Below are 72089 nucleotides of genomic sequence, written 5' to 3'. Positions count from 1 at the left end.
CTGTCTTGAAAGGAACAGAGCCAGAATTCTCCTTAGAAGCAAGAATGGCAAGACTTCGATCCATGTCCTTTGGATATGTTATCAGGAGGGAGCAGACCCTGGAGAAGGACATCATGCTTGGTAAAGTAGAGGGTCAGCAAAGAAGAAGACCCTCAAAAAGATGGATTGACACTGCAGCTACAAAATAGGATCAAGCATGACAATGATTGTGAGGATGTCACAGCACCAGGCAGAGTTTCATTGTGTTGTACACAGAGGCTCTATGAATCAGAACCAACTCCAAGGCACCTAACAACAGCAGAGAAAAAGATTTCAGATCAAAGAGTTAACCCAGCTGGGGGAAATGTCCTTGAGTAACTTTAGACTGAACACAGGCGTGATCTCTCTTTCTCATTATCAGGAAGGTTTCTCAGACAATGGGACCAGGTGTGTGTCTCAGAGTGGGAGGGGGTGTGGTGTAGGGTTTGAACTAGGGCTTGGAACTGGTTCATTTCGGTTTGAATCCCTGCTAAGAATTTGCATTTCCACCCCAGCTATACTGAATCGGAATCTACATTTTACCAAGGTTCCCATGTGATTCTTATGTAGATTCTGATTCAGTATATCTGGCACAGAAAGGCAAATTTCAGGAGCAGTTGGGACCAGGATGAACTGATGGGAAGCCCTAGTTTGAACCTTCTGCTGGAGGGTTTGATGGAGCTCCAACGGCCCCTAGCCCATCCATGAAGAATCACTGGCTTAGGACAAGGGTTCTTAATCTGGGCTTAGCAGAAGGATTTGAGAACCCTGAAATTCGATGCAAAAATTAGGAATGTATACTTATTTTCCTAGGAATTAATTTCACAAAGGAACCTGTCATAATAGGTTCGAAACCACTAATTCAAAATAATGTGTTACGTAAGTCCTTTCTTCCACTTTTGGAGGAGTGGTCGGGGGGTGGGAGAAAAATCTAAGTATTCCTTAGATGTTGTATCACATATACTCTAAAGAGAGATCTGAAGGCCCCAAGAAAAATCACACCATAGTCCTTTTCATCTGGCTGTATTCAAAATTCTGGCAATAAACCTCAAGTTATCCTAATGAGGAAAAAATGGGGAGAAAACATCTAAAGATCCCATATTTCTATACTTGCTTAGATACAAACAGAACCTGTACTGGGGTGGGAAGCTTTATGCATGAACACAGAAGAGTAGCACAAACAAGTATGACTGCTATGAGAAAAGCTAAAAGAACGAGGAAAACACGAGGCAAAGCAAAAATGCCACATATAACTACCAGGACCCTTTTTCTTTCTAGAGGAAGAAAAACACATAGGAGAAAAGGACACAAGTCCATGACGACAAGCAGGCAGAATAACCAAGTCACATCTCAGCCTATGAAGGTAAGAAAAGGCATCATTAGAAGGACAGAATAATGGCTCTTAATCGCGTTCAAAGGAGCCCTGGTGGTGTAATTGTTAAGCACGGTGCTGCTAGCTGACAGGTTGATGAGTTGAACCCACCCAGCAAACCTGACGATCTGCTCTGTAAACGTTACAGCCTAGGAAAACCCGTGCGGAATTCACAGTGACCTATAGGGTTTCTATGGGTAAGATAGAACAACGACAAACTCTCCTACAGGGTTGCTATGAGTCAAACACAACAACAACAAACTGGTCCAATGGACAAAATTCCTAGACAATTTTATTAGCAGGAAAGGCCATAATCTAGGTCACAATTTCTGATTCAAAACCCTTGGGGCCTGCATGAAACAAATCATGCAAAACAAAAAAAAAAAAAATCAAACCTGTTGCCATCGAGTCGATTCTGATTCATAGTGACTCTATAGGGCAGAGTGGAATTGCCCCATAGGGTTTCCAAGGAACGCTTGGTGGATTCAAACTGCCAACCTTTTGGTTAGCAGCCATAGCTCTTAACCACTACACCACTAAAAAAAAAAAAAAAAAACACCACTAGGGCTCCTAAATCAATTCCATTCCCAATTACTGTTCCGATACCAGCTTCACACGCAGCACTTCTTCTTCCTCTGACCCTAACCACCAGGAGTCAGGTCAGATCTCACAAGTTAAGGGACACAGTCCCAAGTAGCACCACTAGAGGGGTGAGGGGATGACACCAAGATGACCCCAGGGTCAGCAGCAGCGGTGGCAAAGAGATAGGTGGGCTGGCACCTCTGTGGGAGGGGCTGCCAAGGCAGTGTCGTCCCTAGAGTTAGTGTCCTCCCCATCACCCAGTGCAGTAACTTGTCACGCCCCCACCAGTCGTTAGGGTTGGGGTCACCCATCACCCCATGCAGTAACTTGTCAGCCTCCCATCCACCAGTCACTAGGGTTGGTGTCACCCGGTGCGGTAACTTTTAACCCGTCCACCCTCCAGTCACTAGAGTTGGTGTTACCCAGTGTAGTAGCTCATCACCACCCCACCAACCAGTCACTAGGGTTGGTGTCACCCATCACTCCATGCAGTAACTTGTCAGCCCTCTACCTGCCAGTCACTAGGGTTGGTGTCACGCAGTGCAGTAACTTGTAACCTTCCCATCTGTCAGTCACTAGGGTTGGCATCACCCATCACCCAGTACAGTAACTTGTCACCCCCCCATCCACCAGTCACTAGGATTGGTGTCACCCAGTGCAATAACTCGTCACCACCCCCCACCCAGTCACCTACTAGTCAGGTTACAGGTAGCTGACCATGGCACCCACCACTAGGTGTATAGGGGGTCCTTGGTGGAGGGGAAAGAGATGCTGGGAGCTGCAGGGGGTGGGGCTACCCAGTGGCACTTGGCCCTACACCTGGGCAGGGCAAGGTGGGACTGCTCAGCCCACCATGGGGGTGTTGGCCAGCCTGCCCCACTCACTCTGAAGGGCCATGGATGACACAATGAGTTACCACACTGGGTAACACCAACCCTATTGATGCCATTGGACAATCCTCCAGACTGCCAGCTCTGTCCAAGACTTCGGACTCCAGGGGCAAGCTTGGGAGCTCTCGGGATACTCTTACTTCTGACCTGCTGGCAATAAATTCAGGGTTTTGTCCACTAATCCCTCAGAATGCCAGCTGGAAACTTAGGAAGTCCCCAGTACCACTTCACTTCTGACCTTCTGGCTCCCACTATTCCCTCGGGTTCAATAATTTGCTAAAATAACTAACAGGACACTATACTTATGATTACAGTTTTACTACAGCCAAAGACACAAATGAGGAGTTGCAAAGGGCAAGGTCTGAGCGGTTTCCCAGCTCAGAATTTCCAAGCCCAAGAAGTGAGGTGCTAACCTCCAACGTGCATTTCCAGGAAGCTGATGGAGCTTCTGTGTCCAGAGCCTTTATTGAGGTCTCATTACTGGTCATTATTGACAGAATTATGCCCCTATCCCCCAGCTTAGCTGATACCACGTGGTGGTCTTTCTGGCCTGGCCAGTCCCCGCCTGAGAGTCATCATTAGCATAAACCCTCTGGTGAGATCTTAGCTAACAAAACACTTGCATTGCTGGGGAGATTTCCAGGTTTCAGCTGTCATTGCTCAGGAACCAAGGACAAAGACCAGATTCTTTGGGTAAAGTTAAAATTTTTTCCCCACAGGGCCAGATGGGTTTCAGAATTTATAATTGTTTTTTATTTTAGAAAGGTAATATAGTGCACACGTTGCAAGGGATGGAACACAGTCTGGACCAGCTCTTCATGATCAAACTAATATTTGGGCCAATTAATATTTTGACAGCTATAAGAATATTTACTTTAAGTGGGGAAAGAATAAAGGCTCTAAACAGCCTTATTTCAGTTCAGGTCTAATATTGTTAGCAAAGAATTCGGTTTAGGTCTTGCTGCCAAATGGGTTAGGAAAAACTCCCAGTTTTTGGAGGTCTTTGGAAGAGGGATTGCAGAGCCTGTGTTTTATATATAGACAGATCTCTGCCAGTCCTCAGATAAAACACTTGATAGAAACCATGCACAAACTACCTACCAAAAATCACGTGAGAAGGTTTCCAAGTATTGATGTCTAGTTTCCAGAATCAATTCAATTGAACAGATAACTTTTCAACACCATGTTCTAAGTTCAGCTTTTAAAATACTCAGGACATTTATTTCTCTCAGATGTCTAGCACTCCTTCAAGTCTATTTCTTGAGAGTTGCCAATCGTGTCCACATTCGAAGCCGCAAGCTTTGGGTATTCGGGAATGAAACTGGTCTGAGCATGGTGAGACTTGCATCACAGTGATTCTCAAACTACATGGAGCCATGGCGTTTCCTGAGCTGAGGGCCTCTGTTGTGGTAGTTGAATAATGATGGTACTCTGAATTTGCTGAAAAGAAAAGGAAAGTCGCAGTGGTTCTCAAACTATGCTTCATGGAAAGGAAGTTCAGGGATAAACTTAACAGGAGTCAGAAGGGCACACTCATTTGCTAACATCTGATCTGATATCAAGGAACTCTGTTTAGCACTAGTTTGAAACCCAAACAAATCTGGTTGTTGATCTTGACTCTGCTACTTATAAACTGTGTGACCTAGGGCAAATTATTTACCTTTTCTGAACCTCAGTTTCCCTTTCTTCTCTCTCTCTCTGTCATGTATCTGTCTACTCAATTATTTATCATCTCTATCTATCCGTCCACCCACCTATGGTAGACATTAAACTATTCATCATTAAGTATTTCACTTCTGGGCATTTAGAATGTTTACACACGAAGTAGTTACAGGACTTTCTCTGGCCAGTGAAATATGAGAACTGATTTCTGTCACTTCCAGCAGAAGCATTTAAGAACTGGTGCCAATTTCCCACCTTTCCATCTCCCTGCTACAGTGATGGGTGATGTAGGTGGTAGAGGCTCAGCTGGCCAAGGCCCCTGAAGGAGACACTTTGGAGCACAGCACCCCGTCTACCCACTATGGACTTTGAGTGAACAGGAAATAAACTATTGTTGTGTCAAGCAAATGAGAGTCTAAGATTGTTGCTTACCCTACCTTATCCTGACTAATACCTGGTCTTACCTTGTTCCAAAACGTATTTAGAGTAGCTTAAGGATAAACATAGCACAATAGGATTAAAAAAAAAAAAGTGCCAGTAAATTAAGGATAATGTATAGTAATATTTCCCTTACGGAATCCTTGGAAGAAAATAATTACATATGTCCATCAGTGGATGGAACAATACGAGAGTCTAGCTCTTTTTTATGTTTTGGATTCCTCTAAATGTATAGTTTACAGTCCTGCCCCACCCCAGACGCCTATCACGTTTCACCATGCTTGGGGAGACTTCGCCTGACCTACTTTTTTACAATTATAACCCACTTCTCTCCACCCCACACTTTTATTGCCCTACCTCACTTAATTCTTCTCCATATCACTTATCACCATTTGCCATATTATAGATTTTACATATTTATTTGTTTAGTGTCTGTTCCCCACCATAGAACATCAGCTCCATGAAGGCAGAGACTTCTGTGTATTTTGTTCACTGCTATTTTCCCAGCACCTAGAGCAAAGCCTGACACAAATATTTCTGAATCAATGATGAGTGAATGAACTGTGGCTTGATAGCAGCTGCCAGAACCCTTAGAGAACTAAGGATGGAGTAACAAGCCCATTGTCTGGTATTCCAGGCTTTGGGATATATCACATGTAGTCCTCCTTGAGCCACGCTCGCTGCATTGAGAACACTTCTCCACGCACTGCCTCCTTGACCCTGGTCTGTCCGTCAGAATTTCTCTGCCTCTTCTCCCTTTGCAGCATCCTGGATTTGAGAGATGCTAGACAAGGAGCTTGGTGGCACAACGGTTAAGTGTTCCACTGCTAACCAAAAGGGTGGTGGTTTGAACCCACCAGTGGCTCCACGGGAGAAAAGACCTGTGGCGATCTGCTCTGTAAAGAGTACAGCCTAGAAAAGCCTATGGGGCAGTTCTACTCTGTCACATGGGGTCGCTATGAGTCGAAATCAACTCAATGGCACCTAACAACAACAACCCACTAGACAGAAATCTTTAATTAAATCAACAATGAGAACTTAAGTAAAATAATGATTAACATTTATTGAACATGCGTGTATTAGCTTTAAGCTAAGCACATTCCATGCATGATATAATTTGAATTTCAAGAAACTCTGAGATCAGTACCATTATTATTTCTATTTTACAGATGAGGACTCTGAGGCTTAGAGATGCCTTAAAAATATGCCTAAGGCCACACAGCTAATAAGTGGTAATGAAAGTGGCTTGGTTATCTATAATGTAACAAACCAGTACAAAACTCAGTAGCTTAAAACGACAATTAATTATTGTTTATCATGTTTCCGTGGGTTGAATGGCCTCAGCTCGGTGGTATTCTCTTGGGGTTTCTCTACGTTTGCAGTTAGATGGCGGTTGCAGCTGGAATCATTTGAAGGCTCAACTGGGCTGGGTTTCCAAGATGGCTTTCACATGTCTGGCCCCTAAGATGGGATGGCTAGAACACTTGGGGGCTGGCTATGCACCTGCTTCTGTTTTTCTGCCTCTCTCTCTGGTTTCCCTATGTCATTAGCTTGGGCTTCCTCACAGCATGGAGGTCTCAGGGTAGTTGACCTTCTTATGTGGTGACTGGCTGCCTGTGACCTAGCCTTGGAAGTCACACAGTGTCACTTTCATGGCACTGTATTTGTTCCATAGGGTCAGTCCAGATTCAATGTGATGGGGCATGAATACTGGGAGTCATGGTTCATTAGGTGGTCATCCTGGGAGACTCACTATCATGGAGGGATTTTCAAACCCAGGCATTCTGAGCCTAGGCTAGAGGTTGCAAACTCTTTTACCTACATGGAACAGGCAGACCTCATACATGACAGTCAAGACTGGGGAGACCATGGTGAACTGGAGAGCACAGGTGCCTGGGGCTCAGCATCAGCTGGCTTTGCCTTTTAAATGCTGTTGGACTCCTACTACTGCATCTTCTGATTTTTAAAGGAAAGCCAGAAATCTAAGTGTTTATATAAAACATCCTAATTTTATGAACATGGTAGAGGTCAAGAAAAACATTCCCGTGTTTGGCCTGTGGGCTGCCAATTTGGGAACCCTGCCCCAGATCTTCAAGGTAAGGTTCACATTTAGCATAAATGCACAGGCCTCATGATCTGCAGGGCCCCCTTGCTCAACTGTCCAGCTCCATTATCCTCTCCAACAGTAGGCCTTCAGCAAGGATGTAGTGATTCTTTCTATGCGCCAGGTGTGTTCCAGGTGCCGCAGCTAGGGCAGAGAACGAGGCAAAGTTCCTGCCTTCAGTAAGTTTATATTCTAGTTGGGAAGACAGACAATAAACAAATAAACATATAAAATGTGAGATGATTCTAAGTGTCAGAGAGAAAAATAAAGTGGGGTGAGCCCCAGTTTGTAAGGTTGAGGAATGTGCCTTGCCCTCTTGTTCTGTGTGTCTTGAGTGACCCGCCCTTCCTCTCGGCTGGCTACCTATTGCTTCAGACTTAATTTGGGTGTCACGACATTGAAATACCTTCTTTGACTCCTCCCCTCCATCCTACCAGTGTGGAATTGGTGACTCTCCTCCTTGCTCCCAAGGCACTTGTGCCCACTCTTACCATGTGGTTATGACTCTGTTTTGCAAGTTTATATTTACTTCTCATTATTTACCGCTAGACAGTGAGTAAATTGAGAAAATTTGTATTTCTTTAAATTTTCTAAAAATCATCATTGATGAAAGAATATCCTCTTTGGATTGTCCTGAAGATTTTCAATGAGGAAACGGTGGGACAGAAATTCTCCTGCCTTCTATTATCTTCTTTCCTTTTCAACAAAAAAAGTTATTTTCCCTGCTGTCACAATAAAGAACTGTACATGTGGTTATTTGGAAGATGAAGTTAAAGGACATTGTTGATGGCCTTTAGATTGGGGGTCGATTTTTTTTGTAATTGTAAAATATATATAACAAAATTCATCATTGCCTTTTTAACCATTTTGAAGTGTACAATTCAGTGACATTAAGTATATTCACAATGTTGTATAACCACTGTCCATTTCTAAAACTTGATTTCATCACCTCAAACAGAAACTCAAGAACTATTAAGCAATAACTCCCTATTATTCCTTCCCCGCTGCCCCTGCAGCCCTGGTGACCACTAATCTACTTCTTTCTCTATGCATTTGCCTATTCTGGATATTTCACATAAGTGGCATCACACAATATTTATCCTCTGGGGCTGGCTTACTTCACTCAGCATAATGTTTTCAAGGTTCATGTATGTTGTAACGTGTATCAGGACTTTGTTTCTTTTTATGGCTGAGTAATATTCCTCATATGTATGTACCACATTTTGTTTATCCATTCATCTGTTGATGAACATTTAGGTTGTTTCCACCTTTTGACTATTGCAAATAGTGCTGCAATGAATACCGGTGTACAAGGGGGTAGGTTTTTAATGTGTGTGACATATTATCTCATATTTTCAGTGAGTCAGAAGAGCCCAAGCTACCTTTACCTGATTGTGGGATGCAGATATACTCATTATATTTACATATTCATGCACACCTTCATAAACATCCAAAACCTAAACCCTTTACCATCAAGTCAGCTCCAACTCACAGGGACCCTATAGGAGAGAGAACTGTCCCGTAGGGTTTCCAAGGCTGTAATCTTCACGAAAGCGGTTTGCTACATCTTTCTTCTGTAGAGTGGCTGGTGAGTTCCAACGGCCAACCTTTTGGCTAACAGTGCAGCTCTTGACCACTGTGCCCCCAGGGCTCTTTTCATAAACATAAAAATATGAAAAATATCCCATGTTTTCAGGCTGGCACTTAGCTATGTGCACATACACTTTACAATGTAGACAAACAGGATGCATATTTATAATTGACAAGCATCAAACACACTAAAAGCTGCTCCTGACTCAACTCTATCTCTGACCAACATCTCTAACCTGTGCACTGCAGCTCTGCCTGGCTCCTGATGCCTGATCTTCCAGTAGCTGAAACCTCTTTTGTTTAACATTCTGAGAACCTCAGCAAGTTTGCTTGCAGGCTGGCTCACTTTTCTAGAAGGCCCAGGGCTGGGGCTCCCTCAGCCTCACGTGTTGCCTCCCCATGGAACAAGATGACGGCTCAATTTCTGTTGCTTGGTGGAGCACATACATGTTCCACTGCACCCGGAACACTTGAGTGCTCGAGCCCAGACCGCAGAAGGCTGTGGGCAGATCAGCCTCTGATCTGTCTCATTTCTGGAAACCCTGACTTTCAAGCTGTATTAGAGCAGCCCCCAAAGAAAGTGGTCAGAGGTGAGCCCTGCGCAAGGAAAGGAGCAGCCCAGGCAACAGGTGGCTGCCTGGGAAACTCGTGCCCTCGAAGCATGGCTGTGCAGAAGCGACAGCCACAGGCATCACTGCGTGTCTCTCCCTTCACAAGATGAGGGCTGGTGGCCAAGGAGACAGTCGGTGTTGCTGCAGCTGACCTCGCTGCTCTGTGAAAAGGCTAAGGTTGGCAGGAATGCCCTGAGGGTCTGATTAAACTCAGGAATTAGGATTCAGGTCTCATATTGGATTTATAATTTCTCTTTAACTGGTTACTGCCTAATGTGATTTTTCAATCAAATGGATCCAACTTTTTTTTTTTAAGGCACAAAGTCAAAATAAATAAGTGTAGATAATTTTTCAAGACCCATCTCAAATTCAACCTCCTCTGTGAAATATTTCCTCAGCTCTCTACTCTGTCCAGTCCTCCATCTTCCATTCAAATATGATTTCTCCTGTTTTCAAGCCCAGTATTGATTTGGAAGCGTCATAGAGTATTCATTACACTTGGTCTTGTAGTAAGAGCCCCGGTGGCGCAGTGGTTAAGCACTCAGTTTTGGTTGGTGGTTTAAACCCACCAGCTGCTTTGAGGGAGAAAGATGTTGCAGTCTGCTTCCATAAAGATTTAAGAAAATAAAACTTGCTGTTGAGTCAATTCCAACTCATAACGTGGCTGGTGGATTTGAACTGCTGACCTTTTGGTTAGTAGCTGTAGCTCTTAACCACTGTGCCACCAGGGTCCCCATAAAGATAATAGCCTTGGAAACCCAGTGGAAACCCAATGGGGCAGTTCTACCCTGTCCTATAAGGTCACTATGAGTGAGAATCAACTCGATGGCCATAAGTTTGTTTTTTTTTTGGTTTTGGTCTTGTAATGTGTTTAATTTGTACGTGAGGACTGCTCAGCTTCAGTGCTACTTTTCAGACTATAAGCAATCTGAGTGCAGGGACTGGTTTGCTCCTCTTTGCCCTCCTGAAGTGGATGTTGTAGAGCCTATCACACAGGAGCTCAGTGATCGATGGTGGGAGCAATGGACATCTAGATTCTCACCACCCCCTTGCCCAGTCCTGGTGTCTGACAACCTGAATTGGTCACATGCTGGGAAAGGGATTGCCAGGCAGATCTTCTAAACATGTTCCAAATAAATCAAGTCAGGTTGGTACAGCACAGTGTGGCGTGATCTTCAGAAATGTTATAGTGTCATTTGACTGCCCTTAGTTTTTCTAGCCATTTGATATTCTGAAATCTACAAACAAGGTCTCCATGGATGGTTTGCTGTGTAAATTCTTTAAGGACGAGGACTATCTTGAGTTTGACTATATCATCACAATGGTACATGGCCCCTGGTGCTCAGTAAGTGTTGGTAGAGTGATTGGTCAGGTCGACTGGCTTTGCAGTCAGTCTAGAATTTGCCCTACTCCCCCCTCAACTCCACACGGAAAGGAGGAAATCAACCAGAAAAGGCAGCAAGAAATCAAGACATCTACTTAAAAAGTAGGATCTGCAGTAAGTCACGAAGGTCTAACGCTGTGCCTATATTAAAGGACCGAAGTCCACTCCAAGTTAGGTGAACACAGGGGGAAAGCAGCCTATGGAAAGAGGACTTTGAGGTCAGGATGTCTAATAGAATTGGAGGAAACTTGGATTTTAGCAATTGAAAAAATGTGTCTGGTGATGAACCCCAATTTCAGGCATCTTTGGGTGCCTCTAAATTAAAAATTGTGTTCTGGGAACCTGGAAAGCATTGTGGGAGTCAGAGGAGGTGACATCTCATCAAAAGCAGTTTCATATTCTCAGGCTGAATGAACACAGTGGAATGTTTGGTGGGTGGGGGATCAGATGTCAGTCCAAGATCAACTCTTCCCTCCCGATCAGGGTGCCACTACCACACCCTACTTAGGGCCAGGATGCCCTTTTGGGTTGAGATGACCTTTCTTCTTACTAGGATTTGGCAGGACTCGGGCCAGTTGTCTGAAATATTTTCACTGCCCTTTCACAGAAACTCTTATCTCTTTAAACATCTACTCAATGTCATTGCTGTGGGTGTATTAGGTCTCTTTTGGTTACAAGAGACAGAAATCCAATTCAAACAGGCTTAACAAAAAGAAAGAGAAAAAAATTTTTATGACTTCTGTAATTTATAAAATTTAGGAATAGATCTCTCAGATTAAGGCCCAGCTGGAATCAGATGATATTACTAAGAATCTGTCTTTGTCCATCTCTCAACTCTGCTATCTTCAGACACTCCTATGTAGATGACTAGACAAACAACTCAAGGCTTCCCCTGTATATTATTAACAAGCCCAGCAGAACATGGATGCTTCTCTCCTGGCAAAGACGGTCAGTGTTGGCCCAGCTTTGGGCACATGACTATCTCTAATCCAATCACTGTGTCCAGTGAGACTCATGGCTTTAACAGACCAAACCTCGGTCCTATGCCCACCCATTGGTTAGGACGGGTCTCAGGTGAGCTCAGTTGGAACTGAAACACGTAGATGAGTGGGGCAATGGTTGTTGATCCAATTTACATTTCAGTGAACAAATGCAATCATTCTACAAGGGCATCTTAGAGTCAAATGAAAATGAAAGCACAACATACCAAAACTTATAGGACGCAGCAAAGACAGCAATCAGAGGAAAATTTAACCTAACTTGACAACTCCAGGAACTAGAAAGAGAAGAGCAAACTAAGCCTAAACCTACCAAAAGAAAGGAAATAATAATGACCAGAGCATAAAGAAATAAAATAAAAAATAGAAAAACAATAGAATAAATAAATAAAACCAGAAGTTGGTTCTTCAAAAAGATCAATAAAATTGACAAACCTTTAGCTAGACTGGGAAAGAAAAGAAAAGATGCAAATAACCAAAATAAAAAATCAAAGATGGGTCATTACAACTGATGTGATAAAAATAAAGAATTATGAAGGAATATCATAAACAACTCTATGGCAACAAACTGGATAACCTAGATGAAATGGACAAATTCTTAGAAGCACACAACCTAGATAAACTGACTCAAGAAGAAATAGAAAGTCTCAACAGACCTTTAACAAGAAACAAAATCAGTGATAGAAAACCTCCTAATAATAACAACAAAAAAAAGTCTTCGACCAGATGGATTCACTGGTGAATTCTACCAAACATTTAGAGCAGAATTGACACTGATACTGTTTACTCTTCCAAAAGATAGAGAAGGAAGGAATACTCCCTAATTCATTCTATGAAATAAACATAGTCTTGATACACAAACCAGACAAAGACAACACAAGAAAACTATAGGCCAATGCCTCTTATGAATATAGATGCAGAAATTCTCAACAAAATACTAGGGAACAGAATCCAAAAGCCCATTAAAAGAGTCGTACACCATAACCAAGTGGGATTTATTCAAGGAATGCAGGAATGGTTCAACATTAGAAAATCAATCAACATAATACTTCACATAAATATAACAAAAGACACAGCAGAATCAACTGAAATAAGAAGGATCATAACACAGCACTATGAAAAACTATACTCCAACACATTTGAAAACCGAAAGGAAATGGGCGAATTTCTAGAAACACAGTACCTACCTAAACTAAAACAAACTAAGGTAGAAAAATAAACAGGCCCATAACAAATAAAGAGATTGAAGATGTAATAAAAAAAAACCTCTCAACCAAAAAAAAAAGGCCCTAGCCCAGACGGCATCACTGGAGAATTCTACCAAACATTCAGAGGAGATCTTGTACCAATACTACTCAAACTATTCCAAAACATAGAAAAAGAAGGAATATTCCTGAATTCATGCTATGAAAGCAGCATATCCATGATACCAAAACCAGGCAAAGACACTGCAAAAAGAAAATTACAGACCAATATCCTTAAGGAATATAGATGCAAGAATTCTTAACAAACTTCCAGCCAATAGAATTCAAGAGAAAATTAAAAAAAAAAAAAATCATGAACAAGTGGGATTCATAAGAGGTATGCAAAAATTGTTCAACATTAGAAAGTCAATCAACATAATCCATCACATAAATAAGACAAAAGAAACATGTGAACATCTCAATTTACATAGAAAAGGCATTTGACAAAGTTCAACACCCATTCCTGATAAAAAAAAGAAAAAAACTCTCAGCAAAATAGGAAAAGAAGGGAAATCCCTCAAGATAATAAAAGACATTTATACAAAACCAACAGCCAACATTATTCTCAACAGAGAGAGACTGAAAGCATTCCCCTTGAGAAGGGCAACCAGGCAGAGATGCCCTTGTATCACCACTTTTATTCAACATACTTCTGGAAGCCCTAACTAGAGCAAAAACACAAGAAAAAGAAATATAGGACATCCAAATTGGCAAGGAAAAGGTAAAACTATATCTATTTACAGGTAATATGACCCTATACATTGAAAGCCCCAAATAATCCACAAGAAAACTACAGGAACTAATAGAAGATTTTGGCAAAGTAGCACGATACAGGATTAACACACAAAAATCAGTTGGATTCTTCTACACCAAAAAAGAGAACTTCAAAAATGAAATTTGGAAATCAATAATATTTATAATAGCCCCCCAAAAGATAAAAGACTTAGGAATAAATCTAACCAGGGATGTAGAAGACGTATACAAAGAAAATGACAAAACACTGCTGCAAGACACCAAAAGAGACCTACATAAATGAAAAAACTTACCATGCTCATGAATAAGAAGACTCAATATTGTGAAAATGTCAATACAACACAAAGCGATCTACAGGTACAATGCAAGCCTGATCCAAACTCCAACAGCATTCTTTAATGAGGTGGAGAAAATAACCACCAACCTTATATGGAAAGAAAGATGAGAAAAGCATTATTAAAGAAAAACAACAAAGTAGAAGTCCTCACACTATCTGATCTCAGCACCTACTATACAGTCACAGTAATCAAAACAGCCTGGTATTGGTACAAAGACAGGCACATGGAAGAGAATTGAGAACCTAGATGTAAATCCATCCACCTGTGGGCAGCTGATATTTGACAAAGGGCCAAAGTCCATTAATGGATAAAGGCAGTTTCTTTAACAAATGGTACTGGCATAACTGGATGGGCATCTGTAAAAAAATGAAACCATACCTATACCTCACACCATACACAAAAACTAACTAAAAATGGGTCAAAGACCTAAATATAAAACCTAAAATGATAAAGATGGAGGAAGAAAAAATACGGACAATGCTAGAGTTCTAATATACAGGATAAATACATACAATGTAAACCATAACTAACAATGCACAAAAACCAGAAGATAAACTAGATAACTGGGAGCTCCTAAAAATTAAACAATTATGTTCAACCAAAGACTTCACCACAAGAGTAGAAAGAGAACCTACAGACTGGTAAAAAATTTTTGGCTATAACATATCCGACAAGGGTCTAACCTCTAAAATCTATAAAGTACTTCAACACCTCAGCAACTAAAAGACTAATAATCCAATTAAAAAATGGGACAAGGATATCATCAGACACTTCACCTAAGAAGACATTAACACGGCAGAAGAAGGACCTGGCAGTCTACTTCTGAAAAGAATTAGCCAGTGAAAACTTTATGAATAGCAGCAGAACATTGTCTGATATAGTGCAGGAAGATGAGCCCCTCAGGTTGGAAGGCCCTCAAAAGACAACTGAGGAAGAGCTGCCTCCTTAAAATAGAGTTGACCTTAATGACGTGGATGGAGTCAAGCTTTCAAGACCTTCATTTGCTGATGTGGAACGACTCGAAATGAGAAGAAACAGCTGCAAACATCCATTCATAATTGGAAACTGGAATGTACGAAGTATGAATCTAGGAAAATTGGAAATCATCAAAAATGAAATGGAACGCATAAACATCAATATCCTAGGCGTTAGTGAGCTGAAATGGACTGGTACCAGTCATTTTGAATTGGACAATCATATGGTCTACTATGCTGGGAATGACAACTTGAAGAGGAATGGCATTGCATTCATTGTCAAAAAGAACATTTCAAGATAAGTACAGCACTGTCAGTGATAGGATAATATCCATACACCTACAAGGAATACCAGTTAATATGACTATTATTCAAATTTATGCACCAATGACTAAAGCCAAAAATGAGGAAATTGAAGATTTTTACCAACTCCTGCAGTCTGAAATTGATTGAACATGCAATCAGGATGCATGGATAATTACTGGTGCTTGAAATGCAAAAGCTGGAAACGAAGAAGAGGAATCTGTAGTTAGAAAATATGGCCTTGATGATAGAAACGATGCCAGAGACAGCATGATAGAATTTTGCAAGATCAACGAGTTCTTCACTGCAAATACCTTTTTTCCACCAACATAAACAGCAATTATACACATGGACCTCACCAAATGGCATACACAGGAATCAAATTGACTACATTTGTGGAAAGAGACAATGGAAAAGCTCAATATCATCAGTCAGAACAAGGCCAAGGGCCAACCGCGGATCAGACCATCAATTACTCGTATGCGAGTTCAAGTTGAAACTGAAGAAAATTATTACAAGTCCACTAGAGACAAAGTACGGCCTTGAGTATATCCCACCTGAGTTTAGAGACCACCTCAAAAATAGATTTGAAACGCTGAATACTAATGACCAAAAGCCAGACGAGTTGTGGAGTGACATCAAGGACATCAACCATGAAGAAAGCAAGAGGTCATTAACAAGAAAGACAAGACCTAAATTGATGTCAGAAGAGACTCTGAAACTTGCTCCTGAACGTCGAGTAACTAAAAAAAAAAAAAAAAAAGCAAAAGGAAAAAATTATGACATTAAAGAGCTGAACGGAAGATTTCAACGGGCAGCTCAAGAAGACAAACTAAAGTATTATGACGATATGTGTAATGACCTGGAGACAGAAAACCAAAAGAGAAGAACGTGCTCAGCTTTTCTCAGTTGAAAGAATTGAAGAAAAAATTCAAGCCTCAAGTTGCATTGCTGAAGGATTCTACAGGGAAAATACTAAACGACACAGAAAACATCAAAAGAAGATGGAAGGAATATACAGAGTGACTATACCAAAAAGAATTGGTTGACATTCACCCATTTCAGGAGGTAACATATGATCAGGAACCAATGGTACTGAAGGAAGAAGTCCAAGCTGCACTGAAGGCATTGGCAAAAAACAAGGCTCAGGGAATTGATGGAATGCCAATTAAGATGTTTCAACAAACGGATGCAATACAGGAAGTGCTCACTTGTCTATGCCAAGAAATTTGGAAGAGAGTTTTCTGGCCAACTGACTGGAAGAGATCCATATTTATGCCTATTCCCAAGATGCAGAAATTATCAAACAATATCATAAGTATCACATGCAAGCAAAATTTTGCTGAAGATCATTCAAAAGTGGCTACAGCAGTGTATCAACAGAGAACTGCCAGAAATTCAAGCCAAAATTAGAAGAGGATGTGGAACCAGGGATATTATTGCTGATGTCAAGTAGATCCTGGCTGAAAGCAGAGAATATCAGAAAGATGTTTACCTGTGTTTTATTTACTATGCAAAGGCATTGGACTGTGGGGATCATAACAAATTATGGATAACATTGCAGAGAATGGGAATTCCAGAACACTTAATTGTGCTCATGAGGAATCTGCACATTGGTCAAGAGGCAGTCATTCAAACAGAACAAGGGGATACTGTGTGGTTTAAAGTCAGGAAAGGTGTAGTCAGGTTTGTATCCTTTCATCATACCTATTCAATTTATATGCTGAGTAAATAATCTGAGAACCTGGACTATATGAAGAAGAATGGGGCATCAGGATTGCAGGAAGACTCATTAACAACCTGAGTTATGAAGATGACACAACCTTGCTTGCTGAAAGTGAAAAGGACTTGAAGCACTTACAGATGAAGATCAAAGACCACAGACTTCAATATGGATTACACTTCAACATAAAGAAAACAAAAATCCTCACAACTGGACCAATAAGCAACATCATGATAAATGGAGAGGAGATTGAGGTTGTCAAGGATTTCATTTTACTTGGATCCACAATCAACACCCATGGAAGCAGCAGTTAAGAAATCAAAAGACTCACTGTGTTGAGCAAATCGGCTGCAAAAGACCCCTTTAAAGTGTTGAAAAGCAAAGATGTCACTTTGAGGACCAAGGTGCACCTGACCCAAGCTATGTTGTTTTCAATTGGCTCATATGCATGTGAAAGCTGGATAATGAATAAGGAAGACCAAAGGAGAATTGATGCCTTTGAATTGTGGTACTGTCAAAGAATCTTGAATATACCATGGACTGCCAAAACAATGAACAAATCTGTCTCAGAAGAAGTACAATCAGAATGCTCCTTAGAAGCAAGGATGGCGAGACTACATCTCAACATACTTTGGACATGTTATCAGAAGGGATCAGTTCCTGGAGAAGGACATCATGCTTGGTAAAGTAGAGGGTCAGCAAAAAAGAGGGAGACCTTCAACAAGATGGATTGACACAAGGCTACAGCAATGGGTTGAAGCATAACAACAATTGTGAGGATGGCACAGGACCGGGCAGTGTTTCATTCTGTTGGGTACAGAGTCACAAGGAGTTGGAGCCAACTTGAGAGCACCTAACAACAACAATAACAGTCATATGAGGAAATGCTCGAGATCATTAGCCATTAGAGAAATCTAAATCAAAACTACAGTGAGATACCATCTCACCCTAACATTACTGGCAGTCATTTAAAAAAAAGAAAATAACAAATGTTGGAGAGGTTATGGGGAGATTGGAACTCTTATGCATTGCTGGTGGTAATGTAAAATGGTACAACCAGTGTGGAAAATGATATGATACCCCCTTAAAAAGCTAGAAATAGAAATACCACATGATCCAGCAATCCCACCCCTAGGAATAAATCCTTGAGAAATAAGAGCTGTCACACAGACATAAGCACACTCATGTTCCTTGCAGCATTATTCACAACAGCAAAAAGATGGAAACAATCTAAGTGCCCATCAACAGATGAATGGATTAACAAATTATGGTACATACTCACAATGGAATACAACGCAACAATAAAGAACAACAATGAATCCATGAAACATCTCACAACATGGATGAATCTAGAGGGCATTATGCTGAGCGAAATAAGTCAATCACAAAAGGACAAATACTGTATGAGACCACTACTACAAAAACTCAAGAAAAGATTTACACACGCAAAAAACAATCTTTGATGGTTCCGGTGGTGGGGTGGTGGGGAGTGGAAATCACTAACTAGATAGTAGCAAACTTTGGTGAAGGAAAAGACAACGCACAACATAGGGGAATTCAGCACCAGTTGACCAAGGCAAAGTCATAGAAGCTTCCTAGACGCATTCAAATACCTTGAGGGACCTAGTTTACTGGGGCTGAGCACTGAGGACCACAGTCTTGGGGGACATCTAGATCAATTGGCATAACATAGTTCATAAGGAAACTGTTCTACATTCTACTATGGTGAGTAGCATTTTGGGTCTTAAAAGCTTTCAAGCGACCATATAAGATACATCTGTTGGTCCTATCCCATCCAGAGCAAAGGAGAATGAGAAAAACCAAAGACACAAGGAAACCATTAGTCCAAAGACTAATAGACCACATGAACTATAGCCTCCAGCAGTCCGAGCCCAGAAGAAATAGATGGTTCCTGGCTACCACCACCGACCATTCTGACAGGGATCACAATAGAGGGTTCCAGACAGAGTAGGAGAAAAATGTAGAACAAAATTCAAGTTCACACACACACACACACACAAAAAAGACCAGACTTACTGGCCTGCCAGGGATTGGAGGAACTCCTGAGACTGTGGCCCCTGGACGGCCTGCTAACTCAGAACTGAAGCCACTCCTGAAGTCTACCTTTCAGTCAAAGGTTAGGCCTATAAATTAAACAATAACACACAACAGAAACACGCTTTTCAGTTCATCCAAGTGTATGAGACCAAATGAGCAACACCTGCCCAAAAGCAAAGATGAGAAGGCAGGAAGGGACAGAAAAACTTTACAAATGGACATGGAGAACCTGGGGTAGAAAGGGAGAGAGTGCTGACACATTGTGGGGATTGCAACCAATGTCACAAAGTGTGTATAAATTTTTGAATGAGAAACTAATTTGCACTGTAAGTTTTCAACTGAAGCACAATAAATGTAAAAACAAAACAAAACAAAAAAACAACCTGCAGTGAAATACGATTTCACTCTCAGTAGAATGGCTAAAATATTTAAAAAAAAAAAAAAACCCAGAAAATAACAAATGTTTGAGGGTGTGGGGAGATTGGAACCCTTATCCATTGGTGGTGGGAATCCAAAATGGAATGGCCATTGTGGAAAACAGTGTGGCGATTCCTCAAAAAACTAAAAATAAAACTATCACATGGACCCCGCAATTCACTCCTGGTATATACCCAAAAGACTGGAAAGCAGAGACTCAAAAAGATACGTGTGCACCAATGTTCATTGCAGCACTATTCACAATAGCCGGAAGGTGGAAACAACCTAAATGTCCATCAACAGATGAATGGATAAACAAAATGTGGTACGCACATACAATGGAATACTGCTCAGCCGACAGGAGAAATGAAGTCTTGATACATGCTACAACATGGACCGAGCTTGAAGACGTTATGCTGAGTGAATAAGCCAATCACATAAGGACAAATAGTGTATGACCTCACTTATAAAAAAGGCAAGATCAGGCAAATGCATAGAGAACAAAGGTTATTAGTGGTTGTCAGGGTGGGAGGGAGGGGAAAAAGGGGTTAATGGTGATGGAAAATTTGCATTCATTAAATGTAAGGTTGCACAGCCAATTATTGGAATAAGTTGTGTACCTGAAAAAAGCTGAATTTGCAAAAGTTGTGTGATAGAGTTACAAAAACAGCAACAGAGTAGCTCCTGAGGCTGCTTATGTACAATCAAACACCTCGTGGAATTTGGTTCCTGATTGCTCTGAGATATGTTATGCTGCCAGCCAAGATGCTTGGTACAGTTTGGGAAGAAGATTCTATCGCAGATTTCCAAATGAATGATGAGAAAGTCATCATGGGTGGTCACACTGTGTTGGAGCCTAAGGGCAGGCCCATGCCCATCACAGGGGTAGATTGTGGACGCACCGTAAATGAATGAATGAATGATGAAGAGATGGCTGAATGCTAAGATTACTTCTACTCTGTCTCCCATGACTGTGAGCACAGGGAACTCCCTTCAGGGAGGAAAGGAGTAAGCGGGTGCAGGAAGGTGATAAAAAGTGGAGAACAGAGAGAGAAAATGTGCATTTCTAAACTGGAGAACAGGCGCTGTGGGCAGGAGAAGAGGGTCTGAACGGAGAGTCAGGATGCAGAGGTTCTGGCCCAACGCCCCTGCGGAAGGAAGTGCTTCCTGCCGCCCCTCTGACCACTTCCTCAGTATCCCACCCACCGCCGGTTGCCCCTGCTTCACTGTGCAAAGATGCGGCTGAAGCAGAATCGATTCAAGGGGTGTTGGGGAAAGGAACTCTCTTCAGTGCTGTGGCTACTGGATCCTTAGCAGCGGCTTTGTTCTCTCCCCCATCCCCTCCAGTTCCCCACTCTGTCCTCCTTGGTGATGCTGTTTAACCTGAGCACAGGGAGAATGAGCAGGAATCTTTGCAGGAAGTGTCTGTCTTTTTCTCTCTCACAAGAGCACAGACACACACACACACACATACACACACAAGCACGTGCGCACACACACACACACACCAGGATGCAGGTATGAGAGAACAGGTTGTATGCAGGGATGAGGACAATGTGCAGTTGTGAGGTGATGGAAACCCCAGTGCTTTTGCCTCCTCAGCCGAAATCTCTGCCCTTAGAGGATCAGAGCCAGAGGAGTGCTAGGGGCAGAGCCAAGACCTCCTGCTCTTTATAGCCAACTAACCTTAATACTTGAGAGATGAGCTGAGGTGTAACTCAGGTACAGCAGGTACGGCGCACACCCTTGGGCACTGCTTGAGGAGAGGCACCAATGAGCAGTTTCTCTTGCCCATTGCAGTTTCCATCATCAGCTCTGAGAGATCATTCAGCAACCTAAAACTAATTGCCAAAAGTGCTGTTTTCCATACATAGGCCTCTGGAGACGAGAGGGTGCAAGAATGAACTGCGTTGTAGGTTTGGGTTTTTTTTTTTATGGACTAGATATTTGCGAAGAAAATGATTCACCCAGCTGTCACCACTGTCCTGAGGATGATTTAGGTGTCTCAGCGGGTGTCAAAGCCAGGCTCAGGTAAGGACAGGACAGACCAGAGAGGGTCGGCTAGATACAGATGATGACCTCTGCATGGTGATGGAAGGGGGGATGTCTGAATCAGGAAATAAAAGGGCGGGCAGGCTGACCACCACAGCAGGGTGACAGGAGACAGCCAGGAGGGTACCGGGGGAGGCTGATAGGGCCTCTGTCAGAGTGCTGCATCTGGGAAATCAAACAGCAGGTGTGGAGGACCAGGGCACAGGAAGGAGAGTCCAGGCCAGGAGAGCAGACCTCAGAACGACTGCAAAGAGCCAGGCAGGCCCTAGTCTCAGACACATCTTTGGCACGGTGGGCAGGACGCAGGTACAAGGGAATGAGACTCTGTCCAGACAGCAATGTGTTAGAGGCCTTGGAGCTGGACAACCTGATTTGAATCCAGGCTCTGCCACTTAATACTTTCATATGTAACTTAGGACAAGTTACTGAACCTTTCTGAGCTTCAGTCTCCTCATCTGCCGATGGGAATATTTACTGAACTGACCTCACTGGGCTATTTTGAAGAACCAATTTGATGATCTAGATCAAGGATCTGATTTAGTATCTGGATATCACGAGTAAACATTAGTACTCATGATATCCGTTCATGGGGCACTAGATGGCTGCTTACTGACAAGGTGTTTGATGCTAAGAGCCAGGGTATGAAGTTAGACCAGATCCAGCAGCAAAGGTGATTTCTGCAGGGCTCCTATGGTTTCTCTAGCCTAGACGTTAGATTGGAAACCCTGGTGGCATAGTGGTTAAGAGTTTGGCTGCTAACCCAAAGGTTGGCAGCTGGAATACACCAGGCTGTCCTTGGGAACCCTATGGGGCAGTTCTACTCTGTCCTACAGAGCCACTGTGAGTCGGAATCGACTCAACAGCAAAAGGTTTCAGGGGTCAGATGGGTCCCAGAGCTGGGATTAGCTTGGCCTACGGTGGTACCAGCTGTAAGGAGCGGTGAGCTTCGGAAAAAGGGGTTGGGACGGGTGAAGGAGCTGGGTGGGAAACCACAGCTGGGGGTGGTTGTTTGAGGAATGGTGCTGACAGTGTGCTGATTCTGGGGACAGAACCAGACCCAGGCAGGGCAGTGCTTCAGTTATGCTCCCATCTGGCTTGGTTTTTGTCAAGTGCAGCAGATTTCCTTTGGGCTTAGTTTCCTGTTTGGGTGGGATGGGCTTTAAGTAGATTTCTGACTGACTTCCAACAGCAGTAGCTTTCAGGATTTCGGCTTTCATTTTCTCTATGAGGTTGTGCCTGTGAGCTAGAAGAGGCCTAGTGAGTGTGGTCATGTCCAGTGTGCAAGTACCTACATGTGTTGCACAAGTTCTCACTCTCACTTGTTCTTCCATGTGCCAGTCCTTCCAATCCCCTCTCATTCTCCAGCTTTCAGCCTCCCTTTCCTCACTGGCCTTTTTTTTTTTTTCTTAATTGTGGTAAATATATGTAACAGAACACTTGCCATTTCAACATTCTGCACATGTTAAATTCAGTGACGTTAATTATGCTTATCATGGTGTTCATCTCACTGACCTTTTATTTTCCCTCCTCGTAGCTTCTTTCGTGCTCTTCTTCCTCTGTTCTCCACTTCTACCATTTGTCTCTCTGGTCCTTTTGCCAACTGTCCCTCACCGTGGAGCTAGAAGGGCTCTCAGGGAAATCTAGTGCAGCCCCCTGCCCAACGTCCCTGCCCTGACATCATATATCTGATGCCTAAACATCTCCCTGAGTGGCATAATGGTTTAGCACTCAGCTGCTAACTGAAAGGTTGGTGGTTTGAACCCACCCAGCAGCTCCATGGGAGAAACATCTGGCAATGTGCTGCCTTAAAGACTACAGCCAAGGAAGCCCTATGGGGGCAGTTGTACTCTGTCATATGGGATCCCAATCAGTCAGAACTAACTCGACAACACCCAGCGACAACTAATGAAAGATTGGTGGTTCAAACCCACCCAGAGACACCTCAGAAAGAAAGGCGATCTGCTTCTGAAAGATCACAGCCTTGAAAACCCCATGGAGCAGCTCTACTCTGCACACATGGGATCTCCATGAGTTGGAATCAACCCAATGGCAACAGAGGAAGCAGGGTGGTGGGGCAGGTGGCCTGTGTGTGTCGGGAGGGGGGGGTGGATGTGTGGGGGAAGGGGCTGGAAACCGATCATTGCCCAGTGCAGTTCATTCTATGTTTGCAAAGCTTTGACTGTTAACACAGTGAGGACATTTCTCCCTGTGGTGAACAAGATGTGGTCCTGCCCTTAAGGAACTCAGAGTCTAGCGGTGATGAAGTTTCCACCGTTTGGTCCTAGTTCTACCCCATAAGACCTACATTGTTGTTGTTGTTATCTGCCACGAAGTTAGCCCCCAACTCATGGTGACCCCATGCACAATGGAACAAAATGGTTGTGGATCAGACCGTTGAGACCCATAGAGTTTTCATTAACTGATTTTTGAAAGTATACTGCCAGGCCTTTCTTTTCTAGTCTGTCTTAGCCTGGAAGCTCCACTGAGACCTGTTCAGCATCAATGCAACTTGCAAGCCTCCACTGACAGGTGGATGGTGGCTCCGCTGAGGTGCGCTGGCTGGGAATCTGATCCGGTTCTCCTGCACGGAAGGTGTCATGGATTGAATTGTGTCCCCCCAAAATATATGTCAACTTTGTTAGGCCATGATCCCCAGTACTGTGTGGTTGTCCTCTTAAAGAGGATTAGGGTGGGATTGTAACACCCTTACTAAGGTCCCATCCCTGATTCAATGTAAAGGAAATTTCCCTGGAGTGTGGGCTGCACCACCTTTTGTCTTACAAGAGATGAAAGGGGAGTGAGCAGAGAGTTGAGGACCTCATACCACCAAGAAAGCAGTGCTGGGAGCAGAGTGCGTCCTTTGGACCAAGGGTTCCTGTGCTGAGAAGCTCCTAGTCCAGGGGAAGATTGACAACAAAGACCTTCCTCCAGAGCTGACAGAAAAAGCCTTCCCCTGGAGCTGATGCCCTGAATTTGGACTTGTAGCCTACTCGATTAAAGCCACGCACTATGGTATTTCTGTTACAGCAGCACTACGTAACTGAGACAGAAGGTGTGGTGTGGTGAAACAAGAAGTCTGGAAGCAGAAACCCCTGAGTAGTCTAGGTGTGGGCTTGATCAGATGCTCCTCTGGCTAAAGGACACAGACTTGCTGGGCTCCAATTTCCTCTCCTGTAAGTAGAGGAGTTGACAATACCTGGGCTGACTGTATGATGGTAGAGGCAAGTGGAATCTGAGAAGGCGCAATGCCAGGAATATAGTAAATTTATGGAGGTAAGAGACTTTGACTCACTTACTTTGGAGACATCATCAGGAAAGGCCAATTGCTAGAAAAGGACATCATATTTGGTAAAGTAGAGGGTGAGCAAAAATGAAGGAAACTCAATGAGCTAGATTGATACGATAGACAACAATGGATTCAAATACACCAACAGTCATGAAGATGGCACAGGACTGGGCAATGTGTCACTTTGTTGTACATAAGATCACCATGAGTCAGACCCAACTCTACAGCAACTGACAACAACAATAATAACAAGAAAGTAAGTATAACTAGTGGTCGAGAGTGTGGTGCCAGGGCCCGGTAGACGTTATAAAAACAGGAAGACAAGAGCCATGGAGGAATCGTGGTGGGGGTTGAGGTTTAAAAGGGAAAATGAGAATTTTATCTCAGCATTCACGTTCCCTGGAATGATCAGCAGGGATTTTGACGTTATGTTGAAGGCTGGGGTTGGTGGGTGTTGTGGATTGAATTGGGTCCTCCAAAAATATACATTGTAAATCCTAACCGTTATACCTGTGGTTATAATCCCATTTGGAAATGGGTCTTCTTTGTTATGTTAATGAGGCAGTATTAGTGTAGGGTGTGTCTTGAGTCAATTCCTTTTGAGATATAGAAGGAGCAGACTAAGACAGCAAAGGTGGAGGAAATAGATGCCATGCCACATGGAGATCACCAGGGAGCCAAGGTGAAGCTAAAGAGACAAAAATCTTCCCCCAGAGCCAACAGAGAGAGAAAGCCTTCCCCTAGAGCTGATACTCTGATTTTGGACTTCTAGCCTTCTAAACTGTGAGAAAATAATTTCTCTTTGTTAAAGCCACCCACCTATGGTATTTCTGTTACAGAAAAAAGACAGAAACAGTTGCCGCCAAGTCAATTCCAACTCATAGCAACCCTATAGGACAGGGTAGAACTGCCCCATAGAGTTTCCAAGGAGCAGTTGGTAGGTTTGAACTGCCGACCATTTGGTTAGCACTTGAGCTCTTAACTGCTGCACCACTAGGGCTCTTCTGTTATAGCAGCACTAGATAACTAAGATAGGGGGAAACTGATTTATCATAGACTTTCTAAAGGCAGGTGAGAATCTGCAAGGAGCAGAAGACAGCTGTGAGATGGAGAAAAAGCTGAACAGAGATGATGTGGTTTGGAAGGAAGGACAGTATTCACATCCAAGCTTAACTACTTTATGGGGTTTCAACTTCTGTGGTCAACTCTGTCTTATAGAGTCACTATGAGTTGGAATTGCGCGATGGCAATGGATTAGGTTTTTTTGGGTTGGTCTGTTTGTAAAATAGAGGTGATAATATTTATCTCAGAAGACTGCTTGAGAGTCAAATGCTCCTAGCACAGTGCCTGGCATATAAAAACCTGATGCCATTGAGTTGACTCCAACTCAGAGTGACCCTATAGGACAGAGTAGAACTTCCCGTAGGATTTACAAGTCTATAAATATTTACTGAAGCAGACCACCACATCTTTCTCGTGTGAAGCGTCTGGTGGATTCTAATCATTGACCTTTCAGGTAGTAGCTGAGTGCTTACCTACTGCACCACCAGGGTTTCTATACCTGGGGTATAAAAAACCCGTCGCTGGAGAATGGATTCTGACTCATAGCGACCCTATAGAACAGAGTAGAACTTCCCCATAGAGTTTCCAAGGAGTGGCTGGTGGATTTGAACTGCTGACCTTTTGGTTAACAGCCTGAGCTCTTAACCACTGAGCCATAAATGCTGGGGGCATTGGTGGTTCAGTGGTAGAATTCTGGCCTTCCGTGTGGGAGACCCAACCGGACTCAATTCCGACCAATGAACCTCAAGCGCAGCCACCCCTCGTCTATCAGTGGGGGCTTCTGTGTCGCTACGATGCCGGATGGGCTTCAGCGGAGCTTCTAGACTAAGACAGACCAGAAGGAAAAGCCTGAAGACTTACTTATGAAAATCAGCCCACAAAAACCCTATGGATCACAACAGTCTAATCTGCAACCAATCATGGGGTGGTACAGGACCAGGTAGCGTTTTGTTTCATTGTGCATGGGATTGCCACGAGTGAGGGGCTGAGTCAACAGCAGCTAACAACAACAAATAAATGCTACATTCCTTTTCTTCTCCCTCTCCTCATTCCAGCCAAATCTGGATTAGTGTTTTGACTATGCGGCACTGAAAAGGCTGGGTCGATTTGAGGGAATGTGAGAAGAACTCTAGGAACCCAACCCACCAACGTCAGAGCTCCTTAAGGAATTGTACTGTGGCCATTGCTATGTCCTTGCACATAGCAGGGGCTCAAGAAATACATAAATGGAACTGAGCTGAAGCAAATTCTTGTTGTTTTGCCATTTCTGGGCCTTTACTACAATGTAGTGAGGAAGCACTGGGAAATGGAACGGGCTTTCTTTCTAACTCTCCCACACACTGGCTATGTGACTTTGGAAAAACCCTACCACTTCTCTGGAGCTCAGTGTCCACATCTTCAGGATAAGAGACAGAGTAGGAACTCCACATTATTCCAGCATTGAGATTCTGGAGCAATGTAAAGTTTCAGGTTGGTAAAATGTTACTGCAACTGGTTTACAAATGAGGCACAGGAAGAGAACCTCATTTGTAAGATAACAAATTAGTACAAGACCTGGGAGTCTTTTCACTCTCCAGACTCAGCTACCCTTTTCTTGTTGCCTCAAGGCCTGGGACAGACTGCGAAGGACATTGCAGATTACCCCAGCCTCAGAGGCCGTGTGCTTGAAAGTTGCTTCTCATGAGACCCCAAAGAGAAGGTTCTGGAGACATCCAGCTGCACCTCCCTGACCGACATCTCCAAGTCAGTCAAAGAGAACACTGGTGACAAAAGCAAAAACCTTGACATTTAAGTCAGTCTTTGGTGCCTCTGACTTTCCCACAAACCCACCATGACAGGTGTTTTTGCAATGAAGCATTTCAAACATCAAAGGGGGCCTCATGAAAGAGCCCACAAGACCCAGGCATCTTCAGTCTTCATAGATGTCACTTGGGGTGTGCCTCACATCTCATCCTGCCTTCTCACACTGCCCTGTGGTAGTGGGCCCCTAAACCTTATGCCCCTAAACCCTATGCACTTGGGGACACTGCTAGGGGGCAGTCTTGAGCATTTCTGTTTCATAATCAGTCTCACATGGTGCTCTTCTTGGGTTAGATTTCTGGCTCTAACACCAATAGGCTGTGTGAACTTAGGGAGGTCACTTAGCTTGAGTGGTGGTTTCCTCATCTGTGGTTATCTGATCAAAACATATTTATTGAATGATTCTAATACCGGGCACTATTCTAGGTTTCCACCACCCATCTGTCAGTTTGTTGTATTGTAGTGGATTGCGTGTTGCTATGATGGGTATGATGCTGCAAGCAATGCCACTGGTATTTCAAATACCAGCAGAGCTTCCAAACTAAGACAGACTAGGAAGAAAGTCCCTGTGATCTACTTCCGGAAATTAGCCAATGAAAACCCTATGAATCACAACAGAATATTGTCCAGTATAGTGCTGGAAGATGAGCCCCCTAGATCTTTGATAGTAAGCCTGTATGTTGTTGTTGTTAGGTGCCCTCAAGTCAGTTCCAACTCATAGTGACCCCATATATAACAGAACGAAATACTGCCTGGTCCTGCGCCATCCTCACAATTGTTATTATGCTTGAGCCCATTGTTCCAGCTACTGTGTCAGTCCATCTTGTTGAGAGTCTTTCTCTTTTTCACTGACATTCTACTTTACCAAGTATGATATCCTTTTTCAGGGACCGGTCCTTCCTGATAACATTTCTAAAGCATGTGAGATGAAGTCTTGCCCTCCTCACATCTAAGGAGCATTCTGGCTGTGCCTCTTCCAAGACAGATTTGTTTGTTCTTCTGGCAGTCCATGGTACAGTCAATATTCTTTGCCAACAGCATAACTCAAAGGCATCAATTCTTCAGTCTTCTTTATTCATTGTCCAGCTTTCACATGCATATGAGGCAATGGAAAATACCATGGCTTGGGTCAGTCACACCTTAGTCCTTAACATGACGCCTTTGCTTTTGAACACTTTAAAGCCTGTATAGTTTCATTTAAATATCTTCTGACTTGTTTCAGGATTTAAGAGGCAAAAAACTAAACCAAACCCACTGCCATCGGGTTGATTCTGACTCATTGTGACCCTATAGGACAGAGTAGAACTCCCGCATAAGGTTTCCAAGGAGTGGCTGGTGGATTCACACTGCTGACCTTTTAGTTAGCAGCCAAACACTGACCACTGCGCCACCAGGACTCCTTAAGAGCCAAATCAATAAGAAATTGAGAAAGTGAACCTAATGAGTTGTAACTTGAGGGTGCTGTAAATCCACTTTTGGGGAGTTTGTTCAAGAGTTGTTTTATTTCAATAATTACCTATTGAGTGTATATTAATTGCCAGGCATTGTGTTAGGCAGGATGTACATAGTCCCTGTCCCTGTACTCATGGAATTTAAGGTAGAGTGCATAAGGCAGATATTACAAAAACAATTATATAAATAAATATACAATTAGAAATTGTGATAAGCACTGAAAGGAAAAATAAAACAACACAGGATATCATGAGAGTACTAACAGGGATTATAAAAAAAATTTTTTTTTAATATTTTATTGTGTTTTTGGTGAAAGTTTATACAGGAAATTAGGTTCTCATTTAGCAATTTATATACATACTGTTCAGTGACATTAGTTACATTTTTCACAATGTATCAGCTTTCTCATTATTTCCATTCTGGTTGTTCTGTTTCCATTACTCCAACTTCCCTGTCCCCTCTTGCTTTCTCATCTTTGATCTAGGGTAAATGTTTACCATTTGGTTTCATTTAGGTGATCATTTTGAGGTGCACAGTACTCGATGGGTGATATTTTTTATCATATTGGCCAATCTCCCCACGTGTCTGTCAGTTTGTCATAATGTGGGGGCTTGCGTGTTGCTATGATGCTGAAAACTATGCCACCGGTATTCAGATACCAGCAGGGTCACCCATGGAGGACAGGTTTCAGCTGAGCTTCCAGACTAAGACAGACTAGGAAGAAGGACCTGGCAGTCTACTTTCGAAAAGCATTAGCCAGTGAAAACCTTATGAATAGAAGCAGAACATTGTCTGATACAGTCCTGGAAGATGAGCCCCCCAGGCTGGAAGGCACTCAAAAGACAACTGGGGAAGAGCTGTCTCCTCAAAATAGAGTCGACCTTAATGACGTGGATGGAGTCAAATGCATAAACATCGATACCCTAGCCATTAGTGAGCTGAAATGGACTAGTATTGGCCATTTTGAATTGGACAATCACATAGTCTACTATGCTGGGAATGACAACTTAAAGAGGAATGGTGTTGCAGTCGTCATCAAAAAGAACATTTTAAGATCTATCCTGAAGTACAACGCTGTCAGTGATAGGATAATACCTATACGCCTACAAGGAAGACCAGTTAATATGAACTATTATTAAAACTTACCCACCAAGCAGTAGGGCCAAATATAAAGAAATAGAAGATTTTTGTCAGCTGCTGCAGTCTGAAATTGATCGAACATGCAATCAGAATGCATTGATAATTACTGGTGATTGGAATGCAAAAGTTGGAAACAAAGAAGAAGGATTGGTAGTTGGAAAACATGGCCTTGGTGATAGAAACAATGCCGGAGATCAAATGGTAGAATTTTGCAAGACCAACAACTTCTTTATTGTAAATACCTTCTTTCACCAACGTAAATGGTGACTATACACATGGACCTCACCAGATGGAAGACACAGGAATCAAATCGACTATATCTGTGGAAAGAGACTATGGAAAAGCTCCATATCATCAGTCAGAACAAGGCCAGGAGCCGACTGTGGAACAGACCATCAATTGTTCATATGCAAGTTCAAGCTGAAATTGAAGAACATCAGAGTAAGTCCACGAGAGCCAAAATATGACCTTGAGTATATCCCACCTGAATTTAGAGACGATCTGAAGAATAGATTGATGCGCCGAAAACTAGTGACCAAAGACCAGACGAGTTGTGGAAGGACATCATCCATGAAGAATGCAAGAGGTCATTGAAAAGACAGGAAAGAAAGAAAAGACCAAGATGGATGTCAGAGGAGACTCTGAAACTTGCTCATGAATTTTCAGCAGCTAAGCAAAAGGAAGAAATGATGAAGTAAAAGAACTAAACGGGAGATTTCAAAGTGGGGCTCGAAAGACAAAGCAAAGTATTATAATGACATGGGCAAAGAGCTGGATATAGAAAACCAAAAGGGAAGAACGCACTCAGCATTTCTCAAGCTGAAAGAACTGAAGAAAACATTCAAGCCTCGAGTTGCAATACTACTGAAGGATTCTATGGGGAAAATATTAAACGACACAGGAAGCATCAAAAGAAGATGGAAGGAATACAGAGTCATTATGCCAAAAAGAACTAGTCGATGTTCAACCATTTCAAGAGGTGGCATATGATCAGGAACCGATGGTACTGAAGGAAGAAGTCCAAGCTGCTCTGAAGGCACTAGCGAAAAACAAGGTTCCAGGAATTGACAGAATATCATTTGAGATGTTTTGACAAATGGATGCAGCACTGGAGGTGCTCACTTGTCTATGCCAAGAAATACGGAAGAGAGCTTCCTGGCCAAATGACTGGAAAAGATCTGTATTTATGCCTATTCCCAAGAACGGTGATTCAACCGAATGTGGAAATTACAGAACAATATCATTAGTATCACATGCAAGCAGAATTTTGCTGAAGATCATTCAAAAATGGCTGCAGCAGTATATTGACAAGGAACTGCCAGAAATTCAGGCTGGTTTCAGAAGAGGACATGGAACCAGGAATATCACTGCTGGTGTCAGATGGATCCTGGCTGAAAGCAGAGAATACCAGAAGGATGTTTACCTGTGTTTTATTGACTATGCAAAGGCATTTGACTGTGTGGATCATAACAAATTATGGATAACATTGCGAAGAATGGGAATGCCGGAACACTTAATTGTGCTCATGAAGAACCTTTACATAGATCAAGAGGCAGTTATTTGGACAGAACAAAGGGATACTGATTGGTTTAAAGCCAGGAAAGATGTGTGCCAGGGTTGTATCCTTTCACCATACCTATTCAATCTGTACACCAAGCAAACAATTTGAGAAGCTGGACTATATGAAGAGGAACAGGACATCAGGATTGGAGGAAGACTCATGAATAACCTATGTTATTCAGATGACACAACCTTGTTTGCTGAAAGTGAAGAGGACTTGAAGCACTTACTAATGAAGATCAAAGACCACAGCCTTCAGTACGGCTTGCACCTCAACATAAAGAAAACAAAAATCCTCACAACTGGACCAATGAACAACATCATGATAAAGAGAGAAAAGATTGAAGTTGTCATTGTTGTTGTTAGGTGCCATCGAGTCAGTTCCAATTCATCGCGATCCTATGCACAACAGAACAAAACACTGCCCGGTCCTGAGCCGTCCTCACAATCGTTGTTATGCATGAGCTCATTGTTATAGCCACTGTGTCAATCCACCTCGTTGAGGGTCTTCCTCTTTTCTGCTGACCCTGTACTCTGCCAAGCACGATGTCCTTTTCCAAGGACTGAGCCCTCCTGACAACATGTCCAAAGTATGTAAGACGCAGTCTGGCCATCCTTGCTTCTAAGAAGCATTCTCGTCGTACTTCTTCTAAGACAGTTTTGTTCGTTCTTTTTGGTAGTCCATGGTATATTCAATATTCTTCGCCAACACCACAATTTAAAGGCGTCAATTCTTCTTAGGTCTTCCTTATTCATTGTCCAGCTTTTGCATGCATATGATGTGATTGAAAATACCATGGCTTGGGTCAGGCGCACCTTAGTTGTCATGGATTTCATATTACTTGGATCTACAGTCAATAGCCATGGAAGCAGCAGTCAAGAAATCAAAAGAAGCATTGCATTGGGTAAATCTGCTGCAAAGGACCTCTCCAAAGTGTTGAAAAGCAAAGATGTCATCTTGAAGACTAAGGTGCATAACTCAAAATGGATCGAGGACCTAAATATAAAGTCTAAAACGATAAAAATCATGGAAGAAAAAATAAGGACAACAGTAGGAGCCTTAATACATAGTATAAACAATATACAAAGCATTACTAACAATGCTGAAACACCAGAAGAGAAACTAGATAACTGGGAGCTCCTAAAAATCAAACACTTATGCTCATCAAAAGACTTCATCAAAAGAGTAAAAAGATTACCTACAGACTGGAAAAAAATGTTTTGGCTATGACAAATCTAGTTAGCATCTAATCTCTAAAATCTACAAGAACCTGCAACACCTCAACAAGAAAAAGACAAATAACCCAATTAAAAAATGGGCAAAGGATATGAACAGGGATTCCACCAAAGAAGACATTCAGGCAGCTAACGGATACATAAGGAAATACTCAGGATCATTAGCCATTAGAGAATGCAAATCAAAACTACACTGAGATACCATCTCACCCCAACAAAGCTGGCACTAATCCAAAAACACAAAATGATAAATGTTGGAGAGATTGTGGAGAGATTGAAACACTTATATACTGCTGGTAGGAGTGTAAAATGGTACAACCACTTTGGAAGTTGATTTGATGCTTCCTTAAAAAGCTAGAAGTACCATAGGAAAATAAGAGCACTCACACAAATAGATATATGCACACTCACGCTCATTGCAGCAACGTTCACAACAGCAAAAAGGTGGAAACAACCTAGGTGCCCATCAAACAATGAATGGATAAACAAATTATGGTATATTCACACAATAGAATACTATGCAACAATGAAGAACAATGATGAATCTGCAAAACATCTAATAACATGGATGAATCTGGAAGGCATTATGCTGGTTGAAATTAGTAAGTCACAAAAGGACAAATATTGTATGAGACCACTGTTATAAAAACTCCAGAAAATGTTTAAACACAGAAGAAAACATTCTTTGATGGTTAAGGGTGGAAGTAGAGAAGAATTATCTTAGGCGGACAACACACTATTCAGGGGAAGTCAGCACAACTGGACTAGACCAAAAGCTAAGGAATTTCCTGAATATGACCAAACACTTCGAGGAACAGAATAGCACTGGTGGGGATCTGGGGAACCATGGTTTCAGGGGACTTCTAGGTCAATTGGCATAACAAAGTTTATTAAGAAAATGTTCTGCATCCCGCTTTGGTGAGTGGTGTCTGTGGTCTTAAAACTAGCGAGTGGCCACCTAAGATGCATCAGTTGATCCCGACCAACCTGGAGTAAAGGAGAATGAAGAACACCAAAGATACAAGGAAAATATTAGCCCAAGAAACAAAAAGGGCCACATAAATCAGAGACTCCATTAGCCTGAGACCAGAAGAACTAGATGGTGCCTGGCTACCACCAATGAACACCCTAATAGGGAGTACAACAAAGAGTCCCTGATGGAGCAGGAAAAAAGTAGGGTGCAGAACTCAAATTCTAGTAAAAAAACCAGAATTAATGGTCCGACTGAGACTGGAGGGACCCCAGAAGACAAGGCCCCAGGACTCTCTGTTAACCCAGAACTAAAACCATTCCCAAAGCCAACACTGGACTATAAGACATAAAATGATACTCATGAAGAGTGCGCTTCTTAGGTCAAGTAGATACATGAGACTGATGGGCAGCTCCTATTCAGAGGTCAGATGAGAAGGTAGAAAGGAATAGGAGCTTTTTGAATGGACATGGGAAATCCGGGGTGGAAAGGAGGAGTGTGCTGACATATTATAGGGATAGCAACTTGGGTCACATAACAATGTGTGCATAAATTTTTATATGAGAAACTAACTTGAGCTGTAAACTTTCACTTAAAGCACAATTAAAAAAAAAAGAACAAACAATTTTAGCATAACATAGTTTATAAGGAAAATGTTCTACATTCTACATTGGTGAGTAGCCTCTGGGGTCTTAAAGAAAAGATTATTTTTCCTAATTAGCAGTGTTCTAGTAGTGCCTCGAACTGTGAAGGGGTCTTTATTGTGCTGAGGGGTATGTGTTTTTTCCCCCATGATTTGGCTAAATGTGATGTTTGGCGGCATTACCAAAGAGGGACACAAGTGTTTAAAGCCTGCTCTCCTTGTCTCTATTTCAGTTCAGATTGTCCCTAAGCTTGGGGGACAGTGGGTGTGTTAGGGGCAGGGATGGGGCTTCTGAGTCCTCCTAGAACAATATGAATCAAGAGAAGAAGCAGGGCCGAGGAAGATGTACAAATACAGCATAGTTCTTATTGGAGAATCGTGGAAGTTTGAGATAAAAAGTGGAGGGTCCTAGCCTGAGGCAGAGGGTCCCGCAGTCCAGCGGTGGAATCTCTGAGAGATATTAGATGTCAAGCACAGAATTTGTGCTTTTCTCTGCAGCCCTTCTCCTCCCTACCAACTGGTTTATTCTTAACAGAAGAAGGTCAATTCCATTGTCTGTAGTTGAATTATTTGGGAGAGATCTGATAAACTAACAACAACTAACATTTCTTGAGGGCTTACTTTGTTGCCGGAGTCCACGGGTTGTGCGATAGCTAAGCGTTTGAAAACCTACTAACGGAAGGGTTGGTGGGTCGAGTCCACCCAGAGGAGCCTCTGAAGAAAGACTTAGTGATCTACTTCTGAAAAATCAGCCGTTGGAAACCCTATGCACAGTTCTACTTTGAAACACATGGGGTGGCCACAAGCCTAAAAGACTTGATGGCAACAGTTTTTATTTATGTATTTTTGGTTTCACCTTGTTGCCAGGGACTCTTCTAAAGGTATCTTATACTTTGACTCATTTAATCCCCACAGAGCCTTGTAAGGTAAGTACTATTATGATCATGCACATTTGGGGGATGAGGAAACTGAGGCACAGAAAATAGAAAGCGACCTGTCCAAATCACAGAGATAATAAGTGATGGAGCTGGAAGCTGCACCCAGGCAGTTTAACTCCAGGGCCCATTCTTACCCATCATGCAATACTACCTCTCTATCCTCCCACCCAGGATGTAGTCTATTTTTCCATGTATTTGCATCTTTGCCATTTTCAGTAAAATTTTGTAATTTTTAAAATATACACCTGTATAATTCTTGTTAGAGTTATTTTAGTATATTTTAAGTGCTTTTTATGAGTGTGGTAAAATTCTTAAAATTATATTTTCTAGCTAATTATTATTTAAACTTACTGTCTTAGTTATCTAGTGCTGCTATAACAGAAATACCACAAGTGGATTGCTTTAACAAACAGAAATTTATTCTCTCACAGTTTAGGAGGCTAGAAGGCCGAACTCAGAGCACCAGCTCAGGGAGAGGGATTTCTTTCTCTGTTTATCTTCCCCTGGGTGTAGGAGTTTTCTCAGCACAAGGACCTCAGGTCCAAAGGACACGCTCTACTCTTGGCTCTTCTTTCTTGGTGTTAGGAGGTCCCTCTCTCTCTGCTCCTCTCTCTCACCTCTTATCTCTTACAAGATAAAAGATGATGCAGGCCATACCCCAAGAAAACTCCCCTTATTGGATTCAGGGCTGTAACCTGAGTAAGGGTGTTACATCCCACCCTAATCCTCTTTAACTTAAACTAATCTTGCCTCATTAACTACAGGCAAAGATTAGGATTTAAAACACATAGGAAAAGTACATCAGATCACAAAATTGAGGATAAGCACAGAATACCGGGAATCATGGCTTAGCCAAGTTGACCCATATTTAGGGGAGACACAATTCAATCCATGACACTGCCTTTAATGACTACAACCAAAGCCACATGTGAGTTCAAGAATTAAATTTGAATTTCAAATAAGCAACCTTTTTTTTAGTATGTTTCATACAATATTTGAGGCATACTTCTACTAAAAATTGTTCATTATTTATCTGAAATTCAAATTTAACTGAGTGTCCTGTGTTTTACCTGGCAACCCTAAAAGGAGCTGCAAACAGAAATTCCTACAGTGGTCAGGAAGCCATTTCCCACATGTGGTGGTGTGTGACACATAGTCGGGGGTGGGGACCCTGGGTGACCTGGAGCTTCAGGGCTCTGTCCACGGGGGCAGCTGCTACCCAGCTCACACCAACTGGGTTTGCAGAGATGGTCTTGAGTGTGCCCAGTCTTCTAATGTTTCAAGACAGAATTAAAACCTGTATTTTTGATGTGGAATCTCCTGATTTTAAAGGTAGACAGCCAATTAGAAGAAAAACATTGTGAGGTACAAATGGAACAGGCCTGTGGGTTCTGTAAGGCCTACGGGCCACAGGTTTGCAACTTCTGATCTAATCTCTAGATAGTGGGTGGGGCAGGGTTTTTTCTCCTGTAAATTCTGGTGTTTTGCAATGTCAGGGTAAACAGTATTTGGGTTAGGGGAAGGGATGGCAGCTCATGCAAAAGGTAAGATGTGGAAGTGGTTCCTCTGGCCACAACTCAATGGTCTCTCCCCTCAGTGCTTGAAAGTGCCCCGCTGGCCAACCTCTCTGCAGTTAGGCAGCAGGTTATGCCCCCCAGGCTGGCCCCTGATTCTTACCTGCTCCAGCAGGTCTGAGAAAGAGGAGCCTAACCTACCAGCCTTTTCAGGTAGCAAAGCAACAGCAACTGGGACTTTGAATGCTTTCGTCAGAAAATTGTGGGTAGAAGCTTACAGCGGTTTACCCTGAGCTCCTTGAGGCTTTCAACTTCAGGCGCAAATTGCTCCGAGCTCCTTGAGGCTTCTCAGCTTCAGACATAAAGTGAGTGGGTGTTTCTCTGAGAAACAGAAAGAGATCGAGAGAAGTGTTTCCCTTAGCTGTGGAAACTCTATAAAGAGAGCTCCGGCTTCCCTTTTCTTGAGCACTTAGCAACAGGAGTCCCCTCCTCTGACACCTCAGCCTACACAGGATCAAGAAGAAGTAAAATTCTTTGCCTGGAGGGTGCCCCGAGTTCCTGGCTGCCATGTGGCAGCCACTGAATTACCCATATCCCCAAATCTACTGGGTGGACAGCAGCTCCAGCTCTCCTTTGGCCCCTCCAGGGTCTGCTCTCCCCTGCCCTTCCTCTGTGCCTGGAAGGCCCGGCCAAATGAGGCCACCACCACCCCCACCGCCACCGCTGCCACCACGGCCACCACTGCCTCCATTCCCACCATCACTTCTGAAGAAGAGACGGAATCCCAACACAGGCCTATATCTCCTCGTAATGTTTTTCATGGTTCTGGTGGCCCTGGTTGGACTGGGGCTGGGGTTGTTCCAGCTCTTCCACCTGCAGAAGGAGCTGGCTGAACTCAGAGAGGTAAGCCTGGCCTGAGGGGGGCTGCGTGCTGGGCTCACCAAGACAGCTCTGTGCAGTGGGGGCCGAGGACCACTGTGGCCCACTGCCTTCTTTGCCAAGTGCTTCTCAATCTTTTTTTTCCTCTCTTGGAAATGGGTTATTACGCTCATTCCATTCTACAGGCAGAGAAATAGAGAGCCATACATGTGAGGGGATTTTTTTTTTCCTCTGTCTTATAAAGGATCAGGGCCAAGATAGGATTAGCATTTACAATTCCTTTCTCAGTTGGCTAATCAGTCTGCCTAGCTATTTACTGCCTAACACCTAGTGAGTCAAAAAATAAAATAAACATTGATTCTTGCTTAGAAGTGGATTAGTTCAAATGGCCAAACTAAATCTCCTTGAAAATCCTTTAAAAATACTAGTACTATTCCAAATCACAAAACTGAGCTAGAAAGGGCACAACTGCTTGGCAAAAGTCTGAGATCAGAGAGATTCTGAGGTATTTGGGTTCTCTTTCCAGGGCTTGGTTTTTTTTGACAATCCTGCCTCCTTTGCCTAAAGGTCTTCATATTTATTACATATCTTTTCTCTTTTGCCAGTCCACCCGCCTAAGCCCTGTAGCATCATCTCTGGAGAAGCAAATAGGTGAGTCCTTTTATGTACATACATTGAATTCTCAAAGATAGTCCTCAACACTAAACAATGTTGGTGCAGTGGCTTGCAATCCTTCTCATTCCTGGGCATGTATATACTACGAGAGGGAGCCCGGCTAATTCCAAACCTCTGGTCATTACGGTTTATTCTGCTACTTTAAAATATGAAGTGAATTTAATTGTTCAAAATCAGTGTAGCTGAGTACTGTACAGAATTCAAAATAACTTGTACTTGACCTTGGATGGAGACACACACACACCCTGAACTTTTGCCTCCTGAACTGCTGGCTCCAGGCCTGTCCCCTTCCTCAGGCCTCCTGAGTCCGGTGCCCATGGCAGTGATTGTAACTCCCAGGGAGACAGAGTGGGGTGGAGACAGAGAAGGTGTTTCTGGGAAATGTTCTTTCCTTTTTAAACTTTCTAAAAGAGATTACTCAAGAGTCAAACTCTATTTTAAAAAAATATTTTATAAACTAAACTCAGCTTGTAATAACAGTACAGCCAATCACCTTCATTAGGATGGTTCTTCTGGAATGACTGGAAAGTTTAGGGAAGCCTAGCAACTATTCAAAGGAAAGTCCAGCTTCACACCTAGAAGCAGTCATGTGCTCATATCCTTTGTATGAGACTCAGGACAGGAAGAAGGTAAAGTTGTTGAACAGTGACCTCATGAAGCTTCAGGCCATAGTTTTTGAAGTGCTGAACAGATAGATTTTTAGGATATTCCCAATCTGTCTTAAACTAAGATTCATTGAACTCATAAGATTTGGTTAGAGTTGAAAGGGAGCTTAGAGCTTATTTGATCCAGCTCATTTTCCAGAAAAGAAACAAAATACCAGACAGATTAGGTGATATTCCCAAGACCACTGACATGGACCTCAGACTAGAGGAAACAAAGCTTTTGACGCTTCGTCACCTGTGGGGCCTTCCAGCATGCGGACTGGTGCCTCATAGGGTAAGGAAAAGCCTGTCTCTCTGATGGCCATGGAATGAGAAATAAGAGGAAAGGCAGGATGCCTCTGCAAGTAGGCACATCTCATCCCTGGAAACCGAGCAGAACACAGAAGGCAGAGCTGGCCAGCCATTCGGTGGAGCGTGCTTGGGTTCTTAGGGGGTGCCTACTACAGGCAGCCCAGGTACCTTGCTGTCCTCGGTTGTAAGTTCTGGCAGGAGCAGGTGCTCTGGAACCCAGTTCTGGGTCAGAGCCCCTAAGTGTTAGAAAGTCCAGACATACACAAGCAGAGAGGAAATATTTGTTAGAAAAATGAAGACTTTGGAAGACTTCTAGAAGGAAGTAGCTTTGAAAACCAGTGGAATGGGGTTGGTGAAGAAGGCGCCTTATTACTCATCTCTCACCTACTCAATGGAGTCATTTTAGTAAGGAAAAGTCAAACGAACAGATGACTCAGGTCTACCTACCCCAGGAAACATGTATCTTCTCTAGATTGACCCAGGTCAACCTGAAATGGGTGAAATATCACATGGAAATCAAGGTAGTAACTTTATCAGTAGGATAAGAAATTCAAATGGAGATAGGGGATACCTATTTTCATACATCAAATTGGTAAAGATTTAAAAAAAAAAAAAAAGGATAATACCCAGATTGGCAAAGAGATGAGAGAAAAGGGCTTCCTTCAACATTAGTTGACAACCAGTGGCAATATAAATTGCTATAATTTTTCTGAAGAACAGTTTGGAAAAAGATATCAATAACCTAAAAGTGTTAACTTACCTTGAAATCAACGCAATATGAATTTGTCTTGAGAAAATAATCAAAGACATGCCTGGAGATTTATATAGAAGGAAGAAACCTCATGCCTTATAATAGAAGAGTAGTTAAATATAGTGAATTTAGATGAGAGAATACTATGCAGCAACTAAAAACTGTATGTTAGAAGGACATTTAATGCCACAGGGACTGCTATTGCATATTTTTAGATGAAAAGGCAAGTTACAAAACAATATGTTTAGTTTAATACTGACTAACTTTTTTAACTATATATGTACACTTTATGCTTATTTTTATACTTATAGAAAAGAACTACCAGCATTTATACTCTGACATATTAACAGTGATTTTCTCTGGGAGGTACTATTATAAATTATTTAAACTTTCTTCTTTGCTTCTTTTTGCATTTTCCTTTTTTTTACCCTCCACATTCCCAAATATGCTTGGAACACCTCCTATGTGCCCGACTGGGTGCTGGGTGCTAAGGTGATGGCAGAGAACAAGAGAGATGGGGTGGCGGGGGTGGGGGGGGGGGTGGAGGTTATACAAAAGCATGCAAACAAATCACATAGTTTCAAATTGTACTAAATGCAGTCTAAAGTAGAGTGGTCTGGAAAATCCCTTCTACGGGTGGGTTATTTATGCTGATACCTGAAGGATAAGGAGCTTGCCAAGTGAAGATGTGTGTGTGTGTTGTTGGGGGGTGACGTATGGAAATGGAGGACATCATTCAAGCGATGAGAATGGCATGTGCAAAGATCCTGGGGCAGGAAACAGTCATCACGAAAGTCTAAGATGTATTTCCACGTTATTTATTGAGCAGTATTTATCCAGCAGATATTTTGAGTACCTTCGATGAGAATAAAGCCATGCTAGTCTCTTTGAGGAAACACTGGTGGGGTAGTGGCTAAGTGCTATGGCTGCTAACCAAAGGGTCAGCAGTTCAAATCTGCCAGGCACTTCTTGGAAACTCTATGGGGCAGTTCTACTCTGTCCTATAGGGTCACTATGAGTCAGAATTGACTCAACAGCAGTGGGTTTAGGTTTTTTTGGTTTAGTTTCTTTGAGGGATATAAAGATAGGCACCATGTGGTCGCTGTTCCATTTCCTGTCAGTACATGCCTGAAGGCCAGATGAGCTGTGGTGAAGGCTTGTATTATATGAACACAGAAGAGACTTGGCTTTCCCTTTCCTGTTCATTAACACATCCTGCATGGTGGGTGGTCTTGTGTGGTTAGAGAGCTGGTGACTGCTCAGGTACTATCCTCAGTTGGTTAGCCCATTCTCAAGCCACACGTGAGCTTCATAGGCTAATCACAATAAGCCCGATGTGGACCAGGCACCTTCTGTGAATCTTTCTTAAATGTCAAGTCGGAATTGACTCGACGGCACTGGGTTTGGGTTTTTTTTTGGTTGAAATATTTGAAGTCAGAGAAATACTGTCTGTATTGAGGACTGTTGTCATTTTAGCTCCTTAATTCAACTTGGCAAACATTTACTGGTCACACGCCCTGGGTTAGAAACTGGGCTAAGTACTCAGGTGGATTCAACACCTAGAAAAGGAACTTGTTATTTATTTGGGGGGAGAATAAGGCAAGTTCTAGAGTTGCCATAGAGTAAGGTGGTTTGGAATGATGTAAGGTGAAGACAGAGGGCTCCCACGCTTCAAGGAGGGAAAGATCACATTTGATTAGAAGGGCCTGGGAGGGCTTCTTGAAGAAAGTGGTATTTTAGATGGTCCTTGTCGGATTTTTAGGAATTTGACAGAGGCCTGTGTAGGAAGGCATTCAGACAGAGGGAATGGCATGAGAAAGGCACAGAGGCAGGGAAGCTGGAGTATGTTCAGGTCAGACAAGGAATCCTGGAGTGTCCAGTGTGGACGAGTAAACAAGGCTGTGCAGTCAGCCTGAGGTCACGTGATGGTGGGAAGGTCGTACATCATTGCCTTTTCCGTGAGGAGCCACTAAAGGTATTTGAGGCCCAGTAAAAAAATTAAAAAAATAAAAAATAAAATAAAATTTTTTTTTTTTTTAGTATGATTAAAGCTGTGCTTCGGGATAACCGAGTCTGTAGAATACCATTGTAATTAGGTTGTAGAACGCCACCGGGGGAAGGCCTGACGGCCAGGAGACGCATTAGCAGATTCTGCAGCCTCTGTTCTGCAGCGTCCTGAGATCAGCAGAGGTAGAATGGCCAGAGCCAGGGATCTGGAGTCAGGAGACGTGAGTGTCAGTCCCATCTCTGACACTGAAGAGCTGGGCCTTCTTGACAAGTTGCCTAACTTTTAAGCTTATTTGTTCATTTACTACCTCAGAGGGTCGTAGTGAGTATCTGAATCACCTAAATATCAGAAGTAACCAATATGACAGCTCTTTATAAATCAACCTTCATATTAATTATGTTTTATTATAACATACATATATACTTATATCTGCCTTAATTTGGTGTATTTTTACCTCTGTTTCTGAAATACAGGCTGCTGTGAGTTCTACAGTTTGGAATTGCATGATTAGTATATGTTAGGCTGTTGCCATTTATGCTTTTTGAAATCTCTTTTATTTAAATATCCTGTTTAGCATCTCGCCAAAATAATAGTCGATATCTCATTTTTACATATTTCATTCTTCTATGATACAGGTCAGCCCAGTCTACCTTCTGAAAAAAGGGAGGTGAAGAAAGTGGCCCATTTAACAGGTCTGTATATGGAAGCCAGAGCCAGTGCCGGGGGGCTTGGGAAAGCCATTGACCAACAGCAAAATTCCCTTACTGCGCTCTGAGGGAGTTGTTACTTTCTAGTGACAGTATTTGGACCCCAAGAGTAGTCACATCTTTGTAGTCACATCAATCTCACAAACATAGATTGAGCACCTTGTGTGGGTGGGCAAGGTCCTGTTCTAAACTCTAGTTACAACACGATCCCCACCCATGTGGAGCTCACACTTTTCAGTCATTCCAAAGACTCTTAAAGGATTTGGGGCCCAGGTCCAAGAGGTGAGAGCTGGGAAGGTGGGGAACAACGAATTGTTTTAGTCAACGCTTCCCTGGTTTTTGGGAAGAACTTCACTCATAGAAACAAGAGTGAGAAGCGGACTCAGTCTGGGCATCTGTGAACTTTGGGCATGCAACTGTGAAGTGGAGTGAAAAGATTTGCTAGAAATATGGTAGGCACTCCTCATGTAAAGTCCACGATTATCAGAAAAATGGGTAAATATCACAGCAAGTGGTGAGCCACTGTCCCTGGAATTACTTAGGCAGAGCCTGCGGAATGATCCAGTTCAGTTTAACAGGCATTTAGTGAGCACCTGCTGTGTGTCAAGTCTTGGCACATGCAGATGAATAACACATGGTTCCTGCCTTCAGAGAGCCTGAAATCTGTTAGGGAAAGATAGACCCGTAAGTGATGATTTCAGTATTAGATACAGTACTCTGATTGAGGTATGGTTAAAATATGAACAAAATGCTCTAGGGATACAATGGAGAGGGGTTTTAGCTCCAGTGGAAGTTGGATCAAATGATCCCTAAATCCTTAAAAAAAAAAAAAAAAAAACCTTAGGGCTCTAGAATTCCTTGAATTTGGCTTTTCCCCTCATAGAAAGACCTCAAAGCCTAGAAGTTTTGGGGCTAATTGCAGAGATCATAAAATCTTTGTTCCAGACAGCTAAAATCATCTTAATAATTTCTCATTGGGATTGATTAAAGGTATATTTTATTGTCCCCACGGGTGGATGATAAAATTGAAGCAGAGAGTAATGAGGAAATTTGACAAAGGTCCTGAAGGAATTCAGTGATGGATCCAATTCTGACCCCTCAGCCTGGTCTATATGTGCTACGTCATTTTGGGTAAAATGTTTACTCAAGGACGTTCCACAGTTTAGGCTTGGAAGCTTCATTTGTTGGATACGTGAGCATTCCTGGATGATAGATCCTCTCTGATTTGATTTCAGGAAATCCCAACTCAAGGTCCATCCCTCTGGAATGGGAAGACACCTATGGAATTGCCTTGGTCTCTGGAGTGAAGTATAAGAAGGGTGGCCTTGTGATCAATGACACTGGACTGTACTTTGTGTATTCTAAAGTGTATTTTCGGGGCCACTCCTGCAACAACCAGCCCCTGAACCACAAGGTCTACATGAGGAACTCTAAATATCCCCAGGATCTGGTGCTGATGGAGGAAAGGATGATGAACTACTGCACTACTGGCCAGATGTGGGCACGCAGCAGCTATCTGGGAGCAGTGTTCAATCTCACAATTGCTGATAATTTATATGTCAATGTATCTGAGCTTTCTCTGGTCAATTTTGAGGAATCTAAGACATTTTTCGGCTTATATAAGCTCTAAGAAAAGCACTTTGGAATACTCTCCATTATGGTTCCTTGTTATGGGCACTGAAAATGCTGTCTTGAATGAGGGTCTTCATAAGCCCACTTGAAGTGAAGTGAGAAGGCATGAACCAAGAGAACCTTAAGACCACAAAGTCCAGCAGTTTGTGGTTCATACAAGGTCCATGATCCAGGTAGGAGGAGGAATATGACTGAGGAACATAAAATTCTGGGCTGCCAGGTGAAGAAGAAGAGACAGTGAAAAGCAGCTACCAGACTTGTTTGACACTCAAGTGACTAAGAACATTTTGACACATTGAAAAGGACACTTTTTAACTCACCTCTTGGGGTGGGTCTACTCACTACCTCAAGGAAAGCTGTCTTTAAGATATGTGGAGGTGACATGATTGTATGAGGGATGGAAAAAGAGGAGTAGGCTTGCATGATAAGCTAAAGAGACTGAAAAAACCAATGCACCATTGGCGGTATCTTTACTTCTAAATGCATAGCCTGAGATACCTGATGAAGCTAATGGAGAATCGAGAGAGAGCTTTTGGGACACAGTCCGGTCCATACACAGTACGTGTATTTCCAGTGCAATTGGTGTGTGTGTGTGTGTGTGTGTGTGTGTGTGTGTGTGTGACTAGAAGAGAAACATAAGTTAGAAAACTTGGATATTGTAAAGTACCTTTTAGGAATATATGGGTTGTGTTTGTGGGTAAATTTTGAAAGCTTCTTGGCAGCCAACTCTAATTTTTGATTGTCAGCTACTGATGCTGTTATAATATAACCAGTATTTATATACATTTTGTGCATTTTAATGAAAAGGATATATATAATAAAAGCTATATTGTAGAATAAGATAAATATCATAAACGTACATTTTAGAAACCATTAAGATTTGAATTTTTTTCCCTTATTATTTCCTTCCTCCATGGCTTCTTTACTCGTTGTGACTTAAGACCACCTTAAGAAGAATTTAATGGGCTGGGAAGAACTGTGAAACAAATTTTTCATCTTTACCGGGCCCTTCTCCCCTCTCTGTGTCGCCTTTCCTCCTAACTTCCCACTACCTATAGTTTCCATTACAAATATTGGCAGTGTTAAGCTCATGCAACTTTTCATAGATTTGATGACAGCTTGTCTTTCATAGGGGCAGAGCCATTGTATAGTGCAAAGGGCACAGGCTTTGGACTAAAAAACCTGGATTTAATCTTGTTCTTTTACTTACTGACTATGCATTGTCTAGGATGGTCTCTTGACCTTTCTTGGACAAAAGAGAGCTGATATACACATAAAGTATCTGACTTATAGTCAGACATCAGTAAACAGTATCCACCATTATTAACAAGCCATTCTATGAGAGGCACTCCATTCTCCAGAAGAAGCCACTGATCCCTGAGGGATCTGTCCAAACACCTGAGTTCTTATATTCTGGCTTCCTCACTCACAATGACTTTTTCTCTTTTCTTCAGCCACTCACTAGGTTTCTCAACCTCTGCTCTTATTGATATTGTGGGCTACATAATTCTTTGTTGTGGAGGCTTTTCTGTGCATTGTAATTTGTATAGCAGCACCCCTAGTTTTCATCAACTAAATTTCAGTCACATCCTCCCCTCCCGTTGTGACAACCAAAAATGTCTCAGACTTTGACAAATGTTCCTGGGGGAGAGGATGTGTAAAATCGCCCCTGGTTGAGAACCACTCACAGATCTCAATGGACATTCAACACTGCCCGGCACTTTTTCTTCATTTCCCTAGCAAGCATGTTTTTCACTCTTCATGATAATTATATCGTATTTTTCCCTCTTGCAAGCCAACCACATCCCCTCCTCCCACCTTATAACCTCGCTTTCCACCACCAAAGACTCAATTCCACCGGCATCTGCAGCATGTCATCATCTCTTCCTTCCATTCGGCTACAGGGAGGAAGGCGACTATATCTCCCACACTCTCTCTCCCCTACTTTATCCCTTTAAAATATTTCTTTTCTCTTCTGAATCCTCAAGTTGTCCCTGTTTCTGAAATCATTTCCACCAGTATATACATGTTCAAGTAGCCCTTTTCATTAAAAACCAAGCCAAATCAAACCAAAACAAAATTCCCTGTCTTTAACCTTCATCTTCCTCCTGTTATGACTGCATTTTTTGTTTTCCTTACAGAGACAAACATCTGAGAACATTGTCTCCACACACAAGAGCTTCATTTTCTTTGCCTGGAATGCCCTTCTGCAGCCTCATCATGTGGCTGGCTTCTTATTTTTGAGGCTTTAACAGTTTTTGAGGCTTTAACAGTTTACAGTTCATTTCTTCAGATTATCTTAAGTAGGATTGCTTTGAGTCTTAGTAGTTATCATAACTTGTGGTAATTTTATTTATTTGACTACCTAAAATATATCTGTTTCTTCCACTGGAATAAATGTTCCAAAAGAAAGACCTTTTTTGCCTACAATCCCAGCACCTATTCCAATGCCTGACACATATTAGGTGCTCAAGAAATATTTGTTGACTCAATAGCCTTGATTATAAGGCAAACATTTCTCAGCTTTGAGTGCCTGAGCATGTTTTATAGAGCAGTGAATCTGCATTAGTGTTGCTTCACAAATGTGCGTGAGCATTTGTCCAGCTTTGAGAATATCATTCAATGGGAATTTGAGGCTACAGATGAAAAAATAAATGATGCATCCTAATCCATAATATTGGGAAAAAAAGATATATTTGATCATTGGCATTACCAGGAGTTAGGGCAGGGTCCGTGAGAGTGCTGAATAATAACCAGAGCTAAAGCTTATTTACAGGCTACTCAGTAAATGTTTGTTGAATAAGTTAATGAACAAAACCAAATTCCAGGTTGAAATATTTTCACCTGCTGTCCTCAAAAACTCTTCTCTTTATCCATCCCCTTTAGATGGTCAAGTTTCCGACCACGCACCTCATGTGTAGAAAGTCAGACAAGTATTCACACCTCCGTCTTGTTGCTGGTCAGTATTTTAAGTCCTCATGGACACATCTTCCTCATTCTTTTCCTCATTTTTTGGCTCCAAACATTAAGTATTCTGGTTCCAAGGGACATAGGAAAATTGCTGACATTTTTTTTTTTCAACGGACCCTTCTAAATAATGGTACCAAAGCACCAGGAAAGTAGAAATGAGGCTGGGCATCTGAGATGACCTGATGTCATCAGCTACTTGTGGTACAGTGGGAACTTTTATCCTTCTAACTCTGAGCTATACTAGGATGTCTTTGGGATTCCCTGAAGATAGGACAGTAGCTTACTGTGCCGTATATGCTGGTTCCAGGAAAGAGATGTTAGGATTTCCTTTAGGAACCTTGAACTATTTTCCTTCACCTCAGTAGGTCCATGAGCAATTTCAAAAATCTGAAACTTTCGAATGTGCTCATTGAAAATGGAATCTGCCATTGTTCCTTTCTGAAATTCTAAATCCAAAGCAGAACATTAACAAAAATAAATAAATAAGTAAAAAGGTTGTTTCTGGTTCAGTAGTTTGAGGTTTTCTTCTTCTTTTCTCTGTTCAAGAAACTAAAAACACACAAAACCCACGTGTTTTCTTAGCCCCCCAGAGTGGTGACTTAGTATTCTCTGAAGTAGGTTTGACTTACCACAACTTAACAGGAAAAGAGCTCTGCTGTGGGCAATCATTGCAAGAGTGACTAATTTGAACCAATAGCTCATCAGAAGAGGGGAACTGGACTGAGAAGTCTAGCCCCTCAAAGCCAGGTGGAAGATTTCCCTAGGCGGTTAAGCCCTAGGAAAATTCAGCTATTCATAGATACATATTTTTACTTTCCGTTTTTCTATTTCCCAGGGTTTTGGAACATCCAGAGGCAGAACTGAGGCGATCCTGGGAGAACTGAATCAGAACCTCAAAACTTTAGGGTCTTCAGGTTCAGAAATAAATCCTACTTAGAAATGACATAGCCATTAGTGGTAGCCAAGGGCCTTTAGGATTCACCTGGAAACCAACCACCTTTGGAAATGCAGACAGTTAAATGGGTGTTGTACTCCTTACAGTTCATCTAGAAGGTGGGGAAACACCAAGTCAGTGATGATTTTCTCACTTTTGCCAAAGCTCCCCCTGCACTTGGAGATGTTTGTTCACAGTTCCAGATGGTGCATTTTCAGGGACAAGGGCAATGCAGATGTCCTCCACCCAGAAGGTTCTTCATCTCTGTGTGGTCACCTGTTCTTCTATTTCTCAAATAGAATGGCACAAGCCTCAATCTCACATTCTGTGGGAAGTGCAGACTTCTCTCCAAAACTGATGGAATTTTCAAGAGAGATGCTTATTCTTTTGGACCATCTACACTATAGCAGGTTGCTTAGCTCTCACCTGGAGTCAGACAGTGGATGTTCTCTCCTTGGGCTCCTGATAAAGTACCTTTATAATAAAGTACCTTTATTTCCCTCAGGGCACCACCTCCACAAATTGCTGTGTGTGGACAAATTTTACTGAAAGTTTGGGAGTAATGGAGAGAGATTACCTTATGGCACACACAGTATAAGCTACAACTAAAATTTAGTATTAGACATTACCACCATCCTAAAAATCTGCCACAATTATCTCCTCAAGTATATCACCCAAAATTCTAGTATTTGGAAGAAGCATTGCACTTTTATTCATTCATTCATTCTTTAAACTAGTGTTTATTGAATGTCTACCATGTACCAGAAACTGCCCTAGGCACTATGGATATATTGATAAATAAAGTCCCTCATGGAGCTTACATTTTAGTGGGGGGGATGGTAAATATACAATAAAAAAAAGTAAATAAATAAAAAGTCTTGTAGTAAGTGCTAGGAAAAAAATTAACCAAGATAAGGGGGTAGAGATGATGGAGGAGGGGTGGTTGTTTGATAAGTGGTGAGGCAACAAGCCACATGGGCATCTAAGATGGAACACGCCAAGCAGATGAATCGCAAGTGCGAAGCCCTAAGACAAAACATCATTTGGTCTATCTGAGGCCAGTGTACCTGAGTGCAGTGAGCAAGAGGGAAACTGGTAGGAAAAGAAATTGGAGAGATAGCCAGGGGCCAGATCAGGTAGGACCTTGAAGGTCTTGGAAAGGAATGTGGATTTTATTCTAAATGTTAAGGAAAGTCATTGGAGGGTTGAGAGCAGAGTGACGGGATCTAATTTATAACGTAAAGGATCACTCTGGTTGTTTATGGAGAACAGACTGTTGTGGATCAAGACTCTGAATTGGAAAACCAGTAAGATGAGAGGTGGTGGAGGCTTGAACCAGGGTGTTGATAATGAAGGGGTGGAGAAGTCTCTTTGATGCTAGCATTAACCAGATTTGCTGATGAATTTAATGTGGTGTGGGTTGTAAGAGAAAAGACAATTCTAGCGTATTTGGTCTGAGCAACTGGGTGGATGGTGGGGTAATTTTCAGTATTAGGATTTTGCCGCTGTCACGTAGGAGGCACAGTCTGTGATGGAGACAGAGAACTCTGTTTCCTGCTACATGCCCTTGGGTTTGTACCAAGCAAAGGCTAGCTCATCACTTGATAGTCAGAGGCACAGAGGCCAGGAGCTTTTGCGTTCTGCTTGAGTCCTGTTCATGGGCATGATTTCTTTATAGTATCCCTATGAAGAAACAAAAACAGCGTGTATTAAGATTGCCACATATAAACCTAAAATTGCCCCATTTGCCAGAAATTATTCATCATAGATCTTGGATTATTTAGAAATAATGAAAAGTAGCCTCCCTCCTAATGCAGAAATCCCCCTTTCCACATTTCCAACAGGTGTTGTGTTTGGAAACTTCCTGGGCAGGGGCTCACTGAATTCTGCACCGGGCTGTTTTACATTTTGTAAAGTTCTTTCTTAGATTTAACTGAAATCCTCTGTGCCATTACTTCCATACATTGGCCCCAGTTCTTTTCTCTGAACAGGTAGAATACAACTACCACCTCAACATAACTAAACTGGACCCGTTGCCATCGAGTCAATTCCAACTCATGGCGATCCCATGTGCTTCAGAGTAGAGCTGTGCTCTACAGGGTTGTAATATTATGGAAGTAGATCATCGGGCCTTTCTTTCATGGTACCCTGGGTGGATTCGAACTGCCAACCACTTGGTTAGTAGCTAAGAACAAATCATTTGCACCACCCAGGCACTTTACCACTTCAATATAACAAATCCTAAAGTATTTGAATAGTGTTAATGTGTGGTCCGAGTCTTTTTTTTTTACCCATTTTAAAACAACTCCTATTATCCGAACTGCTGCTTAACACTCCTATAGTACCTTATAGCTTGTGAAGCTCTCTTAGGTACCTTGTTTAATTTTCACTACAACCCTGTAAAAAAGGTTGTTATCCCCATATTACATATGAAAAGAAGTAAAACACAAAAAGATTATGAGATTTACTCTAGGTGACATGGCCAGTGGCAGAGCTAGGACTTAACCTTGGGGCTTAAAACTCTAAATCTATGTTCTTTCCATATAAAAAGCCTTCTCAGAACTACATCCTATATGATGGCACTCATCATGAGCCTCAGCCCGGTAATTTTTGGTGACACCATTTATATTACTTTCATCCTTTGCATTTCAATTTCAAATTCACTTTGCCTAATACGTATCTTCTGTACTATATAATATAAATTTATATTTATTTGTATAAATATTTAATGTCATGGCTTGCAGATAGATGTCATAAGGTTTTAGAGTTGACAGTTGCTCTTAGATGGTCTTCTTTAGCTGCTTCCTGAGAGTTATGGGTTACTTTCTCTACTATGTTCTACTCGAAATACCCATATTGCCTCTCTGCCACCAAAAACATCCTGGTTTTAGTTGGTGGGATGAAGGGCTTGGACTCAGAAGGTCTGGGTTGAGTCCTGCCTCTGCTGTTTCACCTGTTAAGTCATTTGCACAAACTCCTTGAGACTCAGCTGTCTCCTCTGTAAAACACAGATGCCAAATTCCCACTCTTACAACTTTATAGGTATGCTGTTCATGCCAGATGGGATGAAGCCCCTTTTGTGACTTGGAAAGGCACTCCTGAAGGTCACCAGGCCTTTCTCCCATGGTTCAAACCACTAACCTTTAGGTTAGTAGTTGAGTTCAAAATGTTTGCCTTATGAGGGATCATTCTCCTGAAGGTAGGTGGGTGGAATTGTTAATATTCCCCAACAACTGTCCTGATAAAACTATTGGTAAAAAAATTCTTACTTGCCGTTATCGTGTTTCCACAAAATTGATCATCCATCATCCTACCATACATAAAATCCCATCAAACAGGAATAATAGGTAAATTCATCCCCTGAGATATAAACATAAAAGAATAACATCCTACATCTGCATAGCCTTTAAAACATTCTCTTACATGCCTCTTGCTTTTACTGCTTTTTTAAAATATGAAGTAACACTCATGAAAGCTGCTGGCATGTGTCAGATTCTCCGTAAATGTTTGTTGAATGCATTAAATATATTCTGTGCTCTTTATATTCACAGCGTAGTGAGATTAGCCTTTTTGATGACTTTTTTTTTTTTAAATACTGAAATACAACTAAATAAGGTGATAATTATAAGTTTGACTAGGGATACTTAACATTTTAACTCATTCTCATATGTCAGGACATGTAACTAAAACCATTCACTTAGCCCAGGGTCATTTCAGAAAATGTGAGACGCTAAGGGAAACCCCTTCCTCTAGCACTGCTCACCACAGAAGAGAGAGAGGTTGTTGGTTCTTCTGTTGTAGCCCTGGCTTTCAGTGGGTGAACCACTTGAAAGACAATGTGAATTGAAGTAAGAGACATCCTTGGTGTTATCAAGTTTTTAAACTGTCTGCACTTGTAGACCCTACACAAGACAAGTACCTTCGCAAAGGAGATTAGAGAAATGGATAGGCATCTACGGGTGTCTCAGATGTTTCTCTGGGCAAGGATTCTTTTAGTCTCGCTTGGTTTAGGGCTCAATTTTCTCACACACTTCACCCTAATACCATTCTTGCTCCACTTCTAGTCTGTAGAAGGAAACTTAGTACGCATTTTCTGGAAGAGAAGACACTAGATGTTGCTTCTGATTGGAAGAGAATGTAGCTGGAAGATTCCGGAAGCTACAAAGAAGCTTGTCTGTGGCCTAAAATCAACTAGTTAAGATTCTAGACCTTCACAACAGAGATTAAAGATTGCAGAGGAAGAGACTGGGGATTCCGGTAACATGAAATGTGTTTTATTCTCCTCACCCCATGTCTTCATTGAGAAGAGAGAGAGAACACCCTTGACCCAGATGATGAGAAAGAGACACAGAGGTGTCAAACAGAACTCTAAAGTGTGAGCTACAAGGAAAGGTTTGTTTCAAACCTCAGCATCCTCTTTGCATCATTCGGGTAGGCTTGTGTCTCGGCTTTTAAGAAACTCTGGAAACCTCTACTGGAGTCTGGGAGGGGTGACAAAGAGCAGAAAGCCGTGCGGGGGCTGAGATGGTTCATACTTCTTTTAGAGCTCTCTTCTAGGTTTCCCAAGGTCAACCAACTGGCTCTTCATAACTTCCCAGAAGAACATGAACAGAACATGAACAGACTGCTTCTGTCCTAGAAAGGCAGTGGGAGTCAGCCAGCAGGGGAGGAGGTCGGGGGCTGGATTCACTTTGAAAAGGAAGATAAATGTAAGGCACATTTTCTCTGCTCTACAGTCAAGCCCACATTTTCATATGACTCACAAAGTTGGTAAGGATATCAACTTTTCATTTAAAAAATAATGTGAGACATCACAGGACTTATAAATAGTGGTAAATAGTTGCAATTTATTGACTGTCTTTGTGTAGAAATAATGCAAAACACTCAACAGTTATGTTTATTAACCCTCACAACAACCTCATAACGCAAAAATATATCCTTCGCTATCAAGTCGATTCAGACTCACAGTGACCCTAAAGGACAGAGTAGAACTACCCCCTAGGGCTTCCACGGAGCAGCTGGTAGATCTGAACTGCTGACTTTCAGTTAGCAGTCATAGTTCTTAACCACTGTGCCACAGGCCACCAGTCACTGTGAAAGCCAAACACACTCCCCATACATTTCTAGACACCTCTCTATAGAGTGGCTCCCTCCACTATGCCCCTTGTTGAAAACCACTATGCAAGAGCAATGGCTTGGCATGTAGCAAGAACAGAATGAAGGGCTGTGTGGCTGGAGTCAGGGGCTGTCAAGAGATGATGCTGGAGAGGTAGAGCTGTGCAAGCTAAGATTACATTTTTAGTCCCAAGGGAAGCTGTTGATAGAGTAGAAGGGAAATTGAAGAGAAATGGAAAAACTTGATATATATTTCGGTAGTAGACTTGTCACATCCATGGATTGGATGTTGGGTACATGGGAAAGTAATAAATCAAAGATTACATGAAGTATTTTTTACTGTTTCCTTCACAGTACCTGCCATAATTATTCCCTACATTTTTTTTCTCTTTGTTTATCTTTCTGATTAGATCGTGGTCTACTTTTATTCCGGTGCTTAATAAAAATGTGTTGAATGAATGCTTGAACAGTATTCATTCCTTCTCTTTCTTTAGGATTGACCTCATTTTTGTTTAATGGCTGTGTGGATAGACCATCCTATATTGAGTCATTTCTGTACCAATGGGCATTTAGGTTTTTCCCAAATTTTTGCTTTTTCAAAAAATGCTGCAATGACTATTTATATGTATGTCTTTGTACATTTCTGCTAGTATTTCTCTAGAATAGAACAGTAAAATTTGAAGGGTTAGAGATAATCTATACATTTTAATTTTCTATGGGTGTTATTAAACTGCTCTCTAAAAAGTACCAATTTACTCTCTCACACTGTGTAAAAGGGCCTTTTCTCTCACTGCAAGCACCGCTCAAGGTGGTAATTTAAAAGGTTTTTTACAGTAACAGTCAAAAAATGGTATCTCATAATTTGCATTTTAAAAAAGCATTTGAGAGGTTGAAACTTCTCATTTTTGGTTTTATTTCTTGCCAGTTGTATTTCTTCTCCAGTGAATTGCCTATTATAATTTACCACGTCCTTATTAAGCTTTTGTCTTTTTATTACTGGTTGACAGCTGCTCCCCATATTGTATGAATATGACGGTCTGTTACATGCATTTCAAATGTTTCCTTCTAATGCGTCATCTGCTAATTTTTTCCATGCTCCAGGGTTTACTTTTTTAAAACAAATCTGTTGTTTCCTTTATAGATTTTTGTCACACTTAGACTTCTCACACCCTAAGATTACAGATAGATAGATTCTTCTCTATTTTCTTCTAATGTAAAGTTTTCATTGTAAATGAAAACTTTTCTAGTTCTATAATCTATTTTAAATCTATTTTTATACACCATGAGGTCGGTAGTAAACTTAATTTTTTCACAATGGGTAGCCGATAACCTAAGCAACACCATCTTTTGATTTCTCATTCATTTGAAGTGCCAGCACTGTCTGAGACTAAGCTTCCCTTTGTGCCTGGGTTTGGTTCTGCTGGATTCTCTCTTCTGTCCCTTTGATGTCTTTAGCTATTTCTAGATTAATGACTCACCGTATTAATTACTTCATCTTTGTGACTGTGTGCTTCAAAGTTTCCTTGAAAATTTTTGCGTATGTACTCCTGTTACAGACTTTATCATCAACTTGTTGGATGCCCCTCACTTACTTCCTTGTCAAATCCTATTGAATTTTTTATTAGAGTTGCATGGAATTTGTTGTAACAGTTTGGGAAGAACTCGACTGCTTTACACTATGAAGTCTACCTTTCTAGGAAAATATGGTATTACTCAGTATTACCATATTCTGAGTTCTACTCTGTTTTATAAGGTCTCTATGAGTTGGAATAAACTTGACAACAATGGGTTTAGTTTTTTGGGTTTTTTAATACGCAAATTTTAATTCTGAAGAAGATAAAAATACGAAAAAATAAAAATCTCTGTTCTCAAAGGTGCTTTTAATCTAATGGTGAAAAGAAATATATACACAGATAACTCAAAGGAATGAACAAAGAGGGGAAGTTGGTGATGTTTCTACTGTCCACTGATTTATGTTCAGGAACAAAGTCATGGAATCATCATGGGTTACTTACTGTCTTTCCCCCTTTGATGTTATCCTGTGTGGCTCCTAAGGCCTAGTGAAGTGTCCTTCTCTGATTTTTTCATAGTTTTATTTTCTTTAACAGACACCTTTTCTTCAGTTGGAGCCCTGGTGGCAAAGTGGTTAAGAGTTCAGCTGCTGAACAAAAGACCTTCAGGCAGTTCGAACCCACCAACCACTCCTTGGAAACCCTATGGGGCATATCTACTCTGTGCTGTAGGGTCACTATGACTCAAAATCGACTCAGTGACAACTGGCTTTCTTCAGTTAAAGCATTCGGCTGCTAACTGAAGGGTTGGTGGTTTTAATCCACCCAGAGACACATTAGAAGAAACACCTGTAGATCTACTTCCGAAAGATCAACCATTGAAAACCGTATGAAGCACAATTCCACTCTGTCACACATGGGGTCGCCATGAGTCAGAATCAACTCAAAAGCATCTAGTTGGTTCCCTTCTCTAACTCTACTTGGCCTTTTCCTAAAATTGTTCAAGTGATTTTCTTTCTAACTTCAACCTACACTATACAATTTTTTAGTATGGAAAATGCATATATTTTTATTTGTTTATTTTTCTCTCTTTTTTTCTTGTACTTTAAATTGAGGTTTACAGAACTAATTTCTCATTAAACAGTACACATATTGTTCTATGACATTGGTTAACAACCTCACGACATGTCATCACTCTCCCTTCTCGACATTGGGTTCCGTATTACCAGCTTTCCTGTTCCCTCCTGCCATCTAGGCCTTGCCCCAGAGCTGGTGTGCCCCCTTAGTCTCGGGTTTTTTTTTTTTTTTTAATGGGCCTGTCTAGTCTTTGGCTGAAGGGTGAACCGCAGGAGTGACTTCATTACTGAGGTGAAAGGGTGTCCGGGGGCCATACTCTCAGGGTTTCTCCAGTCTCTGTCAGGCCAGCAAGTCTGGTCTTTCTTTTTGAGTTAGAATTTTGTTCTATATTTTTCTCCAGCTCTGTCTGGGCCCTCTACGTGATTCCTGTCAGAGTAGTCAGTGGTTGTAGCCAGGCACCCTCTAGCTGTACTGGACTCATTCTGGTAGAGGCTGTGGTAGATGTGGTCCATTAGTCCTTTGGGCTAATCTATCCCTTGTATCTTTAGTTTTCTTCATTCTTCCTTGCTCCCGAATGGGTGAGACCAGCGGAGTATCCCAGAGGGCCGCTCACAGGCTTTGAAGACCCCAGACGCTACTCACCAAAGTAGAATGTAGAACATTTTATTTGTAAACTATGTTACACCAATTGAGCTAGACGTTCGCCGAGACCATGATTCCCACAGCCCTCAGCCCAGCAATTCAGTCCTTCAGGAAGTTTGGATGTGTCTGTGGAGCTATCATGGGCTTGCCTTGTACAAGCTGTGCTCATGTTATGAGATGCTTCACAGATTCATCGTCGTTCTTTATCATTGCATGATACTTCATCCTGTGTATATACCACAGTTTGTTTATCCATTCCTCTGTTGATGGGCATCTAAGTTGTTTCCATCTTTTTGCTATCGTGAACAATGCTGCATTGAACAAGGGTGTGCATGTGTCTATTCATGTGATGACTCTTATTTCTCTAGGATGTATTCCTAGGAATGGGATTGCTGGATCATATGCTATTTCTATTTCTAGTTTTCTAAGATAGCATCATATCATTTTCCAAAATGGTTCTATCATTTTGCATTCCCACTGGCAATGCGTAAGACTTCCGATCTCCCTGCATTTGTTCTTTCCTGTTTTTTGATTCATACCAGTAATGCCGGGGTGAGACGGTATCTCACTGTGGTTTTGATTTGCATTCCCCTAATGGCTAGAGATGATGAGCATTTCCTCATGTGTCTGTTGGCTTCTTGAATGTCTTCTGTGGTGAAGTGTATTCATTTCCTTTGCCGATTTTTTAATTGGGTTATTTGTCTTTTTGTTGTAGAGGTGTTGGACTTTCTTGTAGATTTTAGAGATTAGACCTTTGTCTGATTTGTAATACCCAAAATTTTTTTCCCAGTCTGTAGGTTCTCTTTTTACTTTTTGGTGAAGTCTTTTGATGAGCTTAAGTGTTTAATTTTCAGACGATCCCAGTTATCTAGCTTATCCTCTGGAGTTTGTGTGTTGTTGGTTGTAGTTTGTACCCTGTTAATGCTGTGTATTAGGGCCTCTAGCGTTGATTTTATTTTTTCTTCTATGAACTTCATAGCTTCTGGCTTTATATTTAGGTCTTTGATCCATCTTGAGTAAGTTTTTGTATAGGGTATGAAGTATGGGTCCTGTTTCATTTTTTTGCAGATGGGCATCCAGTTTTGCCAGCACTATTTGTTAAAAAGGCTGTCTTTTCCCCATTTGATGGACTTTGGGCCCTTGTCGAAGATCAGGTGACCATAGGTGAATGGATTTACATCTGGGTTCTCAATTCTGTTCCATCAGTCAATGTACCTGTCACTGTACCAGTGCCAAGCTGTTTTGACTACCATAGCTGTATAGTAGGGTCTGAGGTCAGGTAATGCGAGTCCTCCTACTTTATTCTTCTTCTTCAGTAGTGCTTTACTTATCCAGGGCTTCTTCCCTTTCCATATAAAGTTAATGATAAGTTTTTCCATCTCTTTAAAGAATGTTGTTGGTATTTGGATCGGAATTGTATTATATTTGTAAATTGCTTTGAGTAGAATTGTCATTTTCACAATGTTGAGTCTACCTATCCATGAGCATAGGGTGTTTTTACATTTATGTAGTTCTCTTTTGGTTTCTTGCAATAGTGTTTTGTAGTTTTCTTTGTATAGGTTCTTGACATCCCTGGTTAGATTTATTCCTAAGTATTTTATTTTTTTAGGGGCTATTATAAATGGTATTGTTTTCCTGGTTTCCTTTTCATAGTTCTCTTTATTGGTGTATAGGAATCCAACTGATTTTTGTGTGTTTATCTTGTATTCTGCTATCATCCACAAATAGGGACAGTTTAACTTCTTCATTACCAATTCAATCCCCTTTATTTCTTTTTCTTGCCTTATTGCTCTAGCTAGAACTTTCAGCACAGTGTTAAATAGAAGTGGTGATAATGGGCATCCTTGTCTCTTTCCTGTTCTCAAGGGGAATGATTTTAGCCTCACTCCTTTAAGAATGATGTTGGCTGTTGGTTTTGCAAACATGCCCTTTATTATGTTGGGAAATTTCCCTTCTATATCTATTTTATTGAGAGTTTTTATCAGGAATGGGTGTTGGACTTTGTGAAATGCCTTTTCTGCGTCAATTGAGATGATCATGTGATTCTTTTCTTTCCTTTTATTTATATGGTGGATTACGTTGATTGATTTTTCTAATGTTGAACCATACTTGCATACCTGATATGAATCCTACTTGGTCATAGTGTATTATTTTTTTGATGATGCTGAATTCTATCAGCTAGAATTTTGTTGAGAATTTTTGCATCTATATTCATGAGAGATATTGGGCTGTAATTTTCTCTTTTTTTGTATCTTTGCCTGGTTTTGATATCAGGGTTATGCTAGCTTCATAGAATGAATATGGAGGTAGCACTTCCTTTTCTACTTTCTGAAATAGTTTGAGTAGCACTTGCGTAAGCTCTTCTCTGAAAGTTTGGTAGAATTCTCCAGTGAAGCTATCTGGGCCAGGGCTTTTTTTGTTGGAAGTTTTCTTTAATTATCTTTTCTCTCTTCTCTTAAGGTCTGTTCAGATTTTCAACATCATCTCTGTGTTAGTTTGGGTAGGTAGTGTGTTTCTAGAAATTTGTATATGGGTTATTTGCATCCTCTCATGTTTTTCTTCTGTCAGTTTGGCCAGTGGTTTGTTGATTTTGTTGATTCTTTTCAAAGAACCAACTTTTGGTTTTGTTGAGTCTTTTTGTTGTTTTTCTAGTCTCTATTTTTATTTATTTCTGGCCTGATCTTTATTATTTCCTTTCTTCTGGTGGCTGTGGGCTCCTTTTGCTGTTCTCTTTCTATTTGTCTGAGTTGTGTAGCTACTGTTTTGATTATGTCCCTTTTTTTTTGTTGTTGTGTGCCTCTATTGCTATAAATTGATCTCTGAGCACTGCCTTTGCTGTGTCCCAAAGGTTTTGGTATGATATGATTTCCGTCTTGTTTGATTTTAGGAATTTTTTAATTCCATCTCTGATTTCTTCTATTACCCAGTGGCTTTTAAGCAGGGTATTATTCAGTTTCCATGTATTTGATTTTTTTTCCCTTGCTCTTCCTGTTGTTAATTTCTACTTTGATGGAGTTGTGGTCAGAGAAGGTACTTCGTATTATCTCAATGTTTTGGATTTTGTTGAGGGTTGCTCTGTGGCCTAAGATATGGTTTATTCTGGAGAACTTTCCATGTGCATTGGAAAAGAATGTGTACTTTGCAGTTGTTGGGTGGAGTGTTCTATATATGTCTATGAGGTCAAGTTGGCCGATTGTGCCCTTTAGCACTTCCGTATCTTTGTTCAGTTTCTTTCTAGGTGTTCTGTCCTTTGCCAAGAGTGGTGTGTTGAAGTCTCCTACTATTACTGTGAAACTGTCTATTTCTCTTTTCAGTGCCATTGGAGTTCGTTTTATATATTATGGTTATGTCTTCATGATGGACCATCTCTTTAATCATTACATAGGGCCCTTCATGTCTTTTATGGTGGATTTTTTTTTAAGTCTATTTTATCTGAGATTAGTATTGCCATTCCTGGTCTTTTTTGGTAGCTATTTGCTTGATATATTTTTTCCATCCTTTGATTTTTAATAAATTTACATCCTTGTTTCTAAGGTATGTCTCTTGTAGACAGCACATTAACGGATCCTGTTTTTTTTTTCAATCCATCCTGTCACTCTCTATCTCTTTACGGGTCATTTAGGCTATCTACACTCAGCGTAATTATTAACAGGTGTGAGTTTATTGCTGTCATTTTGTAGTTTTTTTTTGTGTGTGTGGGGGGGGGCTGACATTTTCTTTGTTCCTCTTACTCTCCTGTGCTGAATTTCTTTTGTTTGTATATTTCTTGTAAAATGCATATATTTTTTAAGGTTACATATTCATTCAACAAATATTCTTTGAGCACCTACTGTGTGTCAGGCTCTAGGTTAGGTATGGGATACAGAGATAGAGGAAATTGTTCTTGGCCTTAAGGAGCTCATAGGTTAATGGTGAGGTGAAATAGTAGACACACAACAAATTCCGTGTGACAAATGCCACAGAAGGAATAAACACAAAACGGCAGCACCAACAAGAAGCTCCTAACTCAGTCTTTGTGGGCAAGGAAGTCTTGATGGGGAGGTCCAATTGAAGCAGTTTAAAAAGTTGTTTGGAAAGGCGATATAGGACAATACAGGTTAGGTTTTTACTTAGAAAAATAGGGGTAAATAGTAAGGTAACCACATAGAGGTCTAACAATTCCATAACTCAAAATAAAAACCAAGAAAAACATAACGACTCAGCAAACATAAATTCGACTACTATGAAAATGAGGAACACACAATTTACAAAGAAAAACGTCTCAGGACAAAAAAGTAAGTGGAAAAATGAAATTGTCAACAACACACACAAAAAAGCATCAAAATGACACATATTTATCTATAATTACACTGAACATAAATGGACTAAATGCACCAATGAAGAGACAGAGAGTCTCAGACTGGATAAAGAAACACAATCCATCTATATGCTGCCTGCAAGAGACACACCTTAGACTGAGACACAAACAAACTAAAACTCAAAGGATGGAAAAAAATATATCAAGCAAACAACAATCAAAAAAGAGCAGGAGTAACAATATTAATTTCTGACAAAATAGACTTCAAAGTTAAATCCACCACAAAGGATAAAGGACACTACATAATGATTAAAGGGAAAATTGACCAGGAAGATATAACCATATTAAATATTTACGCACCGAATGACAGGGCTGCAAGATACATAAAACAAACTTTAACAGAACTGAAAAGTGAGACAGACACCTCCACAATTATAGTAGGAGACTTCAACACACCACTTTCGGAGAAGGACAAGACTTCCAGTAAGAAGCTCAATAGAGACACAGGAGACTTAATTGCTACAATCAACCAACTTGACCTCACAGACTTATACAGAACACTCCACCCGACGGCTGCAAAGTATACTTTTTTTTCTAGCGCACATGGAACATTCTCTAGAATAGACCACATATTAGGTCATAAAACAAACCTTTGCAGAATCCAAAACATCGAAATATTACAAAGCATCTTCTCAGACCACAAGGTCATGAAAGTGGAAATCAATAACAGAAAAATTAGGGAAAGGAAATCAAATACTTGGAAACTGAACAATACCCTGCTGAAAAAAGACTGGGTTATAGAAGACATTAAGGAGAGAATAAAGAAATTCGTAGAATGCGACGAGAATGAAAACACTTCCTATCAAAACCTCTGGGACACAGCAAAAGCAGTGCTCAGAGGTCAATTTATATTGATAAATGTACACATACAAAAAGAAGAAAGAGCCAAAATCAGAGAACTGTCCCTACAACTTGAACAAATAGAAACTGAGCAACAAAAGAATCCATCAGGCACCAGAAGAAAACAAGTAATAAAAATTAGAGCTGAACTAAATGAATTAGAGAACAGAAAAACAATTGAAAGAATTAACAAAGCCAAAAGCTGGTTCTTTGAAAAAATTAACAAACCATTGGCCAGACTGACAAAAGAAATACAGGAAAGGAAACAAATAACCCAAATAAGAAATGAGATGGGCCACATCACAACAGACCCAGCTGAAATTAAAAGAATCATATCAGATTATTACGAAAAATGTACTCTAACAAATTTGCAAACCTGGAAGAAATGGATGAATTCCTAGAAAAACACTACCTACCTAAACTAACACAATCAGAAGTAGAACAACTAAATAGACCCATAACAAAGAAAGAGATTGAAACGGTAATCAAAAAACTCCCAACAAAAAAAAGCCCTGGCCCGGACGGTTTTACTGCAGAGCTCTACCAAACTTTCAGAGAAGAGATAACACCACTACTATTAAAGGTATTTCAAAGCATAGAAAATGACGGAATACTACCTAACTCATTCTGTGACGCCACCATCTCCCTGATACCAAAACCAGGTAAAGACACCACAAAAAAAGAAAATTACAGACCTATATCCCTCATGAACATAGATGCAAAAATCCTCAACAAAATTCTAGCCAATAGAATTCAACAACATATCAAAAAAATAATTCACCACAACCAAGTGGGATTTTTACCAGGTATGCAAGGCTGGTTTAATATTAGAAAAACCATTAATGTAATCCACCACATAAATAAAACAAAAGACAAAAACCACATGATCTTATCAATTGATGCAGAAAAGGCATTTGACAAAGTCCAACACCCATTTATGATAAAAACTTTCAGCAAAATAGGAATAGAAGGAAAATTCCTCAACATAATAAAGGGCATCTATGCAAAGCCAATATCCAACATCACTCTAAATGGAGAGAAGCTGAAAGCATTTCCCTTGAGAACGGGAACCAGACAAGGATGCCCTTTATCACCGCTCTTATTCAACATTGTGCTAGAGGTCCTAGCCAGAGCAATTAGGCTAGACAAAGAAATAAAGGGCATCCGGATTGGCAAGGAGGAAGTAAAATTATCTCTATTTGCAGATGACATGATCTTATACACAGAAAACCCTAAGGAATCCTCCAGAAAACTACTGAAACTAATTGAAGAGTTTGGCAGAGTCTCAGGTTATAAGATAAACATACAAAAATCACTTGGATTCCTCTACATCAGCAAAAAGAACATTGAAGAGGAAATCACCAAATCAATACCATTCACAGTAGCCCCCAAGAAGATAAAATACTCAGGAATAAATCTTACCAAGGATGTAAAAGACCTATACAAAGAAAACTACAAAGTACTAGTGCAAGAAACTAAAAAGGACCTACATACGTGGAAAACATACCTTGCTCATGGATAGGAAGACTTAACATAGTAAAAGTGTCTATTCTACCAAAAGCCCTCTAAACATACAATGCACTTCCGATCCAAATTCCAATGTCATTTTTTAATGTGATGGAGAAACAAATCACCAACTTCATATGGAAGAAGCCCTGGATAAGTAACGCATTATTGAAAAAGAAGAAGAAAGTGGGAGGCCTCACTCTACCCAATTTTAGAACATATTATACAGCCACAGTAGTCAGAACAGCCTGGTACTGGTACAACAACAGGCACATAGACCAATGGAACAGAATTGAGAACCCAGATATAAATCCATCCATATATGAGAAGCTGATATTTGACAAAGGCCCAGTGTCAGTTAATTGGGGAAAAGATAGTCTTTTTAACAAACAGTGCTGGCATAACTGGATATCCATTTGCAAAAAAATGAAACAGGACCCATACCTCACACCATGCACAAAAACTAACTCCAAGTGGATCAAAGACCTAAACATAAAGACTAAAACGATAAAGATCATGGAAGAAAAAATAGGGACAACCTTAGGAGCCCTAATACAAGGCATAAACAGAATACAAAACATTACCAAAAATGACGAAGAGAAACCAGATAACTGGGAGCTCCTAAAAATCAAACACCTATGCTCATCTAAAGACTTCACCAAAAGAGTAAAAAGACCACCTACAGACTGGGAAAAAATTTTCAGCTATGACATCTCTGACCAGCACCTGATCTCTAAAATCTATATGATTCTGTTAAAACTCAACCACAAAAAGACAAACAACCCAATCAAAAAGTGGGCAAAGGACATGAACACGCACTTCACTCAAAAAGATATTCAGGCAGCTAACAGATACATGAGAAAATGTTCTCGATCATTAGCCATTAGAGAAATGCAAATTAAAACTACGATGAGATTCCATCTCACTCCAACAAGGCTGGCATTAATCCAAAAAACACAAAATAATAAATGTTGGAGAGGCTGCGGAGAGATTGGAACTCTTATACACTGCTGGTGGGAATGTAAAATGGTACAACCACTTTGGAAATCTATCTGGCGTTTTCTTAAAAAGTTAGAAATAGAACTATCATACAACCCAGAAATCCCACTCCTCGGAATATACCCTAGAGAAATAAGAGCCTTTACACGAACAGATATATGCACACCCATGTTTATTGCAGCTCTGTTTAAAAAAAAAAAAAAAGCTGGAAGCAACCAAGGTGTCCATCAATGGATGAATGGTTAAATAAATTATGGTATATTCACACAATGAAATACTACGCATCGATAAAGAACAGTGACGAATCTGTGAAACATTTCATAACATGGAGGAATCTGGAAGGCATTATGCCGAGGGAAATTAGTCAGAGGCAAAAGGACAAATATTGTATAAGACCACTATTATAAGATCTTGAGAAATAGTATAAACTGAGAAGAACACATTCTTTTGTGGTTACGATGGGGGGAGGGAGAGAGGGTGCGAGAGGGTTATTTACTGATTAGTTAGTAGATAAGAACTACTTTAGGTGAAGGAAAGGACAATACTCAATACAGGGAAGGTCAGCTCAACTGGACTGGACCAAAAGCAAAGAAGTTTCCTGGATAAACTAAATGCTTCAAAGGTCAGCGGAGCAAGGGCGGGGGGTTGGGGACTATGGCTTAAGGGGACTTCTAAGTCAATTGGCAAAATAATTCTATTATGAAAACTTTCTGCATTCCACTTTGAAATGTGGCGTCTGGGGTCTTAAATGCTAACAAGTGGCCATCTAAGATGCATCAGTTGGTCTCAACCCACCTTGGATCAAAGAAGAATGAAGAACACCAAGGTCACACGATAACTATGAGCCCAAGAGACAGAAAGGGCCACATGAACTAGAGACTTACATCATCCTGAGACCAGAAGAACTAGATGGTGCCCATCCACAACCGATGACTGCCCTGACAGGGAACACAACAGAGAACCCCTGAGGGAGCAGGAGAACAGTGGGATGCAGACCCCAAATTCTCATAAAAAGACCAGACTTAATGGTCTGACTGAGACTAGAGGAATCCCGGCGGTCATCGTCCCCCAAACCTTCTGTTGGCCCAGGACAGGAACCTTTCCCGAAGACAACTCATCAGACATGGAAGTGACTGGACAATGGGTTGGAGAGAGATGCTGATGAAGAGTGAGCTACTTGTATCAGGTGGACACTTGAGACTGTGTTGGCATCTCCTGTCTGGAGGGGAGATAGGAGGGTAGAGAGGGTTAGAAACTGGCAAAACTGTCACGGAAGGAGAGACTGGAAGGAGGGAGCGGGCTGACTCATTAGGGGGAGAGTAAGTAGGAGTAGGGAGTAAGGTGTATATAAGCTTATGTTTGACAGACTGACTTGATTTGTAAACTTTCACTTAAAGCACAATAAAAAAAAAAAAAAGCTAGCAAGTGGCCATCTAAGATGCATTAATTGGTGTCAACCCCCCTGGAGCAAAGGACAATGAAGAACATCAAAGACACAGGAAAATAAGAGCCCAAGAGAAAGAAAGAGCCACATAAACCAGAGACTCCATCAGCCTGAGACCAGAAAAACTAGATGGTGCCCGGCTGCCACCAATGACTGCCCTGACAAGGAACACAACAGAGAATCTCTGGTGGAGGAGGAAAACAGTGGGGTACAGACCTCAAATTCCAGTAAAAAGACCAGACTTATTGGTATGACTGAGATTGGAGAGACCCCAGAGATCATCACCCCTGGACTCTCTGTTGGCCCCAAACTAAAACCATTCCCAAAGCCAACTCTTCAAAGATTAGTCTGGACTATAAGACACAAAATGATACTGGTGAGGAGTGTGATTCTTAGCTTAAATAGACACAAGACTATTTGGGCAGCTCCTGTCTGGAGATGAGGTGAGAAGGCAGAAGGGGACAGAGGCTGGTTGATCAGACATGGGAAATACAGGGTGGAGAGGAAGAGTGTACTGTCACATTGCAGGGAGAGCAACTAGGGTCATATAACACTGTGTGTGTAAGTTTTTGTATGAGAAGCTGACTTGAATTGTAAACTTTTACTTAAAGCACACACACAAAAAAATTATGTCTCGGAAAAAAAAAAAAGTTGTTTGGAGAAGAAAGAGTAAAGGCATGGAGGGGTAAAACGTCATGATCCATTGTGGCTATTGCCACAAGGATATATGGCTGGAGCATAGAGTATTTGCGGAGAAGCATCAGGAGATGATCTAGAAGTGGGGCATTCATGAAGGGTTTTGCGCACTATAGTTGGATAACTTTAGTTCTAAATAAACTGATGTGTCTCCTTCATTCTCCCATGTCCACACACGCTTTCTATTAGCCTAGGTACCATCCTGTCATGGCACAATCAGCTAGGACTTTCTATGGTAACTGCCTAGGGAAGATTTATTATAAAAAAGCTCAGGAAAATAAGCTGCTTGAGGAAAGAGCTTATCTCCAGGTATCCTCAAACCTGTAAGAGTTGGCCCATAGTTGTACTTTATAAATATTTTCTGAATTAATGAATAAAAAAATCAGATTCTTGGTTTTTGAGTTTTAAAACCTTACTTTGGGTTGTAAGAATCTGTGCTTTGGAGTTTCAACAGCCGAAGTCCCAAAGAGGGCAGTGGCAGTTCAGTGGTAGAATTCTTGTCTTCCATGTGGGAGACCCAGGCTTGATTTCCAGCCAATGCCCCTCATGGACCACCACCACCTGTCAGTGGAGGCCTACATGTTACTATGATGCTGAAAAGATTTCAGCAGAGCTTTCAAATTAAAATGAATTAAGATGAACTAGGGAGAAAGGCCTGGTGATCTGCTTCCAAAAATCAGCCAATGAAACCCCTACAAATCACAGTGCTCTGATCTCCAACTGATCATGGGGATGGCACAAGACTGGGCAGTATTTCCTTCCTCTGAGTGTGGGGTTACCATGAGTTGGAGGCCAACTCGACAGGAGCAAACAACAAGAAGAAGTCTCAAAGGGCTCAGATCATCAAGTTAATGACTGATATGATAGATTTGGAGTGGTGAGTGGCCAGTCAGAGCTGGGTTTTTTGGTTTTTGTTTTGTTTTGTTTTTACCCCACACTAGATAACTCTTCCACCTCTGTGGAAGTGATGTGTCCTGGATGATAAGCAGTGATGGACACTGAAATAGTCAATGCTGGCAAGTGCTCCTGAGAAGAGACCTTCTTTATGCCCTATTTCAGGTCAAGACCGGAGATGGAGGCAGTATGTGATAAAAATCCTATATATATGTGGAGGATCAGAGAATAGAGAGGATCCACGTCTTGTCACTTCAGTGGAGCCTGAAGCAGTGACAGGTAGAATTTCTTTTTTTTTTAATGCAGTGTGGGAGCAATGGAGTAGAAAGACCACTGGGTGATATTTAACTAGAAAGGTTTTACAGAGTTTCCCTTGACCCAATGAAGTGTGTGAAACAACTGAAATTTTCTTGATGCTTATGTAGTACAGACACAGCTCAGCCTGAGGAGACCTTATGGTTTGATACAATATGCTCCCCTCCCCCGAAAAATAAGGAGAATGTAACTGTGTTCTAAATGACTCAGCAACCATAAACCAGATGGCAATAATGGTATCTTACTGATGTCAAATTGATGTCAAGTGAAAACTGAGGGGCAGGTGTTTCTTCTCTCTCTCCCCCATGCCTGGATGTGCTATATGACATGAGGTATTTCCAAGGGGAAATAAACTCTGAAATAACTGAGAAATCCCTGAACTGAATTAAGATTAAAATTTCTACCATTTATGGGATGGGGACACAAAAAAAATTAAGATGAATGATAACAAAATAAAGCTGCATTTTCTATATTCCTGAATTTGTGGGCTGAGATTTGTATCATTACTATTTTTACTAATACAGACTATATTCTGCATGATGGTGACCACTATTCATTCAGCTTTTACTATGTACCAGCTGCAGGGGACATAAATATGAATGAGACAGACAGCCTGACTTCAAGGTACTCACAGTAAAGTGGGGCCAGGGATGGACAGCATGAGTACAGTCACAGTACAGTGGGATCTTGCCAGAGTGTAACCCAACCAAACCAAACTCATTGCCATCGAGTGGATTCTGACTCATAGTGACCCTATAGGGTAGAGTAGAATTGCCCCATAGGGTTTCCAAGAAGCAGCTGATGGATTTGAATTCCCAACCTTTTGGTTAGCAGCCAAGTTCTTAAGCACTGCACCAGAGAGGTGTATAAAGTTCATGGAAGCTTCAGAGAGTGTTTAAGTCCACCTTTAGGATTCATAGATGGCTTCTCAGAGAAAAGAGCTTTTAGCTAAGAAATAGGAGATGAGTAGGAGCTGGCTAGAGCCCTGGTGTCACAGTAGTTAAGCAAAAGGTCCGTGGTTTGAACCCACCAGCCGCTCCACGGGAGAAAGATGTGGCAGTCTCCTTCCATAAAGATTACAGCCTTGGAAGCCCTATGGGACAGTTCTATACGGTCCTATAGGATCTCTAGGAGTCGGAATCGACTCAGCAGCAATGCGTTTATGGAGGAGCTCATCAGGTGTACATTTAGATGGAGGGACTAGCATGTGCAAAGGCATTCAGGCATAAAAGAACACTGGTTGTTCAGGGAAGTACAGACAAATTATTATTGTCTGAGTGAAAAGGATTGTGGTGATGGTGTGTGGTGAAAGGAGTGCTGAAAGACAACAGAGGGCAGGTAGCAAAGGTCAGATCACACAGGAACTTGTGAATCATGCAAAGGAATTTTAATTTTATCAGGTAGCCCATAGGAAGCAATGAAAATCTTTCAGCAGGGGAGCAAAACAGCACATAACCTGTGGAAATAATTACTTTGGCAAAATAAATTAGAGACTTGAAGCTAAAGGCAAGGAGATCATGAGGAAGGCTTTTGTACAACTATTACTGACAATACTGCTGAATGCTATCATTTATGAGCTCACAACTCTATGGAACACTTGAAGATAGATACCTTAGGCATTAGTGAGCTGAAATGGACTGGTATTGGTCATTTTGAATCAGACAATAATATGATCTGCTACGCTGGGAATGACAAATTGAAGAGGAATGGCATTGTATTCGTTGTCAAAAAGAACATTTCAAGATCTATCCTGAAGTACAATGCTGTCTGTGATAGGATAATATCCACATGCCTACATGGAAGACCAGTTAATAGGACTATTATTCAAATTTACATACCAACTACTAATACCAATGATGAAGAAACTGAAGATTTTTACCAACTTCTGCAGTCTGAAATTGATCAAACACGAAATCAAGATGCATTGATAAGTGTTAGTGATCAGAATGTGAAAGCTGGAAACAAAAATGAAGGATCAGTAGTTGGAAAATATGCCCTTGATGATAGAAATGATGCCAGAGATCACAGGATAGAATTTTGCAAGACCAGCAACCTATTCATTGGAAATAACTTTTTTCAACAACACAAACAGCAGCGATGCATGTGGGCCTCACCAGATGCAACACATAGGAATCAAATCAACTACATCTGTGGAAAGAGATGACGGAGAAACTCAGTATCATCTATCAGAACAAGGCCAGTGGCCAATTGCAGAACATACTATCAATTGCTCATATGCACATCAAGTTGAAGCTGAAGAAAAGTAAAACAATTCCACAAGAGCCAAAGTAGAACCTTGAGCATATCCCACCTGAAGTTAGAGACCATCTCAAGAACAGATTTGACACACTGAACACTAATGACTGAAGACCAGATGAGTTGTGGAATGACATCAAGGACATCATACATGAAGAAAGAAAAATGTCATTAAAAAACAGGGAAGAAAGAAAAGACCAAAATAGATGTCAGAAGAGACTCTGAAACTTGCTCTTGAATATGGAGTAGCTAAAGCGAATGGAAGAAATGACAAAGTAAAAGAGCTGAATGGAAGATTCCAAAAAGAGGCTCGAGAAGATAGTAAAGTATTTAAATGTGCAAAGACCTGGAGTTAGAAAACCAAAGGGGAAGAACACACTCAGCATTTCTCAAGCCAAAAGAACTCAAAAAAAAAAAAATTCAAACCTTGAGTTGCAATAATGAAGAATGATATGGGCAAAATATTGAATGACATAGGAAGCATTAAAAGAAGATGGAAGCAATGCACAGTCACTGTACCAAAAAGAATTGGTCGATGTTCAACCATTTCAGGAGGTACCATATGAGCAAAAACTAATGGTACTGAAGGAAGAAGTCCAAGGTGTGCAGAAGGCATTGGCGAAAAACGAGGCTCCAGGAATTGAAGGAAACCAATCAAGATGTTTCAACAAACAGATGCAATTCTGGAAGCACTCACTTGTCTATGCCAAGAAATTTGGAAGACAGCTACCTGACCAATCGACTGGAAGAGATCCATGTTTGTGCCCATTCCAAAGAAAGGTGGTTCAACAGAATGCAGAAATTATTAAACAATATCATTAATATCACATGCAAGTGAAATTTTGCTGAAGATTATTTAAAAATTGTTGCAGCAGTACATTGACAGGGAAATTCCAGAAATTCAAGCCAGATTCAGAAGAGGACGTGGAAAGAGGGATATCATTGATGATGGTAGATGAATCTTGGCTGAAAGCAGAGAATATCAGAAAAAGTTTACCTGTGTTTTATTGACCATGCAAAGGCATTCCACTGTGTATATCGTAACAAATTATGGATAACATTTAGAAGAATGGTAATTCCAGAACACCTCATGGTGTCTATGTGAAATCTGTACATAGACCAAGAAGGAGCCATTTGAACAGAACACCAGGATACTGCATGGTTTAAAATCAGGAAAGGTGTGCATCAAGGTTGTATCCTTTCACCATATTTATTCGATCTGTGTGCTGAGCAAATATTCTGAAATCCTGGACTATATGAAGAATGGGACATCAGGATTGGAGGAAGACTCATTAACAACCTGGGATATGCAAATGACACAAACTTGCTTGCTGAAAGCAAATAGGACTTGAATCATATACTGGTGAAGATCAAAGACCACAGCCTTCAGTATGGATTACACCTTAACATGAAGAAAATAAAAATCCTCATAACTGGATCAATAAGCAACACCATGATAAACAGAGAAAAGACTGAAGTTGTCAAGGATTTAATTTTACTTGAATCCATAATCAACACCCACGGAAGCAGTAGTCAAGAATTCAAACAACGTACTGCATTGGACAAATATACTGCAAAAGAGTTCTTTCAAGTGCTAAAAAGCAAAGATGTCACCTTGAGGACTAAGGTACGCCTAACCCACGCCATGGTATTTTCAATCATCTCATATACATGCGAAAGCTGGACAATGAATAAGAAAGACCCAAGAAGAATTGATGCCTTTGAATTATGGTGTTGGTGAAGAATACTGAATACATCATGGGCTTCCAGAAGAATGAACAAATCTGTCTTGGAAGAAGTTCAGCCAGGATGC

The 72089-nt window shown here is 41.3% G+C and overlaps 1 protein-coding gene across 3 annotated transcripts; it reads left to right on the top strand.

Moving 5' to 3' along the window:
- Nucleotides 1–37094: 37094 nt before the first annotated feature.
- On the top strand, nucleotides 37095–56550 carry FASLG (Fas ligand). 3 transcript variants are annotated; one of them, XR_002787007.2, is made up of 6 exons: nucleotides 37095–38015; nucleotides 38597–38642; nucleotides 43017–43073; nucleotides 44324–45278; nucleotides 47607–47679; nucleotides 48526–56550. XR_002787007.2 is itself a non-coding variant. In XM_003415225.3 (4 exons), exons 1-4 carry the CDS (start codon nucleotides 37680–37682, stop codon nucleotides 44716–44718), a joined length of 834 nt encoding a protein of 277 aa, XP_003415273.1. In that variant the 5' UTR covers nucleotides 37095–37679; the 3' UTR covers nucleotides 44719–47600. The 3 variants fall into 3 exon arrangements, 1 of the variants encoding a protein (XP_003415273.1); XR_002787009.2 differs by lacking the exon at nucleotides 47607–47679; XM_003415225.3 differs by lacking the exons at nucleotides 47607–47679; nucleotides 48526–56550 and having other exon boundaries at nucleotides 44324–47600.
- Nucleotides 56551–72089: the final 15539 nt, after the last annotated feature.

Source organism: Loxodonta africana, chromosome 3, assembly GCF_030014295.1.
Source record: "Loxodonta africana isolate mLoxAfr1 chromosome 3, mLoxAfr1.hap2, whole genome shotgun sequence".
Taxonomy (NCBI): Eukaryota; Metazoa; Chordata; class Mammalia; order Proboscidea; family Elephantidae; genus Loxodonta; species Loxodonta africana.
This window is presented reverse-complemented; position numbering and strand designations above follow the sequence as displayed.

What these genes read in the sequence shown, in the direction of transcription:
- FASLG (XM_003415225.3), top strand. Translation starts at nt 37,680, where the DNA reads ATGTGGCAGCCACTGAATTACCCATATCCCCAAATCTACTGGGTGGAC. An exon ending in ATCTCTGGAGAAGCAAATAG is followed by an intron (nt 38,643 to 43,016) that starts GTGAGTCCTTTT and finishes TCTATGATACAG; the next exon opens with GTCAGCCCAGTCTACCTTCT. An exon ending in GAAAGTGGCCCATTTAACAG is followed by an intron (nt 43,074 to 44,323) that starts GTCTGTATATGG and finishes ATTTGATTTCAG; the next exon opens with GAAATCCCAACTCAAGGTCC.